Source organism: Nuphar pumila, chromosome 9 (assembly GCF_984573655.1).
Source record: "Nuphar pumila chromosome 9, dmNupPumi1.hap1.1, whole genome shotgun sequence".
Lineage (NCBI taxonomy): Eukaryota > Viridiplantae > Streptophyta > Magnoliopsida > Nymphaeales > Nymphaeaceae > Nuphar > Nuphar pumila.
In genome coordinates this window covers 111,574,872-111,646,960 of record NC_143257.1, presented here as the reverse complement: position 1 = coordinate 111,646,960, position 72,089 = coordinate 111,574,872, and the positions used below count along the sequence as shown (strand labels likewise).

At 36.0% G+C, this 72,089-nt stretch overlaps 1 protein-coding gene across 1 annotated transcript; it reads right to left on the bottom strand.

Moving 5' to 3' along the window:
• Positions 1-17,172: 17,172 nt before the first annotated feature.
• LOC149828882 (cycloartenol-C-24-methyltransferase 1-like) lies at positions 17,173-45,401 on the bottom strand. The gene is made up of 14 exons (XM_090017779.1): positions 45,289-45,401; positions 43,206-43,289; positions 38,268-38,334; positions 36,110-36,183; positions 35,828-35,912; positions 35,675-35,730; positions 30,011-30,065; positions 27,635-27,682; positions 27,267-27,350; positions 27,011-27,127; positions 26,475-26,558; positions 26,227-26,352; positions 18,184-18,281; positions 17,173-17,483 (listed from the first exon to the last, which is right to left on the bottom strand). The coding sequence occupies exons 2-14, from the start codon at positions 43,286-43,288 to the stop codon at positions 17,423-17,425; spliced, it is 1,038 nt and encodes a 345-aa protein (XP_089873905.1). The 5' UTR covers position 43,289; positions 45,289-45,401; the 3' UTR covers positions 17,173-17,422.
• Between the last annotated feature and the right edge of the window lie 26,688 nt (positions 45,402-72,089).

Genomic DNA, 72,089 nt, shown 5'->3' with positions numbered 1-72,089 from the left:
AGGTTACCCTCCTTTGTCATAACCAACAAGCATAGTAAGAGAGGTTTACTATAACCTGTGTATTTTATTTTATTATGTGCAAATGAGTGTACATATTTGATAATTTTGACACAATTACACATGTATTTAAATTGTTTATTTATTTATTTATATATATATTTTATGCAAACAGCTTGCCCCTCCATTTCTTTATGTTTGAAAGTGATTCTAAACATAAAGAAATCACCTTTATTTGTTTAGCCTATATTTTTTTTTGCTAAATAAATTTTATTAATTTGGATAGTGGAGTTGACACATGATCCATTTATATTTAAATCCCCGTATTGTTTGGGTTTGAATTTTGATCTATAATTTGGATTTGATTTATGAGCATTTTAAAGATCCATACAATAAGTAGGATATGGGTCCATAATTCTTTTTTACCGTGTAGAATCAACTCTCACTTTTTGGACTTTTTTTTTTATGAGAAGTCTCCAACGTTTTATAGGTCTCTCTCTCTTTTTTTTTTTTATGAAGAGTTTTCAATATTTTATAGGATTATCACTCTCTTTTAAGTGTGTTTTCTTATCTTTTAGGGCTTATTTTAGTGCCCAACCGTGTCTTTAGTAACTTAAGTTACTAAGTTAGGATAAAACTTTTTTTCTTTATTTTTCTTTATCCTTTTTTTTATCCCATGCCTTTTAGTAACTCAAATTACCAAAGACGTGGATGCCAAAACATTGGATGGTGAGGCCCAATGTCTTTTGGATGATTCCTACTTTTTTTTTATCTTGCTAAGATCCCTATTAATTAGGATAGAGTTTTTTTATTCTCTTTAAGGTTTATCTTTATCCATAGAGAGGGTTTCCATTTTATTTGATTTTGGAAACCTCTCATAGAAGAAGCCAAGTTCTTTTAGGTTTCTTCATTTAGCTCTCCCTTGGAACCATATTTTTAAGGCGCTTCTGCCATTAAAGGTTTCAGCCTGTAGCAAGGTTGTTTCTCGGATTCAACAAGCCCTGTTGATAAGCTGATATCATCTTCTTTTGAGGGAGCCATGTCAAGGTAATTTTAACCTTCAAACCAATGGTTGCATGCTTTGTTTTTCTTCTTAGAAAGTGCACGTTCTTGGATCATATGATGATATCTTTTTTTATGCACCCATCATAAGCATCCTTTGTGAAGCAAGTTAAACAACACCTTTTTTTTAAAACTGGTTTAGAACTTTTTTTGCTTCAGCAAATTTCTGTCTTATGTTCCACACAAGATTGTCATGATTGATGATAATCATCTTGCTGAAGAGGGTTATGGCAGTAGCATATTTAAATATCCTTTTATTTGTATCAATCTTTGCAGTCATTGATGTATCATGTCTCGTTTAGCAGCTGTGACTTGTTCTTTGATGAAACCCTTAGAATTCTTTGATTATCTTGTTCATATGTTCGTTTGCCCATGTTCGACTAGTAATCCGAGAATCGCACGACTTGCATCACACAAATTTTCTTTAACTCATGAGATTGAGTTATTGGCTGCAATTGCATATTGTTGTGAAGTTCTCTGTTTTTATTTAACTGAATTTCTAAAACTTGTCTTTTTTTCTTTCGGAACGATAAATTTCTCTTATAACTTATTTAGCATGCACACTGTGAATCACTTTGACTTGAATACATTGTTTGATAAGGCAGCTAAGTTAATAATGGTTGACTTTATTGTGCATGGCTGAGGCGTGAAAGTTTGTCTCCCTTATACACCATTTCTAGGCTTGACTGGAAACAAAGTTGTTAACTTACCCTTTTAGCAGTTTATGATAACAATGACCAAATTTTTTCATGGTCTCAGATAAAACTATCGCTTTTGCTTATTTATGTTTTGTATGTCTCAATTGACATGGTTTTGTTGTTGTTTCAGCTTCATCACGTCTGAGTATCATTATTTTTCAACAATTCCACCAGATTCATCAGTTAAAGCTTCTTTCATTATTTCACAAACTGATATCAGGCTATTAAATCCAAAAATGGTGCCCAATATAAAAGATTTACAGCCACCTTTTTTTTATGGTTTAAATCACTTGGTTATGAATCTTTACTCACTTCTCGAAAGAGCATGAGTTTTGAATACAAAAGGGCATAAACTGGGCCGGACCTTCACTCACTTCCCGAAAGGACACGTGGTTTGGATTAATTTTATTCATTGGACCCGAAAGGATTTGGGTTGGATCTTCACTCACCTTCGGAAAGGGCGTGAGTTATGGATGTCTTTTTTTTCTTGTACTCGAAAGGGCTTGGATCATATCTTCAATCCTCGAAAGGGTATGCAATTTTGAATCATTTTATTGTTTGGACCGGAAAGGGCATGGATTGAAACTTCATTCACTTCTCGAAAAGGCATGAGTTTTAAATCCATTTGACTTTTTGAACCCGAAAGGGTTTGGGTTGGACCTTCACTCACTCGATCGGTAGAGAGCTTGACTCTTCTGCTATGCACATTAGTGGTGCTTTTTCACTAAACACGATACTGTAAGAATCTTCAATGTTGTTCTTAGGGTTGTAGTCATGTGATGCATGTTGGTTGAGCTGCCAGCCCGACTGGACTTGTACATGGTCCATGGTACATTATTGCATGGGGCATTGACAATGGCTATGCTAGGAAAGGAATTCACCTATCGTTTCAATTCATTTTTTAAAATATTTCTCAAGGTGTTAAAAACTAATTTAACATTATTTAATATTTTTTATTGTTTAATAATACGTGTGATCTGATCTCTGCATCCCCCTCCAATTTTACTCTTCTTGTTTAAGTAATCTTTTTTTTTATTTTTATTATATTATCACATATGACATGTAGAATCAAGCCAGTAGTCGAACAAGTGCTTAACAAGACTAAGAGTAGATGTCATATGCATAAACAAACTTGGTGGTAAAATAATGAGGTGCAAAAATCAATATTTAAAGAATGACAAAAGATAATAAGCATGATAAATTGGGAAAAAATAAAAGTTAGCAAAGAAAGAAGCAATGAAAAGCATAAGGAGAAGTATGTTGCCTATGACAACATATATGCTAAATTGGATACAAAAGAAGGTGTAAAGTATATATATATGATAACTAAAAATAGAGAGATTTAAGGATCATGATGAAAAAGTTTTGGTTAAAGATGATCAAATTAAAGGGATGAAAAAAATATTTCTGAAATAAAGAATGAAAAAATATGGTAAAACAAAACAAATTTTAACCACGGAATGGTGGATACAATTGATGCAGAGGAAATGAACATGTCTATACAAAAGATGAAGAAGAACAAAGCACTTGGTCCATATGATATACCTATTAAATTTTGGATGTCAGTGAATAATATTGGAATAACATGGTTAACTAAATTATTTAATAATATTTTGTCTATAAAAAAATACCAAATTATGGAGTTAGAGTATGTTAATTCTTATATAAGAATAAAGGTTATATTCAAAACTACTCTAACTACATGGGTATTAAACTTATAAGCCACACCATGAAATTGTGGGAGAAGATAATAGAGCAACATTTGATAAGAGAATCAAATGTAACAAAGAATCAATTTAGCTTTATGCCACAGAGGTCAAAGATAGAGGCTATTTTTTTGTTAAGATAATTTATAGAAAGATTTAGAGAGAAGGGTAGAAATTTGCATAGGGTTTTCATAGATTTAGAGAATGCTTATTACTGAGTCCCAAGGAAATTAATTTAGTTAGTATTAAGGAAGAAGCATATAGATATATTAAAATAATTTAAGATATGTATGATGAGGCAATTCTGACTTTTAGAACTACCTGCGCTAAGACAAACTTGTTCCCAATTAGTTGGGTTGAATCAAAGGCTTGCTTTGAGCCCATATTTTTGTTTTAGTTATGGATGAAATAATGTGTTGTATCTAGATAGAAGTGCCTTGGTGTATTTTCTTTGAAGGTGATATAATACTGGTTAGTAAGATAGAGACAATACACAAAACTTTGGAGAAGCATATTAGAGAAAAATGTTTACGAATTAGTAGAACAAAAACTAAATATATGGAGTACAATTTTAGTACATAAGCTAGTGAAAGTGATGCCATAAGACTAGAACATGACTGTTCACTAATGCCACAAGTTTTTGCATTTAGGGTATATATTATAACAAAATGGGAGTTTTAAAGAAGATATCACCAATGTCTTAGGTTAAGTGGGGATGGACTAGTGATGTGCTATGTAATAAAAAAGAACCTTTACGACTAAAAGGGCATTTTTACAAGACTACAATAAGACAAACACTATTATATGAACCTTGATGTTTGGTGACTAAAAAATGACAAGAAGACAAAGTGCATGCTACAAAGGTGTATATGCTAAGGTGGATGTCTAGGGTGACAAAAAATGATATAATTAAAAATAAATATATTAGAATGCACCAAAGAGTCAAACTAGTAAAGGATAAAATAAGTGAATTCATTTAAGACGGTTTGGACATGTTGCACGAAGAACTTATACGATCCTTGCAAGAAATGTTTACATGGTACAAGTAGAATAATCTAAGTAAAGAGGAAGACCACTAAAGACTTGAAAGAAGGCAGTTAGAGATGATATGAATGATTGCAAATTTTTCAAAGTTTTAGCTTTAAATAGATAGGAATAGAGAAATAGGACTTGTAAAGCCAACCTTATGTATTTGAGATAAGGCTTGATGACATGTTGGGATCTCTCAATCTAATCTCATAGATGTGTTTGGCATGCTTGGTTTAGTAGAAATTGACCTTGGGTCATGTTTTTTTTGAAAAATAAACATGTTTTCATGAGTCAAGAAAAATAAATGCATTCATAGGCATTGACTTTAGGATTGCCAAAAAAACCCATATATAAGTCGGATTCCGGTGATATAAAAGCCAGTTCCCACTGATAAAAACATGTACACCACATTATGGACTTAGATGTGAGAGAAAAAAAATGTTGCTTACAGTGCAAATACAATTGACTGATGTAAACATTAACATTATATATATACATATATATATATATATATATAAGTGGTAGCTTTCTAACCATCTTTGTGCCTGACACAAATGGATACATGCTGAGCATCCATCGCATGTACATGATGGATGCTCAACATGCGCCTATGTTAAAAATGACCTTAGTGGCGCTTTTGAAGCACCACTAAAGGCTCCAACAAGATTTGGACCTTTAGTGGCGCTTCAAAAGCACCACTAAAGGTCATTTTAATACATGATGCACATTGAGCATCCATTGTGCACGTGTGATAGATGCTCAATGTGCACTTGTATTAAAAATGACCTTTAGCGGTGCTTTTGAAGTGACACTAAAAGTCTTAGCAGGATTTTGACCTTTTGAAGCACCCAGTAGAGGGTCTTTTTAACACGTGTGCTGAGTTTCCAATATGTGCTCACGATAGAGGCTCAACACACGTCCATTTCCGTCATGCACAAAAGCCGACAGACAGCTACCACTCACTATATATATGAGTAGCTTTTAAATATTTCATGCACTAACCCATACTGTTGCAGGTGTTTTTTCCTTAATCTAATCCTATAGATGTGTTCGTCAATATTTTTTCACTAAAAACTATACTTTGGATTGGATCAATTTAGCAAGAAACCTTGATTTTTATTTCTTTAAATTTTGGTGCAATATAAAATGTTGATTTTTTATCGCTCTTAAAATACAAACATAAAATATGACTAACCTAACACATGTTTTTATAAGATATAGAAAATAAATATGTATGTGTGGATTAAGAAAACACTTGAAACTTTTTATCCTTCAAAGCCATTTAGAAATGTACACAAGATAAGATTGTCTAGGAGATACTCAGTATTATCACTCTCTCTCACTCTTTAATATAACAATTTGGATGTGAATGACCATTTTATAGTTATATTTTGGTGCAATTAAGGCAATTTTGTCATATTTTAAATATATTTACATAATAAAATTTTTTAATTCAAGGTATGTTGTATAGTAAAAATAGTCAACTAATGAGATATTATTCATTGATACCAATTTTGTGACTCACACATCTGCACAAAACTCTTCACATATACATTATTTGGTGCTATATTTTTTTGAGGAAGAAGGTAAAACGATTCATTAACCAAAATGGGTACAAATCAAGCCGTCGAGAGATCAACCTTTTTTTTTTTTTACGCTGGGGGTTACCCCATGAATCTATTAATCAAGATACAAAATGTTACATATGATCTTCTAATATGAGAAGCCAATCAGGTGACTTGTCCTTCCACAATAAATCATTGCAAGTGTCCCAAACCGAGCCTTTGGAATGGGGCATGTGCAGTGCCCATGACAGCAGAACACAACAAGAAAAGAACCCGCCCCTCGCCAAAAATATATCCCTTACACAGAATTTTCTCAAAACCGAAAGTGGCACATTGAGCTGTTGAGATGAGATAGTTGACTTTTCTTCCCAAGTAATGTTGGCGACACCAAGATTTGATGTGAGTTCTAAGAGACTTGAGCTTGTGAGAAATGATGATACTAGCCCAACCATTAATGTCAAAGAAAGACGGTGAGACATGCACCCTATCAAGTCATCACAGACAATGATGTGGACTCGGTAAGCATTGATCCAGGATTCAAGATCTAAGATTCAAATAGATCTTAACACGTGCAGAAGCTTTTCTCGGGGATGAGTTCGAACAGGGCTCCAAAAAATAGAGTTTTTGGGATCTGTGCGCACTGTTTCAACATAGGTGGTCCAAAGGAAAATTGTGCATGACTCGCACACTCTTCAAACGAATCTGAAATCACCAGATTCGAATCTGAACTGTCCGATCCATAGACTCATAACTGGGACAAGCAAACATGTTTGTGATAGACTTCTTGGGCTCGACAGACAATCTATTCGAGGGGATTTTTTATCCCTCAAATGGCAGAGTTTGCAAAAACGCCCAACATACGAGTTTAAGGTTAGATCAAGACCTTTCCAAAAAGCTATGGTTCAGAATTTTTAGGCAAACCTATGGGTGTCTACAGATTTTTGAAGTTTCTGGTCTGTTAGGTTTCAACTGTCGTAACCCATGACAGAAGGTTCTATGGGGCCACATGAATCACCCCAGATTTGGGCACTCAGATGAGGGTTTTGGAAGAAACCCCAAATTTCACTAAGGTGCAGCTGTATGTTATCAAACCTAATCAATTTTTAGTTTTAGAAATCATGCAGTAAAACTCTAGATATTCAAAAATCAAAGCAAGCCATGCAAGATTCTATAATAGTAATTAGCATGCTCAAGCCTAAGGCAGGTACAAAAAAGATTGATTCTTTCAAACTACTTGCAGGATGATTTGACAAAAATTATAAACATGAAAGTTATAGACATTTGTCTTGAATTTCCACATAATCAAACAGATCCATTTTTCATGAAGGGAATTGTGAAAAATCCTGAAAATACAAAATGCTGTTCGGAGCATTCTAGACTGGACAAGGACTGACAACTCTATCTACCCGATAGCTTGATAGGGATTTTTAAGGATTTTGCAGGCTGAATCAGGCCACAACTTCAACAACAAAGTTGAAGGTCTGTGTCTTGGATTTCCAGAAAGCCTAAGAACACCAGAATCTGACCCGTATCCAGGCAAATATAGTTGATTCTTTGGAGTCATCCCAGACAACTCAGGAATCAGGAGATCCGTTTCTTGATAGAAACCGAACTAAAATAAACCACAAGAGGCAGAACGCTAAAATGAATTTCAGAAGTTCATAATAACATAAAAACTTCAGAACTTTCATTCAAAACACATTAATAAACTATTTGCAAGATACAAAGATCAGAAACATTAAGATTGAAGCACAAAAACAAGAAAGATTAAGGTACACAGTCTGTAAGGAAAATGGTGCGGTTGTGCAACAGCCAATACCAACACCGATTCGTGGAAGGTGGGAGGTGCAAAGCTCTCCAGCCATGGATGTGAGTCCTGCAACAACTCAGCCAACATAGCCTTTCCCAAACAAGCCTCCGAACACCCAACTCGAGCTTCCCTTTCTTTCACCAAGGATCACTCATCAAACTCCCTCACCATTTTCCTTCTTTTTTCTTTCTTTCTCAACAACAAAGCCAAAAGACCCCCAACCTATTTTTTTTGCTGGAATTTAAGAGGCACAAAGAGAGCAAATTCTCTCATTGGCCACATGAGAGGCAACCTCCCTTGAGGCCATTGAGGGCAACCTCCCTTGAGGACAATGAGAGAGCTTAATTTAAACAAGTTCTAGCCATTGTGACAAAAGTTTAAAACGGCAATTTCTCGACACTGAATTTCTTGAGAGGTTTTCAACTTTTTGAATATTTCTCGATTTTTTTTCGACAAAATTTCGGGAATAAATTAAAAAATCAAATAAATTCTTAAAAAATCTAAAAAAAAACAAATAAAATAAACTTACTAAATTTTACATGAAAAAAAATATAAAATCTATTTTCAATCTCACTGCCCATATCTAAAAACTATCAAGCATTAAATAAGTATCAAGCATGTACATTAAATGTACTTCCATTCAAATAAGTATCAAGCATCAACTAAATCATCATACATTAAGTATCAATAATCAAGTATCAAAACAAAAATAAAATGATGATAAGTTCATGATAAAACACACATAATAATGATTCAAGTTTATAAAAAAAAATTATTCACTTGCTATTAACTAAGAAATCAAAAGTGGAATCAAAAGTGTCTTCATCAATTCCTTGGTCGCCAATGATTTCATCCTCCTCTTCCTCATCTTCTATTTTTTGTTCTTCATTCCTTTCTTCAATTGAGCCATATGCAAATGCAGCAATGTTGTCATATACAATGGGCGGGGAATCTTTTGCTTCTTTTCCAATTGAAGTCTTCTGCATGTGCATGTTCATGCGCACATAAACTAAATTAGTAAGAGTTATTGGCTCAAGATGATTTCTCTTTTTGGTATGTGCCGCTTCAAATGCACTCCAAATTCTTTCACATGCAGATGCACTGCATGGTTGACTAAGACTGGTGGTGAAAATACTGGTGAAAAGTTTCTCTAATCACTATTAAGCTCATCCTTACAAGAAAATATTGCACTTTTAAGAGAGATGCATATGGTATAGACAACAAATCATGCAATTTTATACTGTTTTCTTTTTGTGGCTTTCACTTGTAAATTCTGCTCAAAACGGGCACAAGTTCATCTTGAATGATAGTTGCAAATTTCTTCTTGTAGGGTGCTACTAGTAAAAGGATCAAGATTGATTTTATACATATAGAAAGAGAATAAAACAATATCAATTTATCCAACCAACCATCTAAGACGAACAAAGATTTCCCTGATTTCTTCTTGCAGGGTAAAACCCTATTTTTCTTTCATTTTTTTTCTATAGGGCAAAGAGCTCAACTAGTGAATCTCATACTGTTGCACTTAATGTCTTGCTTTCACATTCTAAGGTCGTAATAACCTCCCAAAGTGAAAGTTTCTTGCTTGTCTCCAGAATATATGTGTGCTTGCATGTGTGTGTGTTAGATTACACTACTCGACAGGTTCATTGCTTTGTGATTACAATGGGTATGCATTAGTCATGAAGAGCAGACAACAAAGTCAACTCCTTGCAGAGTTAGAGGGCCTTCAACCTTCTTGTAACTGACAGATAACAAAGCCTACCCCTTGCAGATGTATCTGATCCTAACACATGCCGATCGATAGATTAAGAGCATCATTTTGTATGACAAAAAAAAAATTATGTTAACCAACTGTAACTCTATGCTGCAAATGGTTCTACCATGTCATTTTCTCATCACAATTTGATTGTAGAAAGATTGAAGAAATTGATGGAAGAAATTAAGCAAAGTGATGATATAATTCTTTTCATTGATGAAGTGCATACTTTAATTGGGGCTGGTGCAGTTGAGGGAGCAACAGATGCTGCAAATATTTTGAAACCAGCTCTTGCAAGGGGTGACCTTCAGGTGATTTAACTTTCAGAATATACGGAAGTGTCTGCTTATATTTGTAATGTGCATTACATAGAAGATTTTACTGTTACTCGTATGATTATTTGTTGTGATTCATTTGCAGTGTACTGGTGCTACATCGCTAGATGAGTACAGGAAACACATTAAGAATAAAGTGAGATACATCTCATCACAATTTGATTTAAAACATCAGTTACATATTATTGATGTGAATACAACTTTTATGCACCAAAGGCAGAATTCAAGCAAAAAAAGGATAAAAAATGTCGGTTAGAGCAAAAATAGATGCCCAATTGACACTGTTACTACAAGAATCCTACACAATCACCAATAAATCAACAAAAATAGATGCTCAGCTTGTTTGGTAAGAGTTATTAGTGCACACCACCATGTGTTGGGACGTTGCAACTTGCAAGTTCAAACCCCAACAATATGTTGTGTAACTAGTGGGGATCAGATTAACCCAGCTTGCCTATAAAAAAAAAGGAATCCTACAAAATCGAGAACAAGCAATCGCTGGCTTCATTACATAGAAAAAAATCCATACCTTGTTTTAGAAGCAGGAAGAAAAGAGAGTCCCACGGTGGGACTCCCACCTCAAAAGGAAGAACAAAACAAGACCCACGAGGGTTGGCTTGTATTGCTCCTATAGATTCTACCAGAGAATGGATATTGTAAGTAACTGTATTAGCAGAGAACAAACAAACAATGAGAGAGAGGGAGAAATGAACCAGTTGAAGTCGCCCCTTGCAGCAGAACAAAGTATTTGTGTTTTTTGCAAACTTAGGGTTTTAAGAGTTTTGCGAGATCTAGCTCTCATTGCACCTCAAGTTGGCCCAATGACACAACACCTTTTTGAATTAATTGGACCAGATGAGCGGCACCTCAATCATGCCCAATGAGAATATATGGGCTGATGTGGCTGGTCAATGGAAGCTTGAATATCATTGACCCAAGTCCATATTGGTTCAGCTCTAGGGCACCAATATGAATCCAGGTGGTGGTATTGGATCTTATTACAAGATTCAATATTCAAACTGGATCTTTACACACATATTACTTTGGATCCAACATCAAAATTGTAAAAAATAAAAATAAAAATAAAATTATCCAATTACCCCGTACACCCTCTAGTGCCACAAAAAGATCCTACAGGGCACTAGAACTATTTGGATCTATAGAATCCTGCGCATAAAAAAAACAAAAAAAACATATTTAATATGATTCCTTAATATGACAAAATAGAATAAAAAAACAAAATTATAATATCTGAGAAGATATATGCAAAATATCTCAGAATTTGAAATGTGATATTCAACATGGATTTACGTTGGTAGAGATCCAATTGGACCCAAATAGTCTTGCACGATTGGATCTGCTATGGATCACATTCTAGATCGGATCTTGAGAATTGAATTTGGATCCAATTTGTCTTCAAAGCTTGGATCTTCAGGATGCTCTGCATCATTCCCCCTGGGTCGAAAGGCTTCATCCTCGGAGCTTGTTTCTTCTTAAGCGTCATTCCATAATCCTTGCATAAAATATAATCACTGCAGACACTATTCAAGAAAAATAAAAGAGAACTAAACAGGGCAAAAAATTCTCTATAAGAATGACAAGAATATTTGATGCAATGCAATGTACTGAGCAAAATAAAATTTAGATAGATGCGATACAAAACTATGGAATTGAAGCTCAAAATTATGTAAACCATTATATTCAATGATTTTACCTTGCATCAAAACTTTACAAATAGTTTCAAAATTTGGATCAACCGTAAATAAAAATTGCCTATAGCTATCATGTTGTTCAATAATTTAATTTTTTCATTAACTTTTTGGCAATTATATTGCAATTCACGAGTAATACAATATAGCATCAATTCAAACTTGCTATGATGAATTATTAAGGATGAAGAATCCATATTATCGACTAAATCCTGATGTTTCCAAAATAAATTTGAGGTATGCGTGATTGTCATTTCAGCTTTACCCGAATCATATTTAGGGTTTAGATGAGGCTCAAAATTTTTTAATGGTACACTAAGAGAATTTTCAATATCTAAGTGCTCATTGACAAGCATTTCATTAGAATTTCTAATACTTTGATTAGTATTTTCAATTTTGATATCATATTAAAAAATGATTGCACTAATGAGACTTGACGGATTAATGTTGACAATCATGTCAAACACATCTCGAGGCAAAATCGTATCTTCTATAGGCTCATAAAATTTCTCGTAGATCAAATCATCAAGACTGACATAGAACGAGTCTTCTAGAGGTTCTATTTTCCAAAATGATGAGATATGGGGCATCTCTTCATACATCTTTTCATAAATTGGATCAGTAATGAATGCACTCATAGGAATATCCTCAAATTCAGGTGAGGGTTCCTTCTCGATGTTATCAACTTCATCAGACAATGCATCGAATGCTACATCAAGGATAGGTTCCTCATCAAATATTAGGTCACTGATAATTTCATGAAAAGGCTCCTCAGGAGGATCCTTTATGAAAATGACATGAGTGCGATTAATTTCATCGCACTGGGATACCTTTTCGCTAACCGAATCAATTTTAAAATCCTTGCCTATGACTTTTTGGACTTTTTGAGGTTCTAAGTCATAAGAAACAAACTTTTCTTCATCCTCGCAACTTACATACGGAGTTTCCTCAAACCTAACCCTAGTATTAATGGATTTAAATAAGGTGAGGTGGGGTTGGATTGGAGAATAGATGGTGAAGAAAACTTACGAGTATATTGACTCGTATCCCTATGTGAGACATCTGCATAATTTGACTATGAATATTCTGAATATGAGTCACTCTGAGATTTGTATGATAAAATTGTATGCGCATCTTTCGCTCCATGTGTTCCCAATGAACAATGGGATCGTTACCTTGATGACCACGAGTTTGCTTGAGCCATCTCCACCAAATGGCAGCTCGACCTTTCAATATAAGGCCACTAACCTTACCTTCTTGTGTTTAGAAACTTCCCAGAACACCAAATTCGCATTGACCCTCCTTAACCATTCTAAAAATCCCTAAAGATCACTTGTTCTTGCAAATTCAAGCATTTCCCAGTTTGTTCTTCTTGGGGTGACACATGACCTACTTAAATATGGGCATGTAGACATGTCACATTCATCATTGGAATCAAACAAACTCATTCTCTGAGACCAATGAGATCTCTGAAATTGATTTCTATCATTGTGACTCAACCTCTTTGTCGCCAAGCCATGACAACAAACACAACTAAAAAAAAAATTGACGATAGCTAATAACTCTTAAACTGTGTCGAATTGAGAAATTCGGCAACCCTCGCTCTGACGTCTAGACCCATGATCATGTCAGATTAAGAAATCCCGACAACCGACTTTGATACCAAATGATGTGAACTCAGTAAACACCGATCCATGATCCAAGATCCAAACTAATCTCAACATGCGTGGAAGCTTTTCTCGGGGATGAGTCTGAACAGGACTCTGAGAAATGGAGCTTTTGAAATATGTGCACTCTGTTTCAATAGAAGCGGTTCAAAGAAAAATCACGCATGACTCACACACCCTTCAAACGAATCCAAAATCAGTAGATTCAGATCTGAACTATCCGATCCACGGACTCGAAACTAGGACAAACATACAGGTCTGCGACAAACTTCCTGGGCTCGGTGAGAAGTTTGTTCGAAGGGATTTTCAACCCCTCAGACGGTAGAGTTTGCAAAAACTTCCAATGGATGAGTTTAAGGTCAGATCGAGACCTTTCCAAAAAGCTATAGTTCAGAATTTTTAGGCAATCCTACGAGTGTTTATCAATTTTTGAAGTTTCAGGTCTGTTAGGTTTCAACTGTCGTAACCCATGCCAGAAGGTTCTATGGGGCCATGCAAATCACCCCAGATTCGGGCACTCAGATGAGGGTTTCATAAGAAGCCACAAACTTCATTAAGGTGTAGCTGGATGTTATCAAACCAGACCAAATTTTAGTTTTAGAAATCATGCAGTAAAACTCCAGATATTCAAAAATCAGAGCAACCTAGCAACTACAAAAAAGACTGATTCTTTTGAACTACTTGCAGGATGATTTGTTGAAAATCGTAAACATGAAAGTTACAAACATCTATCTTAAATTTCCATAGGATCAAACAAATCCAATTTTCATGGAGGGGATTGTGAGAAATTCTGAAAATACGGAACGCTGTTTGGAGCATTTTGGACTGGATAGGGACTGACAACTCTGTCCACCCGACAGCTTGACAGGAATGTTTAAGGATTCTGCGGGGTGAATCAGGTCAAGACCTCAACAACAAAGTTGGAGGTCTGTCTTGGCTTTCTAGAAAGTGCAAGAACAATAGAATCTGACCCGTATCCAGGCAGATGCAGTTGATTCTTTGGAGTCGTCTCAGATAACTCAAAAATCGGGAGACTCGTTTCTTGACAGAAATCGAACTAAAATAAACTACAAGAGGCAGAACGCTAAAACAAATTTTAGAAGTTCTTAATAAGATAAAAACTTCAAAACTTTTATTTAATACACATCGAAAAACTATCTGCAGGATACAAAGATCAAAAACATCAAGATCAAAGCACAAAAATAAGAAAGATCAAGGTATGCAAACACAGTTCGTAAGGAAGATGGTGCGGCTCTGCAACAACCAACACCAACACCGATTCATGGAAGATGGGAGGTGCAAAGCTCTCCATCCGTGGACGTGACTATTATAGCAACTTAGCCAACACAACCTTCCCCAAACGAGCCTCTAAACACCCAACTCGAGCTTTCCTTCCTTTCACCAAAGATCACTCATCAAACTCCCTCACCATTTTCCTTTTTTTTTCTTTTTTTCTCAACAACAAAGCCAAAAGACTCCGACCTATTTTTTCTGCTGGAATTTAAGGGGCACAAAGAGAGCAAGTTCTCTCATTGGCCATGTGAGAGAAAGCCTCCCTTGAGGCCAGTGAAAGAGCTTAATTCAAACAAGTTTTAGCTCTCATTGGACCTCAAGTTGGCCTAATGGCGCAACACCTTTTTAAATTAATTGGACCAGCTGGGCAACACCTCAATCACGCCCAATGAAAATGAGCTGATGTGGCTGGTCAAGAAAAGCTTGAATGTCATTGACCAAAGTCCATATTGGTCTAGCTCGAGGGTACCAATATGGATTCAGGTAGTGGTATTGGATCTTGTTACAAGATTCAATACTCAAACTGGATTTTTATACACATATTACTTTGGATCTAACATCAAAATTGTAAAAAATAAAAATAAAATTATCCAATTACCTCGTGCACCGTCTAGTGCCACAAAATGATCCTACAGGACACTAGAACTATCCAGATTCGTAGAATCCGACACCTAAAAAAAATATTTAATATGATTCCTTAATATGACAAAATGAAATCGAAAAATAAAATTATAATATCTTAGAAGATAAATGCAAAATATCTCAGAATTTGAATATTCAATATGGATTTGCGTTGGTAGAGATTCAATTGAACTCAAATAGTCCTGCACGATTGGATCTACCATGAATCGCATCCTAGATCGGATTTTGAGAATTGGATTTGGATCCAATTCATCTTCAAAGCTTGGATCTTCAGCATTAGGAAAGGGTTTTGTCTTTTGCTAGACAGAGTAAGGGGATTACCTCCTGTAGAAGGTCAATGAGATCAGAGTCTTCCAAGAATTGCTGAAAGCCCGTAATAACTCTGATAAAAGGCCATTTCTTATTGCAGTCGGCTTGGCTAAGGACACAGTTGAAGTTGTTCCAATGAATTTTTTTTTGAAAGAAATATAATTCCATTCAGCATATTATATAAGGAGCTTGGTGACTAGGGATCACCAAGATTCCATTACAAAAAAAATGACACAGCAGAGAAAATAAGAGAAGTTAACGGATGTCATGCAGCAGGGACCCTGCCTTACCAATTCTGCGCACTCTAACCCATTGCAAACCTAAACCCGGCGACTTTAACTGCAACCGCTCCAGCAGCTGGCCCTCGTCCAATGATGAAATGAATCTTCTAAGCTCACACCAGAGGAGGTTTTTTTGAAGGAAGGCCGACCCATAAACCACGATAAGGCTGAGTGGGACAACTTGGGATATTGATAGGGTGGGCTTCCACAGCAGGAGAATCCCTCCTGAACAACCGATAGCAGAGAAATAAAGTGAACTCTGCATCCTGCCAAATGTTGTTGATTTACCGACGGTCAAAATCAGAGATTTTTGTCTGTTACCCCCAAGATGTCAAGTTTCGATTGACGAAGCCAATTACAAACAAAGAGTTATGTCTGAGGGTTATTAAACCCTCACATTCCAAATGCCAATCTTCATTTGCAAAATCTAGGAACAGGCCAAGCAGTCTTAATCTGCGAGTCACGGGAAGACACCAAATTATATGGAAGTATTGAGCTAAAACTCATATGTTTAAGCTTTATCAACTCAATCCGGGCACATATATGTGCTCAGGAAGATTTGTTTGCTAAGGATAAAAAAGCCTTGGATCATGTTATTTCGATCCAAAAATACGAGTTTTTGAGTAATAAAATTTTGATGCATTGTGGGCCATTAATTTTTTGAATCCCTTAAAAACCTGTATCACAAGCATATGATTCAAAACTCATTTTTCACTAAATAAATATTATAAATCACATCCATAAGATTTAATTTACAAAAAAAATATAACACGTATGATTTTAAGCTTAATAGTTCCATATAATTTGGTGCCTTATATATATATACTTGAAAAACTCCTTTTTTTAGGATCCTACCCTCCCAATGTGATCCTACATTTTTGAACGAGTAGAAATACCCTTTCAACATTGTTGAGTTGAAAAAAAAAGCCTAATAACTACTAATAAATCTCTAACGGCTAGTAATTAAAGCTACAGTGACCTGTAAGAATGATTCAATGGCTAGTTGGGTTGGCTATAATGGCCCGTCAAAGAGAGTTAATGAGCTTGGTGCCGTCAATGGATAAAAAACCCAGTCATATGACCCAAAATGACTTTGAAAAGATTAAAAAGTTCATCAAAAGGGCTGGTCAATAGTTAACTATGAAGTTGAACACTAGGAAAGATTCTAGACCATTATGACCATTAAAGAGCGAAGGCAAGGATATTAAAATAGCTTAATCAAAATCATCCCTAGTCAACCAAGACTAGGTTCCTATAATTTTGAGACAATTACCCAACATCAACGACCATTAAAAAACTGAAAGCTATGGTAGCCACAAATTATTAAAATACCACAACTTTTTAGTCAAAAGCATACAAGTCCCTTCGTTCAAACAGCACTAGATGCAATCTAGTTACAAAACCACAAAAAAAAGAAATACAAATGCTGAAAGGTTATTACATCTTCTTATAGAGTCAGCACAGACAATAATGCTACATCACATTCATAAATATTCCTTATCAAACTGATGCATTATGGCCAAGAGTTTGTCGAACCGGCATGCATATATGCACCTCTTTTTAAGAGGACGATAAGGGCTTCCGAACCAGGAAGAAGTACAAGGGAGTGTAGATCTCTTTCCTGAAAAGATAAGAATTAAATGTTTAGAAATGAGTTAACGAGGAATGTAGCTTCTTTACCTATGATTTATGATTCATGACTAAATGGACTGTCTTTTTTATAGGCAAGCAGTCCCCACCAGTTATTATTCAACGTATCATTGGGTTTTGAACCTGCAACGTCCCACCACGAGGAGCACACACAGCTCCTACCAACTGTGCGGAGCCCCTGTTGGTGACTAAATGGACTAAGTCATGTAGCTTGAATGTTCCCCATCTTGTTGGCTCTTTACCAATGGCACCATCTCATCCTGAGTGATATCTCATCACTTAGAATCTTAGATGTTATCCCTTCTATCTTGAGAGTTAATTACATCTAAATGGCTACTTTTTCATGTTTGACAGTCCATAAAAAGGGTCAAACTCAAGCTGCATGAACATCAGGTTTTGCCATCTAATGATGAGGGACTCACAATGGTAAACCCAAGAGAGTTGTCCAGCCCCACAGTGCTACTCAGCTGTCCTGGGTTTGCCAAACTTCATCTTTATATATATTTAATCTGCACTCCTTGCGTGTGCCATTTACGCATGCAAGATTGTATAGGTCATGCAGCAAAGTACGGTGGTACACAGCAAAAGAAAAGAAAAAACAAAAACATTTCACTTGATATTGTAAACAGTGTTGATTATACTTCTATGTTATGATTATGGATATAACTCACCTTCCACCTGCAAGAAGGCCATCCACACCCTTTTGAAGAAATTCAGTAACTTGATAACTTCCTTGAGGTGCCAAGCCCACATATTCAAAAGCCTTGATCTGGACCAGAGATGATCACCAATCATTATTGGAGAGAGAGAAAGAGTCCTGAATTATTATGCAGAATTTTGCACTTGTTTACAAGTTAGGCACGACCCATACACAATGTACACACCAAACTGACAATCAAATGCTCACAATTATGGCAATCATAAGCTTTTGGTGGTGTTGATACTTCCATTCAGGCATACTCATTCTTTAAGTGCATCTCAAATATATATATATATATATATATATAGAGAGAGAGAGAGAGAGAGAGAGAGAGAGAGGAATGAAAACCAATCCACTAAAAAAAATGCAAAACCTACCCAATGGAAAATTTTTGTTTTTTTTTTTTCAAAATTATGACTGTACATGTGTTCAACATGATTGATTTACTAGAACTCGACACTTGGATCATGAATTTTGGATAGAAAAAATTGGTATTTGGAGCTTCAAAAATTTATGAAAATTGTATGTCGTTGATTTTGAAACTTATAAAAATCTATCCATGCATCAAAATCAAATGCTCGAAAAACTGATTCCTACAAAAACAAGCATATAGATCTCAAAATTTTGAAAAAACACCAAAAATCCAATAAAACCTATGGTGGGTAGGTTTAACATGTTTTTAATGGGTAGGTTTTCATTCCTATATATATACTTGGGCATCATTGCACAAAATATTGACAGTTATATCTTTTTATAATGACATGGAATGTATTATGATATACATGTTTACAAATTTGTTTTTTTATTGAGCTAAAGATGCCCCCGTAAGTCAAGAGAGAGAGAGATTAGGAAAGCCACCTATCTAAGGACCCTATGGATATATGAGAGGGCGTCAGTATTCTAGAAAGTTATCACTATGCAGATATTAAATTATCAAGAGAGAGAGAGATAAAAATATAACCATTATTAATAAAAAACAGTTAAATTATAGATAATTTTCAAACTAAAGAGTGTGTATAATTGTATATGAGTGAATGTATGCGACATTCGCAAGAATATATATATAATTTATTCATCAGTAAGAATAGAGTGCACCTAGTAAAATCTTTAATTTTTCAAATTTCTTGTTTTTTTAATCAGACCCCAAAAATATGATCTCCATGTATTTTTGATTTAGTCAAAAAAAGTTTTGGATCATGTGATAATGACTGACATGTAGGTTTTTTCAAAATATTGAAAAGTCAACGCCTACCAAAATTTCTTTATTTAAAAAGTATTATTTTTGTATTCTTATCAAATAAATTATGTTGAACGCTCTCTGGAGTCTTATTTATGGTTTCTACTAGGTAGGTGCAGGTGCTCCTGAGCACTTTAGCATTACTTGTTGAGCAGCGTAATACTTGTTGTACTCCCTTTATGTATTAATTTGTAAATATCACTTTTAGAGGGCCCTGCAATGGAAGAGGGGGTTTGACCCCTTTATCTAGTGTAACCTCTCACCACTCAAGCTAATGAAGTTTATTCTTGCTTTTGCCTCTTTAATCACTCTTGTGCTTTAATATGGTTATCAAAGCCATATAGAGGCTGAAATAGGATTATGGACGGTGATTATTGGAAGAAGAGACGATTAGTTTGGGTTGCTACAGTTCTGCCTCAATTTTCATGCCAGTGACATCAGCATTGGGCATATGGCCGACAATTTCACTCAATGAGGTAGGATTTGGCTTCATCTTAATTTTAGGAGTTCAATGGATAAAAGATCAAGATGATTGGTGGAGATTCAGATTTATTATGATTTTTTCAATGTATTTTTGAAAATATCATCCCTTGTAGTGCATATTTGGGAATTTTGCTTGTTTTGTTCTTATCGGTAGTCTTGGAGGGCGATAAATATATGTAATCTAGTCGTTCTTCTGTAAGAAAGCTTTTAGAAACATTGTCTTGGCAGGATTTGGTGTTTTGGTGAAGTTTTGAAGTGATTTATGTGATCTATTTGGGATGGTAGTTGAGTTTTTTGCTTATCAGTAAATAGTAGAGTTGCTGTATGTTGAATATCGACACCAGATATCGTCATATTTTGATATCCAAGATTTTCTAGGCACTACTGGGTGTTATGAAGCTGTGTGATATATGCTCTTGAGGTAGAAATTTGTTCTTGAAACATATGTCTTGGTACTCTTGGTTCTTTTAGTAGGGTGCTATTCTTGGGTTGTTGTAATAGTCTTATAAACATTGTTTGATAGTTACTTGGCTACTATTACTACTATGTTTGTGCAGATACTTGAATTGTAATTTGAGGGTTGGGTGAGAATGGAGTCTATTTAGATCATTCTCATTAAGTTCGATGGGAATAATGTTGCATATTTGGTTGAATTTATGAGGACGGTGGTTAGGGGTGTTGTCTATATTAGATACTTTGATGGCACAAAATCCAAACCAAAGAAGGGAGATGCCAATTACCATTTTGAGATCTTATAATGGACAAGGATAATGTGAAGGTAAAGTCATGGATCTTGGGTTCGATAGAGTAGAACATTTTATTGAATATCATAAAGAATAAGGCTGCCAAGGATGCTTGGATATATTTCAAACAAGTTTATGAGCAATCCAACTGGGCAAGGAGGTATCAACTAGAACAAGAATTGAAAGTATGAAGGCAAAGAAATAAGTCCACATTCTTCATCGCCCTTTTCTGCCGACATTCGTTCACACTTTGGGAGAGTTATTGGTAGAAGAGACTAAGATCAAGTCTCTTAGCAATCAGTTGCCTGTCAGTTTGAAGGTAGAAGGGAAGGTAGAGGAGGTATTAGATCTAGTGGTGGCAGATGAAACATGAGTTCCATTCAGTGTCATTATCTCAAAGGATTTAGGCACATGAAAAACTCGTGTTTGGTGATGAAGAAAAAGAAGGGTTGTGCAGTTGCAACATCAACTGGAAAGGAGGACTTCAAGCCAAAGGATGCACAACTTGATGGTAGTGGCATTGGTAATCAGGCCAATGATTCCCCTCTAAGCATATGACTGGAGAAGATGCATATCCACTGTCCTCTTTCAGTCTTTCACAAAACCCTCTTCCTCTATTCCTTCCTTCTCTTTTGGTACAAGCTTTGTAGGTATACCTAATTGTTCCTTTGAGTGGTTGATAAACTCAGGAGAATCATGTTACATGACAACTCATCAGTTTATTTTGACCAATTGTTATCCTTGCAGTGGTGCCTTTCACACTGCAGATGAATCATTTATGTCAGTTTCAAAAGTTAATCACATTACAACTAGCTCATATCTTAGGAATAAACTAAATAACTCATGTTTTTCTTGTTCCTTATTTCACTACAAACCTTATTTTCATTACCCAAATTACTAAACTCAATTGTAATGTCACATTCTCTCATGTTGGCTGTGTTGTGAAAAATCAGCTATCGGAGAGGAGGATTCGGTTTTTCCATAGGAAGAGTGATTTATACTACCCGGACTGGATAGACATGAGTGGAGAAGAGATATAAAGTTGGTTTGGGAGCTACCACCATGGATAAGTTAGTTTTATGGTGCCAGAGACTAGGACATATATCTAGTTCTAGATTGCAATATTTGGTGTCTTCGAAGAATCTAGATAGGTTTAAAGTAGAAGTGTCAAGTCGTGTATAAAAGTGTGAAAGTTGTGGATTAACAAAGAATCATGCTTTGCCATTTGAATCTAGGGTTAGAGAGTCTGTTAGTCCTTTCCCTCACTAGTTTTGTCTAAAAGTGGTTCTATTTATTTTGTCACCTTTATTGATGATTGTGCAAAGTACTTCATGAAAAATAAAAATGAATATTTTGAGATCTTAAAGAAATTTTGCTACGATTGAAACTCAATTTTCAACCAAGATTAAAGTTCTTCGTACTGATTATGGTGGAGGGTATATTAGTAGCATGCTTGAAAATCTTTTGTAGGAAAAAAAAATCAAAGCATAAGAAGACATGTCCCTATACACCTAAGAAGAATGGAGTGGCCAAGAGGAACAATAAACATATTTTGAAAACTACTCGAGCTTTACTATTTGGTGGGTGTGTACCCAAGAATTATTGGTCGGACGCGGTGTGTGTGATACTATCAAATCAATTTCATGGCATTAGGAACTCTTAAGGGCTTGTTTGTTTCACTTCCATATAAAGAAAAGGCTTTACATGGGAATGTACATGGATTTCAGAAGAATCTTGCCAACTCAGCCTTTTCATGTGAAAGCTTTTATAGGGGAAAGATATGAAAAGATTTATACATAAAAAGGGATAGGTGGTGGAAAAAATTGGAGCCCACTTGTGCCATCATGACACATTTCCACCCTGATGATTTGATGTTTGTTTTATTGATGGTGGGAAAGGATTACATCATGATTGCTCATCACTTTCCCATGAAAGTTGCATGGAACAAATGAGGCCCAAAGGTATATCCTCATTTCAAAAACTGTATGATAATATCTTGAAATATAAGATGATGAAAGTCTTTGGAAGCATATGCTTTGTGCTTTTGCCTAATTGATAGTGACAAGCTATCACCATGAGCTATTAAATGTTGTTTACTGAGATTTTCTAACGGTAAAAGAATATGTGTTATTTCATAAGTAGACACCCTATTTTGATAAGTAACTCAAATAACAAATAGTAGATTCAAGCAAACATACTCTAGGAGGTAGGGTTGAAATACCATTTTTAGATCAAATAGAGATGGATGAGACAAACAATTTAGAGGCTGATTCTGATCCCCTTCTAACTGATTTAGATCACATAAGTTTAGAGTTACCTTCCACCTCTTCGCCTCCTCAGGTACGTCTAAGTTAAGTGTATTTGTTCTCCTTACTCATTTTGTATCTTATGATTCATTTTCTCATCGACATCATGCATTTTTGCACTAATCTACTCGTATGTTGAGCCTAATTTCTATAAAGAGGCAACCTCTAAAGTGGAGTGGAAATAAACAATAACTAAAGAATTAATGTACCGGAGAGAATCCATGTTTGGAATCTTATAGAACTTTCACCTGAAAAAAATGTGGTTGGATATAAGTGGGTCTACAAGATTAAGACCAAGTCAGATGAGTCAATTTAAAAGTATAAGGCAAGGTTTATCACAAAGGAATATATCTATCAATTTGAAATTGATTTTGCTAAGACATTTGTTTCTATTGCTCACATGACTACCATAAAGATTTTGCTTGTTGTCGCTGTAGTGAGTTCGTATAATTTGTGGCAACTAGATGTAAAGAATGCATTCTTGAATGAAAATTTAGAAAAGGAGGTATACATTGAGTTTCCTCAGGGGTATTCAAATCCGTCAGGCAGAATGCGTAGATTGAAGAGAGCTCTGTATGAGCTTAAATAGGCAGCATGGGTGTGATTTAAAAAATTAAAGTTACCATAAATCCTGCTTTGTTAATGAGAAGTGCACATTACCCTATTATATTGATGATATAATTATTATTATAGGAGTTAGTGTGCAGAAAATAGAAGACATCAAGAAAAGACCGGATGGCTTCTTTGAAATGAAGGATTTGAGAAATTTGAAATACTTTCTTGGTTTAGAAGTTGTATTCTCAAGAAGAGGCATTTGCTTGTTGCAACATAATTGTCCAACTGAACTTGTGGTAAAGGGTAGACTGGCATATAACTCTAAGAGAGTTGCTTCTCTAATGGAGAAGAACCACTGATGGAGAGAAGGCAAAGGATACAATGATATTACAAACAATTAATGGGTAGCTTGATATATTTGTCTATTTTAAGGTATGATATCACATGTAGTTCATGTTGTCAATCAGTTTATAAGCTCTCCTATTTTAGTTCAGCTTGCTGCTGGGTTTAGGATTATTCGGTAAGAGAAAAACACCATGCACTTTATAATGTTTTTTTCTTCATCTTCTTCCATAAACATTAGAGCTTTCCATAATTTAGACTTTGAAGGATCTACTAGAGATCCTCTCTACTATTGAGTTTTGTGTTTTTCTTGGAAGCTATTTAATCTTTTGGAAGAGTAAAAAGTCAACATTGAGTTACTTTATCCACAATTGAAGCAGAGTATAGAGCTATGACTTAGGTTGTAGTTGAATCGTTTGGATAAGGTAGCTTTTGGGAGAGTTTAACTGTTTCAATTTCAGGAAGAACTTCCTTGTACTGTGACATATGAGTGCCATTCATATTGTGAAAAATCTAGAATTTCAAGAGAGAACTAAGTGTATTGAGATAGGTTGTCACTTTACCATGAGGGCATATGAGAATCTAATAACATCTTTAGAGTATGTGGTCTTAAAATAGAAAATTACAAATATTTTTACTAAGAGTCTTGATTTTATGTGCATCATCTCATGTTTGATGGGGAGTGTGAGTAATGTAATGCACGTGTTTTACTGTACATAGTGTTGCTCTTTATATTCATTTTTTATAAAGGTATTCTTGTACTTTTCAATTGTTGTAAAAGTTAAATCATTTTTGTCCTATAGTGGAATGGGGGGGGGGGTGTTGACCCTTTTATCTAGTGTAGCCTCTCATCATTCATGCTAATGAAGTTTTATTTTTTGTTTTTGCCTCTTTCAACTTCTCTTGTGCTACTACTTCATGCTTTAGTATTACACACACACACACACACACACACACACACACACACACACACACACACACACACACACACACTTAAGAAGGGAGATGGTCGACCCTCTTGTTCTCCACTTCAAAATCTGTAAATAGATATCTGACCATGCAGATGTGCTTTTCTGATATGTAGGTAAGATTTTCCTAAGGATGTAAAAATCAGTGGTTCTGAATTTCTAATTTTTTTTATGCTATAAAATCCTACCTACATAAAAAAAGTTTTATGCAAGAGTCTATTTATAGGTTTTCGACCATGGAAAATGACATCTGTATCATCAGATTAGCCAAAAAGCATATCAACGTAAAGATTTTGAAGGAGAGGACATGTGGGTGGACAATTCCCTCCTGCCCCCTGTCTCTCTCTCTCTCTCTCTATATTACTATGTTTTACAAAATGCTTTACACATGAAGTTATAGACTGTGAGTACAAAACTAAAGGTCTAAAGCATGTTATAGAAATATAACTGCCAAATATTAATCAAAGGGTACACAAATAATATTGGGCTCTTAATTCCCAAGTATTAACTATGCATTCATTGGACCAAAGGAGGCTCCGCTTGTATGGTTAGGAGCAGCTAGTGCACGTAACCTTGTGTTGGGACGTTGCAGGTTCAAAACCCAATGGTATAGTTGTATAACTGGTAGGGGTCTGCCTAACCCCAGCTTGCCTTTCAAAAAAACAAAAACTATACATTCATTGGATATGAAACGGGTTGAGTCAAGTTCAAGACTCAATTGATCCATACCTTAAATACCTAAGTATGAATGCTGATATGACATGAGTACGGGAGGCTGGTAGAAGTACCCATGTTACATAGGCCACTATTAACTAACTTGGAAAGAAAGAAAACTTTTACTCTATTGTAGTTGGGCCCAAGTCATAAAACAGGGCCAAGTTAAGGCACAAGGGGCCCAACAACACCTGCGCTTTGCTTAAGCTTGGTACTCAATGAATCTAGATCAAAGGCTCAACCTTAGACAGTCTTTGTATTTGGGTATCTAGTCAAAACCAATCAAGCACAATCACATTTTGAGCAACACCTTTTGCATACTACACATGCCTGACTTTAGCCAGATATCAGGTAAGATCAAGGTAAGGGATACAAGTACCAGAAACAGGTCCTTGCTCTACATGAAATAATGATGCGATCTTAAACACAGTGTCCAACTAATTGCCTACTTGAATAGGCTCAAACCTTCTGTGTGGGCACTTCATTAGTGTATACCGTACATCTACCATCTAGTGAAAGTTATTGCATAAGTCTCACTATTTTCACATGTTATCAATTTTCTAGATAAACTAAAGGAAACTAAACAAACCAAGTTAATAAGAAAAGAACATGCTTCATTATGCATGGATTGCTAGTTTTGAAAAAGGTAAAACGAGATCTTAGTACCATGGTCTTAGTAACGAGACGGCCGACCGCTGTTACACGCAAGTTACCAAGAGAAAACCAACTCGGCTCTAATGGCAAATACCAGGGGACAGGAGAACTCAATGCAAGATCCATTTCTCTCACAATCTGCACGTCAAACAAGAGCCATTTGTGTCCATGTTTTTATGCTTGATGCTGACATTAATATGTCTACTAGAAGTCCAACAAAAGCCAATAAAGTATAAGGCCAACGAATTATGAAGTGTTACCTCAAAGCCAGACTGCTTCAAAGCATCCAGGCACTGCCCAGTTGTTCTTAAATCTGGAAGGCCAATACCAAGCTCTAGTTCTGCCTGTCATGAAAAAAAAAAGTCTCATTCTATTTGTGTTTGTGCATTACCTGATTAAAGAAATATTAATATCATGTCTCCTCTTGGATGTATGGTTCTTTGGGAACAGTTTTTGCAATATTTCAGTAGGTTTTAGATTAAATGGAAATAATCCGTACAACCAATCTGATGCCACCGATGCATTGAGGGGATATTGAATTATTTACAGAAAAGAAGAAGGTAGTCTATAGCTTTCAAGATTAGATGGGTTAGCCATCAAATATCCTGTATCTGCCCATGTTTCCCTTCAAAAATTCAGGGGTTTTAGGAGACAACTTTATTGTATCCCATGTGACATTCTAGAAAATACAAGTTAAGTGCTACTCATTTAAAATAAAAAAACAAGCACATAAGCATGATCTCCAATAGGGTGTTAAAAAATGCATGCACTGAATAACTTCATTTCAGGTCATCACCTTTATTTTCTGGTGTTCAAGGTTGTTGGGGTCGTAGGAGCTTGTCAGACATAACTCATATGCAGCAAAACACTGACCAGGCTTTAAAACTCTATAGACCTCCTTGTAGCATTCGACCTATTTCCACCAAATCATATCATCAAATTAAATTACGGAATCTTATCAATCAACATTCAGTGTCAACAGACTCAACACTATTATATTAAAGGCAAAAAAAAAGAAAAGAAAAGCCTAGCAGGGAAATGAGAACACATACTGCATTTGGAGAATAGCAGGTGGCTTCAATTGCATATATTGCATCAAAAGTATCGTCAGGAAAAGGCATTTTCATGTAGTCAGCCTATGGCAAAAACATGAGAAGTTAATTTGTCACATGTCACGTCTCTCAAACATGATCTGTGCAAAATGGTGCCGTTTTTTTTTTTTCGTTAATTGAACGGAGAAACCGTGTGAGGGATTGGAAAACTCCATGAGCATACAAAACTATACTCTTACTATAATAGAGTTTAAACTCTAAAACAGCAAAGAAACTACCAAGAAGAAAATTTGAAATATTGGCACAAGAAGAAGAAGAAAAAGAAAAAAAAAAAGAAAAAATGGTAGTCATATTTAAGGAAAACCAACCTTTACAAAATTACAGAGCTTGTCCACTCCATTTACACGGTTAAGCACCTGTTTTGTGATGAGCAATTTAGCACAATAAGCTTAGAGGTCAAATAATAAGGTTCTGTCTTTTGTATGAAAAGAAAGGTCATATTAGAAATTCTGGAAATTGCATGTGCATATAAAGTAGATCTTTTCCTCAGTACCAGGTCACTACAATTTCCCAAAAGAACATATTCTGGTCCGGTGCATAAAATATTACTGGTTTCATTTCCTATAGACTGTAATCTCTCTCTCTCTCTCTCTCTCACACACACACACACACACACACACACACACACACATTTAGGAGGGAGTAGGTGATCCGGAGCACCTACTCCCTCCTAATAAAAACATTCAATTTTAAAAAATTTTGATCTTTTTTTTTTGTTGATCAGACCCTATAGATATAATCCTCCAGAATTATTTAGTAGAAAACGAGTTTTGATCACATGCTCATGGCCTACATGTAGGCTTTTAAGATCTTCAAAAATCAATGGTTTACAATGTACTAAAATTTCATGAATTAAAAAACCTATTTTATGTCCAAAAAACATGATCTAATACATGATTTCTATCAAATAAACTATGTTGAGTACATCTATAAGGTCTGATTGATAAGATGCAGGCTACAATTATGAATTTTGGTAGGTGGGAAGAGGTGCTCCTGCGTAGCATTACACACACACACACACACACACACACACACACATATATATATATATACAACTACTACTAATAATAAAAGCTTTCAATTTAAAAAAAAATTAAACTTTATTTTTTGTTGATCAGACCCTATAAATATAAACTACCAAGTATTATTTAGTAGAAAACAAGTTTGATCACATGATTATGGCCTACATGTAGGTTTTTTAAGATCTTCAAAAATCAATGGCTCACAATGTACCAAAATTTCATGAATTAAAAAACCTATTTTTATATCCAAAAAACAGATATATGTTCTAGTCATGTCCCATCTTCATTAGGCCCCAAGTTAGGTCCGAGCAGAAAACGTGGCCGCAGGTGATTTTTGATTGATCTAAACAAATGGATGTGTTCATCATAGTTTACTTAGTAGTTAATATGCATTCAATTAGGTATTTTTCCTGCACGTGTTTTTTTGGAGGGGTGAAAATTCAGCGACGCATATTGTGCTAAAATTTGATGATAGAAGATCCTATTCTTTTTTTTGGAAAATTGATTCAATCCTAAACATGTTCCTTGGTAAATAAACAATTGTTTGTGGATACATCTACTGACCTACAGACAGGTTCAGATTCGATGGAAAACACCTGCAACCACGTAGGTTTTTTACCAGGACCTAACTTTGGACCTAACAAAAATGAGACTTGCACACACACATACATGGTAGCTGCCTACCACTTTTCAGGCCTACCTCCAGCCTACCACGAATGAACGGGCCATTTTCAGACTGTTTTTCACAAATCTGACCCCATATGTCTTTAGCATGGTCAATTTGCTAGGAGACACTACTTGGATCATGTTCGACAAACAACATTATAAAATCTGACCCCATACGTCTTTAGCTATGAAATTTTTAGACCATCAATTTCTAAATCTTATAAAAACCTACCCACGTGTTAGAATCGGGCATCCAAGAGTTGATTCCTATAAAATTAAGCATGTAGATCACTTCTGGACAGTCAGATTTAAAGAAAACATGAAAAAATCCTTTAAAATCCTGATAGGCTAGTGGTAGGACAATAAATTGGTAGGCAGCTACCACCTCCTCTCTCTCTCTCTCTCTCTCTCTCTCTATATATATATATATATATATATATATATATATATATATATATATATATATATATAGGAAGATCCATGTCATCAAATAGGGGGTTAAGCGATGAACAACACTCGAACATGTGGCTGTATGCCGCATGTCCAAAAAAAAAGCTTTTAGTGGTGTTTTATGACCGTCGCTAAAGAGTGTATATAGCAACAAAAATTGTACTGTTGATCGCATGCACGATCAGCAGCAAAAAATCGTCCACTATCATCAGATGATTTGTGTCCGACGATATGTGTTACTCTCTTTTCATATATATATTTATGATCATTCATTTTTGTTTATGTTAGTTTTTTTATTATTAAGTAATTTTCTACAAAAAAGCCACTTCTTTTAGAATCAATTGAGATATTTCTACACTATGTTTGCATGTGTGTGCGCCCGTGCACATGCACATGCTACTCGCGCATTTAAACCAAGCTTTAAAAAAAAATACAATTAATCCACTACAATTTCCACTCAATAAATATTTTGAAATGCTTATTAAATTTTCATAAGCAAACTCATCATATGCTCAAACTCACAACCAAAAAAGAAAGAAGGCTTACAGTTCCTCTTGATATCTGGTATTCATTGTTGTTCAACCCCGTAATAGATGCAAGACTGCAAATATGTCAATAAAAAGACATATAAACCTTTAAATATCTTTTCTGCGGAGTATATCACAAGATAACTAACATAGTTGAGAAAATTTACTGTTTCAGTTCACTGCAATGTGTTCATAAATTTAATACAAAAAAAGTATTAAAATATGAAATCTAGAAAACATTTTTGTCAAATGTTATACAGTGGTATCTCTTTTGCTTTCTTTGAGAGGCAAGCTGGGGTTAGGCATTAAGTGGTATCTCTCATATATATGTTATGAACTAAACAGAAGAAATATGAAATAGAAGACGAAAATGTACATGGTTTGGCTTATAGCCTACATCCACATAGAAGAACCCAACAAGAAATTCATTAAGGCACAACACAACAAGAAATTCATTAAGTTATATGCACACACACAGAAAACCTGAAGAATCCAGGTATATATAGATTTATAAGGGTCCACAAAAGGAAAGTGAGATTAGGGCTGAAGTAATTAGGTTTTTAGGAGTCCCAACAGTCACTTAGACTATGAACAAACACTTCGGGTGAAGGGCTACATGGATGAGTTGGCATCCGTGCCTTCATGGGAATTTGATCAGTCCCCTCAATTTGGCAACTTATGTCGATAAGTCCCAACTTGGTTAAGTAATGCTTAGAAACCGGTTGCACCCTATAGTTTTGGTAAAGATGTCGGCAAGCTGCTCTTCGCTTTTGACATGCGGTTGATTCCAGTTTGGATCTTTTCCTTGAAGAAGTGACAATCAACTTTAATATTCTTGGTCCATTCATGGAACAGAGGCTTAGCTCCTATGAGAATTATTGCTTGATTATCAAATTTCGTTTGGAGTGAATATGGGTTTGAGATATCCATGTCTTCTAATAAGGCTTTGATCCATATGAGTTCACAAGTGGTGGCGGCGATGGCCCGGTACTTAGCCTCATCATGCTTTGTTTCTTGCTCCTCCATGCAACAAGATTGTCACTAACCAGAGTGCAATAGCCAGATGTTGATATTATGTTATTGGGGTCACCAGGCCCAATCTAGATAAGTGCAGTGATTTTTGTATGTCAATTTATTTTAAAAAAGATACCTTTTGCTGAGAATTTATAGTACCTTGGTATTCGATCAGCTGTTTATAGATGCAGTACTCTAGGCACATGCATAAACTGACTCTAGAGATATGACTACATATATTACATCAGACCTTGTTACTGTTAAGTATATGGCCATGGCTTGATACTTGGCCTCAACACTGGATTTTGCGACAAAGCTTTGCTTCTTGCCCCTCCATGCAACAAGATTGTCACTAACCATAGTGCAATAGCCAGATGTCGATATTATGTTATTGGGGTCACCAGCCCAATCTAGATACGTGAATCCAGTGATTTTTGTACGTCAATTTATTTTCAAAAACATACCTTCTGCTGAGAATTTCAAGTACCTTAGTATTCGATCAGCTGCTTATAGATGAAGTACTCTAAGAACATGCATAAAATGACTTATGAGATTGACTACATATATTATGTAAGGCCTTGTTACTGTTAAGTATATGAGCCATTCGATAGGTTTGCAGCCTAAAGTACTGGTTTCCTTTAGAATTTTCAGGGCATATTTCCTTTGGCAAATGAATACTCTTTTCTTGAAGTGGGCAACTTCAATTCCAAGAAAATACCCAAGTTGGCCAAGCTCTTTGATCTGAAACCACTCGTGAAGATCACTTTAAATTCTAGATTGATTGTGAGTCATCTCAAGCTACAATGATGGATTACCAAGTTTGACAAACTTGGAGTAGTAAGGAGAACTCCTTTTGAACCCAATGCTTATAAGAGCAGTATTTAGCTTTGAGAACCATGCTTTTGATGGTTGTTGAGGCCATATATGGCCTTATTAAGCCTATATACCAGCTTCTTTCTTCCTTCATTGGGATGTCCTAGTGGTAGGCTCATATAAACATCTTTCTCTAAGTTCCGATGCAAGAAATAATTTTTTTACACTAAGTTGGTACAACTGTCAATTTTTTGTTAGCGGTTACAAACAAGAGAATTCAGACAGTTCATTTGGAGTGAATGTTTCATGGTAATCAACTCCTTCAAATTGAGTTGAAGCCCTTGGCCACAAGTCTCGCCTTGTATCACTTGATGGCGCCATCACTTTGGTATTTGATTTTGTAAGTCCATTTTCATCTACAAGCTTTTTTCTAGGTGGGAGCTCAATGATTTCCCATTTTTTGTTCTTTTTTAAAGCAGCCAATTCTTTGTCCTCAGACCAAGAGTTGGCCTCTTGGAATGTGTAGGTTCAGTATGAGATTATACATTGTAATTGTATGATGTGTCAGCTCTCGAGAAGTCCACAAATGACACATTTCATTCGATTGGATGAACCACATAATAATGAACAATAGGTATAGCAGTTGCTTAGCTTAATGGATGATCGAAGCTTTCTGATAGATCATTGGACTTGAAAGTGTTCAACATTTTCGGCTTGTAGGTCAGGAGCTATGGTCTCACCACTCATATGTCCATGGTCCTGCTCAATGGAAGTAGTAATGACTCGAGGATTTTTTACAATATCTGTGTTTTTTTTTTGGTGAAAGGTTTGGTGGGTATGGTATTGTGTTCACTTCAAATTGCTCCCTTTTGAAGAAATCAACATCTCTAGAGGAACATTTTTTTAGTTTTGGGATCATAACATTTGTACCCCATTTTGGAAGATGAGTAACCCAGGATTTGCAAAGACACTAGTTTTTACTTAAGGATATTGGTCATGGGACTCTTGCCTCCAAGTTGTTAACTACGAAGTTTTGACTATGTAGAATGCAGTAGAAATGGCACCAGACCAATAAATTTTGGAGACATTTATGTGAATCATGAAGGCTCAGACCACATTCAAGAGGTGCCTACTTTTCGATCGTGTGGCAACCCCATTTTTTTTTTGGGGGGGGAGGGGGGGGGGGGGCGGGGAGGGGTTCAACGCATGTAGTCTGGTGGTTGATGCCATGGTTGACAAGGTCCTCAGAGAATGGTTTATTGACATATTCTGTGCCATTGTCTAAGTGAACAACTTTGACTTTGACATCAAACTAGGTGTGACCATGTTTTGAAATTCTCTAAATATAATGAGGACTTCACTTTTGTGTTTAATGAAATATATCAATGTCGATGCATGAATAACATCACAAAATATAAAATAACTGGAACATGACTTGATCGGGGCAGGACTATACACATTAGAATGAACCAACTTAAAAGGTTTTTCACATATAGTTTCAAAGGTACTGAAAGGAATTATTGTTTGTTTTGAATATTGCCAAGCATCACATGAATCAAAGCATGGAGTGGTAGGTCATGGTTTCCAAATCCATCAAGTAGAAACCATCAACCTTTACCAATCACTTGGTGTACAAATCCTAAAGAATAACTAGCATAGAAGAGAAAATAGAAACACAATTATGACTTTTGGTAATTTTACTGACAAACAATAAACTCACAGGGAATGAATGAATGTAAAGGGCATCAGACAGTTTGACATCACTGAGAAGGTTGACAAACAATAAACCCCTGTTTGAATTTAAGGTTGCATTATTTCTGGGTCATTCGTACAATTCCAACAATTTTCTTTCATGTGCTCGAGCTTCTTGCAATGAGAGCAATGTGGTTGGATGCAACCATGAGCATGCCTGCCTGCAGTGGTTTTAGGTGGTGGCAGTGACAACAACCTGATTTTTGGCTACTTCATAACTTTCCTTTGGTAGCACAAACAATATTGAATGTAGGAAGGTCAAGTGCCACAAAGATTTGACTTTTCAATGAGTCGTAGTCTTCGGCAAGGGTTTTGAAAATTTTGTCTTCCTCTATTCTCTTCTTTATGGTATCTAGGACGGTGAATACTAGGGATGGCAGTGGAACGGGGGAAACAGAGCCCCACCCCGCCTCGCCCCGTTTGGACCGGGGATGGATGACATGAAACGGGGATGGAGGCGGGGATGGAGGTTAAAATCAACACCCATGCGGGATGGAGGCGGGGATAGACTTACGCTTTCCCCGTCCCCGATCTTTCTTTAGAGATGACAGTAGACCGAGGAGAAACGGGGCCCGGCCCGCCCTGCCTTGCCTCAGACCTGGGATGGAGAACATGAAACGGGAATGAAGGTTAAAATTAAAACCAGTACAGGGATGGAGGCAAGTATGGAGGGTAGAATTTTGAGATGAGATGGAGTGGAGACCTTATCCCCCGGCCTCGCCCCAGTCCACTGCCATCCCTAGTGGATACAGAACGATTGCAGAGCGCTTGGTATATGCTAGCGATATTGTTTTACTCACCGTATACATCTTTCAGGGCAATCTTCTTGGTTGTGTTGAGTAAAATAAATCCCTAGGCAATATTGGGTTCCATGGGGCTGAGGAGCCAAGACATTACATACGGTTTCCTAACCCCCATTGATCATAGTCAGGAACATTAGCCTTAGGGGAAGTGACTTTACCGTTGATGAATCCAAGTTTGGATTTTCTCCTTAGAAAGAACATTGCAGCTTTAGACCATGATAGGTAGTTGGTCCCGTTAAGGAGGGACCGTAATTATTTTCAACAAAGGATTTTGTTCCTGAACAACTACTTTTGGGTGAGGTTTGTGGTGGTTACCGTCCTTATTCAATTTATCATTACCACTCATAATGATAAGTGATGGGGATATCTGGTTGATGGTGAAGAGTTGACAACAATGCGTAGTGCAACTTCCATGTAATAACAACCATTACAGTGCTTAGTCCGCACAACCTCGAATGAAGAATAAAGAGATTGTCCCATGCAATGAAAGAGCACAACAATGCTCAGTTTGCATAACCCCGAATGAAGAATAAAATCTTGTTTCACCAAGGAGGGAGGGTAGGTTATGGCCACTCTGATACCATGTTAAGTGGTATCATTCACATATATGTTATGTACGAAAAAGAAGAAATATGAAATAGGAGACGAGAATGTAAATGGTTCGGCTTACAACCTACATCCATGGAGAATAGCATAACAAGAAATTTATCAAGTGATATGCACACGCATAGCCAACTTGATGTATCTAGGGATATATAGATTTACAATGGTTCATGAAAGGAAAGTGAGATAAGGCTGAAGTAATGAGATTTTGAGGAGCCCTAACAACAACTTAGAATAATGAAGAGGCACCTCGGGTGAAGGGGTGCATGGGTAGGCGAGAACAGTCTCTTGTGCTTTCATAGGATTTTTAACAGTAGATATAATACTCTATATTTTAGAGTTTTATTTCTAAGCTTATTTATCCTACCATTTTGTAGCAAGACCCATGATGTCCTAACATTTCTTTGTTAGGAGGTAATTCACCATCTATCATCAAATATGAAGGATAAAGTGGTGGTATAGACTTCTGATAATTTTTTGGATAATCCACGCTAAAAAACAAGAGAAGGGGCATGCAATTTCATTTTATTCTTCACCTTAGCCCTAGTTCCAGATGCCAACAAAATAAAATTATAAATATGCTTTTCTCTAAGTTAAATGTGTATGAATCCAAATAGGATCATCATAATGAATAAGTTTAAAACACTACTTAGAAGAAGAGTTCTGATATGTAAAATAGAGTTTTGATTTGAAAATACCTGAATCTGGAAATTTCTCGAAGTGGTCCTCCAATACCACAACCAACATCCAACACCTACAGTAAAAAAGCATTCAAGTTCCACACTACCATCTACATGAAAGAATATGAGGAACTCGCCAATAATTACTGAACAAATCCTTTCTAGATGCACCTTCATTCCAGGTTCCAAACAAAGTTGTAAAGCAATAAAGTGTTGATGACGCCTGATACTTTCTTGAAGAGATTCTCCTTTCCATCTACAAAATGCATGAGTTTCAGGTCACTTTAACAAAACAACATTCAACATGAAGATTCGAAAAACTACAGCAAAAGGTAAATCTGCCATTTTTAGCAAGAGTTCTCTTGCATGTAATTTTGTACTCATGAAAAGTGAATGCACATATGAACTTATCAAAAACATATTGATCAATGTAAGAAAAGTAGGAGTGCCCACCTTGAAGCAAAATGAAAAGACTCCCCCCAAGCAAATTCAGTGAAGCTTGTCACAAGATCAAAATACTTGTTCACCTGGAAGAGGAATGAGGAAAAGCACACGTATCTAATGCAAATTGCAACAGAAAAAAGGTACTTATATTTTAAATGAAATGCTGATTAAGACTCAAGAACTGAACAGATTTCAAAGATGCACAACACCATCATTATTCATGTTGCAGTAGTCTAAACTGAATGTCCATTAAGCAATATAAACAATACACTTTAAGTTTTAGCCTTTTGTTGTAGTGTATATTACATTGTGACATTGAAATTCACTAGTTAATGCTAGGAACTGTTACCTTTTTTTATGACGAGGAATCCTCTCCAAGAACCGGGCCACTTAATGGGCCCACCCCCTGGGAGGTAAACCCTGGGTGGGGTCATCGACACCCAAGCCTTACAGAGCCCACCAGCTAAAGGCACCCGCACTCAGTGGGAGTCAAACCTGGGACTAAGGGTCCCCAGGCCCATTGTCGCTCGGGTAACTCAGCAGGTGTATATTACCAATATTAAATTAGACAAGGGAAAATACCCAATATGAAATCAGAAAAGTCCCTATTAATTAACATCTAATTAGGACCAATTCTCTTGCAAAAAAAGAAGTCTAAAATCAAGTCAAATCTATATTTTGCTGATCCACGAATGGCAGTGCATGAAAAAGAAAACATTTAGTTTCCTATCAACTTCATTTGCATTTTTCCCCCTTCCTTTATTTAAATGATGGATTGATTATAGGACTTCCTCTTGCTTGATAGTACTCTGACACATCAACATTGGGATGAATTAGGCATTTATCTAGGCTCACAAAATTTTTTATGTTCCTCAGCTCAACAAGTTATAGTGAAGTCAAACTAATCAAATCTTATTTCTCCGTCTGATTTACACAAAACGTTTTGAGATACAATCAGATTTTAACGATATCATACCACATTTAAAAAGGATATTAATTACACTTACTAATCTGGAAATAAGTCAATACTCAATGGAAACTGTTCATTGAATTTGCAAAAAAGGCAGAGGAAAGAATATCCAATCACATTTGTAACTTTTGATATGCATCCATACGATACTAGGGATGGCAGTGGACCAGGGGAAAACAGGGCCCAGCCCCGCCCGGCCTTGCCCCATTTGGATCGTGGATGGAGGACATGAAATGAGGATGGAGGCGGGGATGGACTTACGCTTTCCCCCATCCCACCTCGTCCCCGATCCATGTTAGTAAAATGCTAAAATACTCTTTTAAGAATGACAGTAGATGGAGGAGAAATTGGGCCCCGCCCCGCCCCACCCTGCCTCGCCCCCAGGGGCGTAGCTAAGGGGGGGGGGGGGGCAGGACTGGGCTGTAGCCCAGTCCTGCCTCCCCCAAACAGTTAATTTTTTTTTTTTAAAGCCCAGTCCTAGCCCTGCCCTGATTCCATATGAAATAGATTTTTATCCATTTTTTAGCCCAGCCCTGACTGCAGCAAATAGTTTGATTTGTCCATATGAAATAGATTTTTATTAATAATTGTAGCCATTTTTTATTTTATCTCAAAAAAAAATTTTTCGGGGCCGCTGCCTCCGAACCCCCGACCATCACGCAAATAATTTTTTTTTCTAAAACCCTGTTTGCCCCCCTCTCACATGAATCCTAGCTACACCCCTGCTCGCCCCATATGGACCGGGGACGGAGGACATGAAATGGGGACGGAGGTTAAAATAAAAATCTATGCGGGAATGAAGGGCAAAATTTTGAGACGGGCTGGGAGTAAAGACCTTGCCTCCCACCCCCACATCCGTCCACTGCCATCCCTATACAATGCCAATGAGTGGAAGAAGTAGAAGCAAGCATAAATTCTTGATATTTATTTCTTAAAATAGATCATCAAACAAACATATAAAAATTCAAAAGAAGCGAATCAACTTGGGCTACTTCATTTAATGTTTGAGGTACTATCAATTCACAAATCAGAAATGCAAGTGCTGTTTGAAGAACTATGGCTTTTAGCGGTTAATAGCTTATTCATTAAAATTACTATCACGAAAAAAAGTATAACCATAAAAAGAAGGAATTAAGAACAAAAGGGAAGGAAATACAAATCCAGATACATTTTTTTTTGTTTGAAAAGAAATGTTACCAGATCTGCATAGTTAGTTTTTCTGTCCTCCTCTTTACCTCCAAAAGAAGCATGATATTTCTCATATCTAACATATCACAAGAGTAAAAGGTCAAATTATATAAACAAGAATATAAATATGCAGATTAATTGCACATAGTGCAAATAAACAAGAGAAACGAATAAAAGAAAAAATTACTATGGGCATGACAAACAGAATACAATAGTTCAAATTTTTATCAGGCAACTACTTGATCAGCATCTGATGCTTATGAAAATTAAAATATTATTCTTTTGATAATATTAAAAAAATTAATAACATATATATCTTTTCATTGTGCTGAGTATCTAATCAAGTGTTTTTACCTCTTGTTACAGAGTACGCCCATATAGTCAAGGTGATCCCTTCATCCCAAAACCAAGATTTCACAAATCAAGCAATGTACCAAATTGTCCTTAAAATGGCATGAATTGTAATATATATATATATATATATATATATATATATATATATATATATATATATATATATATATATATATATATATATTCTTACCAGTGGATATCAGCCAGTGGGTTTTTCATACTACGATATTTTCCCAATTTTTCACCATTTTAAAAGTGGGTTTTATTTTGGGATTAAGCAATGAATTTCAAAGGCCAACAGCTTCAAACATCACCCCTTCCATGATTGTTATTGCCATATTCAGAAAAATATTTTGAAGAATGCTTCTTTTAATCGTGTTTATTGCCTCTCCAAAAATAAACCTGGTTGACTATCTAAGATAGCCTAGACAAATCTTGATGTGTCCCTTGCTGCATAGCTGCCCATTGATATTTTGAAATTTATATTTATCTCGAGTTTTTTCGGGAAATTATTGGCTTAAAATAAAAAAATTAATATTTATTAAATATGGGGCATTTTTTTTTTTAGAAAATGGTATGTGTTTAAGGTCTTGTCCAAAATTGAAACTTATAACTAAAACCCTGCAAAATATAGGTATAATTTACTCGTTGGACTTTATGAGATCTTTCCTATTCACAACGCATTTAATTTCCAAGATAGATTTTAGAAAACCGTTTTCTATTATCAACACTTTTCAAAGTTGCCTTGTTGAGAAACTCGTTTTATGCTTTTGGGGGATGAGATGAAGTTTTATTAATATTAAATGAGAGAGATAGATGAATTAAAAGACAGTTTAATGAGAAATTATTCTTTTGGAAATAATGTTGTTCAATGCATTTTAAATTAATTTAAAGCAAGTAAGGGGCTCTTTTTTATTTTAAAAATCTCGATAAAACATAAATATCGTGATAAAAACACAGTATTTAGGTTTTATTTGAAAATAGCATGTTATTTTGAAAATATTGTCAGATTTTTATGTTTAAAATGATAAGATAATATATTTCATTGTTTTCACAATAATTTCAAAATATCACCGAAATTTGTCACTATGGTTCCCACCATCTAAGAGAGAGAGAGATATGGCATGTCATGATATTCTTTTGATATGTAAAGATGGTTTTCTAACACGTAACACACACACACACACACACACACATATATATATATATATATATATATAAAGAAAAATTCGATCCATACCACCATATTATCCCCAAAAGAGGGGAGGGGTATTATAAAAATCCTTCTATTCTAGTTACTTCATTCCCTATTTCTATACTGACATGAATCCTTAAGAAAAGAATCATATTCCTATAGAGCTGAAACATATATGTAAAACCAAAGTCATATATATATATATATCACATTTGAGAGAAAGAAGTCGGTTGGAAAAAACAAACACTCATTCTCACTTTGCAAGTATCACTAAAATCTGGCCTCACATGTGGGTAATATAAAATATTTTATATTAATATAAAACTTTTTTATAAGAGAAAAATACAAGACCAAAAAACTTTTTCAAGTGAAAACTACAAAATATTTTATATTAATACAAAACACTATATATATATAATAGACACACACCATGTCGTCGTGTAACATTTTGCCTAATCAGTGTTGTGTTCATGAGTTACATTCATTCATGTACATACCCGTAATTTTTTAAAATAGTTTGAGGCTCTCTTCGGCTATTACATATGAACCCTCAAAACACTATTATAAACTTAGGACAATTTCCTTATTAAAGAACTATGTTATTTATACAACGGACCATGCACGAAAGAGTCGTGAAAATGGCCTTTAGCAGCAGTCGCTGAACCACCAAAAAGACCAAAAGGGCTTTAGTGGCGATCTTGACCACCGCTAAAGCCTTTTTGGGCAAAAAAAAAAAAACAAAAAATGGCATACGGAACACACCTCACTTGTCTCGCCTAGAATGTGATAGACAACTACCACACTCTCTCTCTCTCTCATATATATATATATATATATATATATATATATATATATATATATATAGGTACTTAGTGAAAAATAAAAACTATTAAAAAAAGTGAGACAATCTTAGTTCTCTCTTCCCTATGTGGTAAAAGATAACTTGACATACATCAAAATTGTGAAAGAGGACTACTTAAATTAGTAACAATGAGAGTATGTATTTTTGATGAACCTTGACCTTTATCGTTGAGAGAGAGAGAGAGAGAGAGTGAGAGATTTGTACAGTGAAAGAGCATGTCGACTGGAGTTGGGACCTAATAAAATATATGTAAAGAAAATAGGATGCAAAAATTAAATCGTTTTTTGTAAAGCATATAGTTTTTATTTTTAATCAGGTGAATGTTTGGACTAATTATTTAAACTAAAAAAAAAAAAGAGAGGCGAGTTTGAGAAAGTAATGGTGATGGAGGTGGTGGTCGTGGTATTGATGATGTGATGGTGTTGTGGCAGTGTTGATGATGATGGTAGTAGTGATGTTGGTGATGAGGTGGTGGTGTTGATGATGTGATGACGTAGTGAAAGTGTTGATGATATTGGTGGTGGTGGTGACGAGAAGAAAATAAATGGTTGTAAAAGAAAAAGTAGTCTCTCCTTATCTTTTAAAACATTAAAGAGCTGGCGACTTAGGGCGCCCTCCCTTTTACAAATAGAGTTTAGCCAACCAAGACAGGCCAGAGGCCTGTTCATACAAGTAGTTATTCAATGATGTACCCATGTACCAGTGAGGTTCGATCTTGCAACGTCCCATCACATGATGACTTGCAGAAACTGTTTCTACCAAACACCAAATTTATAAAAGCTTATTAAACAAATAAAAGTAAAAGAACCAAACACCAAAACTTGCTATTTAAAATAAGTATAAATGAAAATGGAGCTATTTATAAAGGGATCCAAACATGGGCAAGTATCAGACTTTGTGTTTAAGATAAAAGTGTTGAACATGCAACACTAAGTGTCCACTTTTTCTTAGACGATTGTTATAAGTTCAAAAAATGAAATTGTCTAGGGGTGTTGGTGTCAGTGTTCAAGTGTCCAAAGTGTCGGACACTTGACAGATTGGACCTCCAAAAGTGTCACGGTTACATGGCTAAATAACTTTCTTTTTAACTTTGAATTTATGGATTGTTTTCTTTGGAGCTGTTGAATGATGGTTCATTACGGAGAGAAGTGGTTCTATCTCCGAGTTCGAATCGGGTGCAATATGATTGCACAAAAATTTGTGCATTGAGCACACCATCACCCCCTCCATAAGGTCTTGGGTAGCTGTGGCAAAACCTGACACGACCCGCCAACCCGCCTCTTAGGCGGGTTCGGGTTGGGCTTAAGCCAACCCGTTTAATAAACGGGTCAACCCGCCTAACCCGTTTATTAAACGGGTCGGGTTCGGGTTGGGGGTATGCCAACCCGCCAACCCGGCTGACCAGTTTAATAAACGGGTTAGGCGGGCGGGTCAACCCGCCAACCCGACCCACCAACCCGTCGACCCGTCAACCCCGACCCGCCAACCTGAGAACCCGTTTACCCGACCCAACCCATTTATTAAATGGGTTGGTGCGTCGTGTCAAGTTACCCGTTTATTAAACGGGCCGGGTTCGTGTTTGCCACAGCCGACCCGTTTAATAAACGGGTCGGGTTCGGGTTGAGGTATGCTGACCCGCCAACCCTTCGGGTTGCCCCACCAACCCGACACGATTGCCACCCCTAGTCTTGGGTCGCACACCTGACAGGCCCTGTCCTCAAGATGGAGAGTGATCAGGTGCTTAATGCACAAATATTTGTGCAATCATATTGCACCCGATCTTTTCACTCTATGTTTAGGTCCGAACACTCATAGAGTATTCTGCCCTTTTAATAAGGGGCAGTACACTGGGGCCCCTCTTTAACAGGGGCCGCTATGTTCTAGTTGGGCAATAACCCCTAACACTGGATCTGCTCCAAAAATGGATACTCGTGTCTACCCCTCAAAACTAGCAAAGATGACATCGACCATTTTTTATATGCTCTCTCTGAACAGCAGAGTTGGAATTTTTGCTTTTGTGACAATCTATGAAACTTGATCTTAACTTTGAAAGTTTGGACCATGTTCTTTCAAAATCTTCACAGGTATTGGAAAAATCTCATCATTTTGAACCATGCTTAACATCATGAATCATGATTGTATCAACTCATGATAAAGAGGTAGTTTTACTATGCTCGTCTATATATATGGCGGTGCCATTGACTGATTTCTATAATGGTAGCCGTGTAAACTTTTTTAAAACAAAAAAAATACTCAATATCCATATCACGAACAAAACTTCCAAATATGTCAAAATAGAAATAAAAAGAAAAACCAAAACAGCAACAAGAAGCCATATAATAGGTAGGTAAGAAGTAAGTTGAGGAAAAATGAGCAAACACGAAATCAAAACAGAGAATCCTATCAGTTAACCACTATATCATGCATCATGTATGGGCCTTTCTTTTTAATGACAAAGCTGTCTGCCCGAAGCAGGTAAACTCTAGGGTTACCAACACCCACGCCCTTATGGAAACAAATCAAAACAGTAACTTACGTATCGACAGCTGAAAGCACCTCCTTGTTCTCCATCTTCCCTCCAATGCTTGTAGCAAGATATAGTGGTCCAGATGTCGACATCCTGCACCAGAAAAGAAAGCAATAAAATCACCTGCAACCCAGAATAAGTATGGGAAATGATAACAATCTTAAGAAAAATAATAAAATTCAGGTCGACAGCATTAGATGCATAAAAAGAAGGTAACAAAGTTCCAGTCTTGAACAGAAAACAACCACATTTCACAGTTGTTTTCCAAATGAGCATGCCAAGAAGAGCAATGCAATGATAAGAATACGGTTTGCAATAACAGCAAATAAGGACTCTCATGCGATAACAACAAATGTGGACTATCGTGCATACGTGAACTCTTTCCAGATAAGCCAAATGTGAACTCAAGCACATGTGGACTCTCAAGCATACGTAAACTTCCTCCAGATAAACTAAATGAAGAGTCTGTTGAGAGTCTGCCAATTATAGTTTTTGATAAGAATTATCAAAAATGATAATTCTGTGTTATCTTTGTTCATACTCATTTTAGTATGTTGTTTGCTGATGATATTGTTTTGATTGATGAGTCTAGAGCTGAGGTTAATGCTAAGTTAGAATTATGAAGACAAACATTGGAAGCAAGAGGTTTTAAGTTGAGTAAGAGTAATACAAAATATATGAAAGGTTGGTTTAGTAAGCAATAGTGATGGGAGTGTAGTGAAACTTGGTGAGCAAGAAACACCGGTGGATGACTGTTTCAAATATTTGAGATTTATCATTCAAAAGTATGAAGAAATTGATGAAGATGTAAATCATAGGATAAAGGTTGGGTGGATGAAATGAAAAAATGCAACTGAAGTGTTGTGTGATCATAGAATGCCATTGCGGTTGAAGGAAAAGTTTTATAGGACGACAATTAGGCCCGTTTTACTATATGGTACGAAATGTTGGGTTGCTAAGAGACATCATATTCAAAAAATGAGTATAACTGAGATGCGTATGCTTAGATGGATGTGTAAAAATACAATAAAAGATAAGATTCAGAATGAAGAGATACGTAAGAAGGTAGGCGTTGCATCCATTGAAAATAAGATGAGAGAGAATCGTTTACGGTGGTTTGAACATATTCGGCGAAGGCCTAATGATGCTTCAGTTAGAATGATGGAGAAATGGGAAAATATATTCGTTAAAAGAAGTCGGGGTAGGCCTAAGAAGACTTGGATGAAGATAATAGGAAAGGATATGAATGCTTTGAACCTCACCGGGGACATGGCATTGGATAGAAATGATTGGAGGAGAAGGATTCATGTGGAAGACCCAGAATGATTTTTTTTTTGTTCATATCGCCGACCCCAATTGTTTCAGGATGAAGGTGTTGTTGTTGTTGTTTGTTGTTGTTGTATTGTAATCTATACTATATGGTTATAGAGGCTATCTCAAAAAAAATAGTGAGAAAAAGGAAGTTTATTATTTTGTGCAAAGCTTTTCATGCAACATGTGAAAACCTATTCATTTTAGTTAATCGATCGCTAAATTTAAATGATATATATATATATATATATATATATATATATATATATATATATATATATATATATATATATATATATATATATATATATATATATATATGGGTAAGTGCTAAATGATACCAGCTAAATAGGTTTCTCACATTTCTTTGGTTTTATTTTTAAATCCCGGTACATCTGTGATATATGTCCTTGATTTTATAGAGCTCAGCTCTTGAAGTATTTACATGAGTGGGTTCTTATAAGGTTCAAAAAATCAATAGTCTAAAATCTTTGTAAACTTTTGAGGCTCGAAATATCATTTTTTTCATATATAGAAAACACATAATTCAGATATGGGTTCCTCGTAAATAAATCATGCCCAACACATTTATAGGATCAAAACTGCCAAAAAAACACTAAAGAGCAGAAAAACCCATTTAACATATTTCATTTAGAACCTGCCCATTATATATATATATATATATATATATATATATATATATATATATATATATATATATATATATATATATATATAAGCATTTGGTAAGTAGGTTTTATACTAAGAAGAAGCAGCCCACCTTTCCGGCTCTCAGGTATTATCAGTCAGTCGAGCGTTTCTCCGAGTTCACGACCAACCTCTGAAGCAGCAGAAAATAGAGGGAAAAGAACTCTCTATAAATAACCAAATCATAGGATAAAGGTTGGGTGGATGAAATGAAAAAATGCAACTGAAGTGTTGTGTGATCATAGAATGCCATTGCGGTTGAAGGAAAAGTTTTATAGGACGACAATTAGGCCCGTTTTACTATATGGTACGAAATGTTGGGTTGCTAAGAGACATCATATTCAAAAAATGAGTATAACTGAGATGCGTATGCTTAGATGGATGTGTAAAAATACAATAAAAGATAAGATTCAGAATGAAGAGATACGTAAGAAGGTAGGCGTTGCATCCATTGAAAATAAGATGAGAGAGAATCGTTTACGGTGGTTTGAACATATTCGGCGAAGGCCTAATGATGCTTCAGTTAGAATGATGGAGAAATGGGAAAATATATTCGTTAAAAGAAGTCGGGGTAGGCCTAAGAAGACTTGGATGAAGATAATAGGAAAGGATATGAATGCTTTGAACCTCACCGGGGACATGGCATTGGATAGAAATGATTGGAGGAGAAGGATTCATGTGGAAGACCCAGAATGATTTTTTTTTTGTTCATATCGCCGACCCCAATTGTTTCAGGATGAAGGTGTTGTTGTTGTTGTTTGTTGTTGTTGTATTGTAATCTATACTATATGGTTATAGAGGCTATCTCAAAAAAAATAGTGAGAAAAAGGAAGTTTATTATTTTGTGCAAAGCTTTTCATGCAACATGTGAAAACCTATTCATTTTAGTTAATCGATCGCTAAATTTAAATGATATATATATATATATATATATGGGTAAGTGCTAAATGATACCAGCTAAATAGGTTTCTCACATTTCTTTGGTTTTATTTTTAAATCCCGGTACATCTGTGATATATGTCCTTGATTTTATAGAGCTCAGCTCTTGAAGTATTTACATGAGTGGGTTCTTATAAGGTTCAAAAAATCAATAGTCTAAAATCTTTGTAAACTTTTGAGGCTCGAAATATCATTTTTTTCATATATAGAAAACACATAATTCAGATATGGGTTCCTCGTAAATAAATCATGCCCAACACATTTATAGGATCAAAACTGCCAAAAAAACACTAAAGAGCAGAAAAACCCATTTAACATATTTCATTTAGAACCTGCCCATTATATATATATATATATATATATATATATATATATATATATATATATATATATATATATATATATATATATATATATATATATATATATATATATATATATATATATAAGCATTTGGTAAGTAGGTTTTATACTAAGAAGAAGCAGCCCACCTTTCCGGCTCTCAGGTATTATCAGTCAGTCGAGCGTTTCTCCGAGTTCACGACCAACCTCTGAAGCAGCAGAAAATAGAGGGAAAAGAACTCTCTATAAATAACCAAATCTGTTTCACTCATCCCTGTCTTCAGGCCTCCATTTCATGACCATGTTGACATCAACTGGGTGAATGCCAACCGCCAATATCGGTCCCCAAGAAGGACATTAAATGCATGGGCTCCACAGGGCTTGAACATTAGATGTAGGGGTGGCAATTTCTGACACGACCCGCCAACCCGACTCTTAGGCGGGTTCGGGTTGGGCTTAAGCCAACCCGTTTAATAAACGGGTCGACCCGTGTAACCCGTTTATTAAACAGGTCGGGTTCGGGTTGGGGGTATGCCAACCCGCCAACCCGGCTGACCCGTTTAATAAACGGGTTAGGCGGGTGGGTTAACCCGTCAACCCGACCCACCAACCTGCCTACCTGCCAACCTGATCCGTCAACCCGCCAACCCGACCCGCGAACCTGAAAACCCGTTTACCCGACCCAACCCATTTATTAAATGGGTTGGCGGGTCGTGTCGGGTTACCCATTTATTAAACGGGTCGGGTTCGTGTTTGCCACAGCCCACCCGTTTAATAAACGGGTCGGGTTCGGGTTGAGGTATGCTGACACACCAACCCGCCAACCCGCCAACCCGACCCGGTTGCCACCCCTAATTAGATGTATTCTGGTTTGTTAAAAATAATAATTATGCGGTTTGTGGAGAGATAAACCTCCTGACTGGTTTTCAACTCCTGTTGCAATGTAATGAATGTTATGTAACTGGTTGGGGTTGGGTCTTCCTAGCCCCTTCTTGCCATTAAAAAAAGAAAAAGAAAAAGAAAAACGAAGGTGTCAATGGGTTGGATCTGGTATGGACATAGGTGAGTCCAAACTCGAATATGCTTTTGAGGTGTTGGTACGGGTTCCTTGCTTGGGTCCTACAGGCACGCTATGAGAAAAACCATATCTATAAGGATGACGTGAATCAGACCCGATGCACACCCGGCAAAATAATACTTTCTATATTCTTTATATTGAAAAATCAAGGGTGTTAAATCAGCACTTGAGTTCAGACCAGGGTCTGATATGAGATTTCACAAATCACACTCAGCTCTATATATTAATTGGACCCTTTAGGTCCAACCTGGTTTCTAATTATAGGACCTCATTTTTCATCACGGAACCCTAACCCTATAGGGTTTGTTACCGATCACCTCTGGATCAATCCTGACCCATTGACACGCATAGGTGAAACAATGAGAACAATACTGTATAGAATAGTCCCGTTTGAACACTTGTGACCAGCACACAATTGTGCTGGACAAGCCGAGTGGAAGTACACCTCCCTTTTTTCTTATTTTATTTGTTTTTTCAGTTTTTGTTCCAAGTGTTTTGAACACCACTGCTGCAGGGGGAAGGGCGGAACACTATGGGGAAACATCGCTCGACCATAGTGACAAACTTTTTTTTTTTGGCAAAATATCGTTTTTCAAGAACTCGCAAGAAATTGAATTTTTTTCATAAATCTCACATTTTTTTCGGCAAAATCTCTGCAATAAAAAATAAATTTGAAAATTTGAAAATATTTTTATAAGAAATAAATTATTTAAATTAAAATTCACGATTTTTTCATGATAAATAGCCATTTAAAGCATAAATATCATGATATTTATGTTTTTTCATAAATCTCACAATATTTTGAAAAACTCGCAAGAAATTGCCATTTTAAATTTTCAGGCAATTTATCGCGAGATTTTCATAAATCTCGTGATATTTGTCACTATGCGCTGGATGCATGAGATGCCCTGTATTAGGCATCCCCCACATCCATCATGCGTGTGGGACAGTGAGAACAGCGACCCAAACAAACGTTGTTGTCCGCCCAATAAAACCTCCCTCTATTGAAAATGATTCATGCATACATGCTGGTGAAACTCATCCATCGTTCTTAATTCCTCCCATCTTTTAGTTAATGACTCAGGACCACCTTACAACCGTTCCAATTTCTTAATTAAAACCATTACTCAATCATTCACAGAACTTGGGGACCAACCTCTTCCCAATTGCACCCTCATTTATCTTGGGTTACAATCATAGACATAAATCTGATGGGAAACCCAGCTTTATTTTTCTTGGGTTTCAATCCTAGACACTAATCTTAGATCTTATCTATAGGTTTGTATAAGTGAAAAACAAATGCTCAGGATGAGTCTGAACCCGAAGGAAGAGCTTCAAGGACTGATAATGGCATCCGAACGACGCTGAAAAGAATTCATGGGGTTAAGTGAGACACTGAACTAATGTTCAGCAGATTCGTCCACCAGAATTCCTACAACAGGCGATGGAGAAATCAAACAGGACCCTCTGACTTAGAGTGAACTGACTTTGGATTGTTGTGGATCCCAAATTTTGAGAACAAAAGAAGGTTTTTCAAAAGATTTAAAAAAAAAAAAGTAGACTGAAAATTTGATCCAAATTTGAGAGTTGTGGGGTCTACTCTTTAAGCTATAAACCTTTTCTCCTTTGTTGAGTTGGAATCAACAACTTTAGAAGCTCTAAATCATCACTTGCAGGTCTTTAGTTTGAGAGTGCACACACAGGTTCTAAGAAAAAGCCAGCTTGGTGCCACCAAAAATTGAGAAATAGGTAGAAACAAACACAATATGTAAAAGTTAGAGAGTTTTTTTTATACATATAAAATAAATAGATTAAACATGAAAAATAAACCCAATCTCACCTCAGGCTAGAGTAGCCTTAAAGGGTTTGGTATGGATCCACTTTGAGTCAAACCCAACCCATTGATGCACATAGGTAAAGCAAAGAGGAAAGTACTGTATAAAATGGTCCTGTTCCAACACTTATGACCAGCACAGAGTTGTTCTGGACAAGCTGAGTCGAAGTACACCACCGTTTTTTCTTATTTTATTTATTGTTTCTGTTTTTGTTCCAAGTGTTATGAACACCACTGATGCAGGGAGAAGGGCGGAACACACTATGAGACACATCGCTGGACGCATGAGACGCCATGTAGGCAGCATCCCGCAAATCCACCAATGGAGTCAGGCGCGTGGGACAATGACAACAGTGACCAACCAAACGTTGTTGTGCACCCAATCAAACGCCTCACAAAAAGTTGACCATTCCTCTACTGGAAATAGTGCATGCACATGCGCTGGTGAAGCACCAGCTCACCGTACAACCCTTTCAATTTCTTAATTAAAACCTTTGACCCCGTCACACCACTTGGGGCCACCTGCTTTCCATAATTCGCAGCCTAAAACTCTGAGGCTATGACCCTCGCCCCCGGTGCCAATGAGAATTGAACCTTGATTGTCTGTCTTGCGGCCAAGGCCCCACCTCACTATATATATATATATATATATATATATAGAGAGAGAGAGAGGTGCCAAATTGATACATAATGGATTTTTCTGTTTTTTTCACAGTTCAACCCCATAAATGTGTTGGGCATGGTCGATTTTAGAGGAATCCACACTTGGATCATGTGTTTTTGATGAAAAAAATGATATTTGGAGCATAAAAAATTTACAAAGATTTTGGACCGTTGATTTTTTTAACCTTATAAAAACCCACCCATGTGTCAGAATCGAATATTTCAATAGCTGATCCCTATAAAATCAAGTACATAGATCACATCTGTACGGGTAGAAATTAAAAATAAAATAAAAAGTCCTGCAACTCATTTAGCATGTCTTATTTTGCACCTACCCATTATCTATCTCTCTCTCTCTATATATATATATATATATATATATATATATGACTATTGTTAGACGTCACTGGCATCGGATGAGGTTGAACCTGCAGCCCAGCACCGTGCGTCAAAAAAATTTGCAAAAAGGATCCTTTAGGAGCAATTCCTGATTGCCACTAAAGGCATGGTTTCCACCCAGGTCTTTAGCAGCAATCAAGACCACCGCTAAAAACCTTTAAAATGCAATTTTTTTGAGGCTGCTGATGGTGCACCCCCCCCTCTCTCTCTCTCTCTCTCTATATATATATATATATATATATATATATATATATATATATATATATATATATATATATATATATATACAAAAAACTTGTATCATCCCGCATCCAAAAAACTAAACAGATTTAATGGAGGCTTTGGACCACCGCTAAAATGTGTTCAGTACAATTTTGTGCCTCTGATCGCATGCGCGATCAACGAAAGCATCCAATTTGTGTAAGACGATTTACCCATATAATGATACAAGTTACTAGGGTAACTGAAATATGTTTATTGGGATGAACCAAGACTTTCATAGGCTTTTTACTTTTTTTTGAAACAGAATATGTATAAGAAGAATCTTTTAAGGGTTGAAAAACAATAGCTTAGAATTTTCATAATTATTTAAGCATAAAAATTGCATTTTGATTATGATGATCCAACATACGGTTCCTAATAAATGTAACAAGCTGAATGCACCTGTAGGGTTAGATTTGTAAAAAAAGTAAGAAAATCTTGGCTCTTAGCAGTAAACATATTTGGTTGGTAAACATATTCCATGTTTACGAACAAAGATCTTCATAGGGCTTTTTACTTTTTTTTTAAAATTTCATGGTACAAATGTGATCTAGAAGCTTGGTTTTATAGATACACACCTTTGGATCATCCAATTACGATGTATAAGAAGGATCTTTTAACGATTGAAAATCAATATCTTAAAATTTTCATAAATAGTCAATAATAAAAAATCACATTTCTTGATCTAATTACGATGATCCAACAATCATTTCCTAACATATGGACGGTGCCGAATCCATATTCAGGGTTAGATTTGCAAAAAAACCCATGAAAATCTCGATTCATACAAGCAAACATATTTCATTGATAAACATATTCCAGTTTCCCTATATATATATATATATATATATATTATTTTTTCCAAAAATATGACCATGCTGATATGGTGAGCATGGTCTAGTTCATGAGGATCGAAATTTGGATCTAAATCTTGAGATTGATAAGCTATAACTTATTGGGTATATCGTGAAAACTCATTGAAATAATTTGTATTATATCTGAATCCACCTAAATCAGATAAAAGAAAGGGCGATTTTCGAAGTAATCTATGCTCAGGCCCCCGTTATCTTTTTTTTTTCTGAAAGGAATAAATGGGTTCAAGAATTGTTGGGTTGGGAACCGAATCCGCCCATGATGGGCATGATCCGGACCCGACCCACTATGTGAGGAGGAGGCGGTTTACTAACCGCCTACTTTCCCTTTCTTAAGGGATTCTCTCTGATATGCATACAGAGGAGTGAAAGAGAAAGAATCCCTGAGATGCAAAGAGAAAAAAAAATGTGTAGTGACACAGAAACAAGAAGAAAAAATCACAGAGAAAAGAAACAAAGGCTGGGCCTTTGGTGTGTTTGAGAAAGGAAGATAAAGAATCTGTGTGAGACACAGATAGATCCTTTTGTGTGCTTATAAAAGAGGAACACGGTGCACAATGTGTGCATAGTGAAAAGCAAAGGGAAGAAGACATTGGGGAGCATTTGGACTCGTGGGAATCGTCGTTCTCTCCAAGTGAGGGCACACATCCGTTGAGCAAAAGCGAGCATCATCGATCCGCTATTTTTTCGCTTCCACAACAACGAAAATGTATGTTTCGTTTCCTTCATTGGTATCAGAGCATAAGTTTTTTTATGCCATTTTTCGCTTGCGAAAATATCCCTTCGTTGTTCTTGGCTGAGACTTTATGCGTTTATGGTGAACACTTGCTGTAATGCCCCAGATTTCCAAAACAAAGTTAAGTTAAAATTTTCATAAATTCCTTTTTTTTTTTGCAGCAGTACTTTAAAAAGCTTTTAGCAGCAGAATCATAGGATAATGACTCGTCAGTTTTAGAAAACTTCAAGCACATTACAGGTATGTGGCCAAGCAACTCATTGACCACCAACGTGTTCCATTTTATTGAAAACCACATGTTTATTACAACATCACTGTTTGGAAAAGCAGTACAAGTTCAATAAAAAGAAGCAGTACAACTCTGTCTAGAGAAACCCTAGAACTCGATGCCACCTTGTTCCGCATATCATAACGTAGGTTCAACACCTGAAATCCTCATAAAACGGGGTCAGAACCACTGATGGTCTGGTAAATAAGCAATCACGTGACCATTCAACTGAAATACATACGTTGACCACTTAGGGTCGCAGTTCGCAATAACGATGCTCAAGCCTCCAAAACTTAGCGTATATCGCAAGAGCCTCCTCAGGGCTATGAGTTGAACCTTTGCTCAAGTCTTCATGACTTAGTGCAAGCCTTTTCAGGGTTGTGATTTGAATAACTGCTCAAGTCTCCATGACTTAGCCTTGACCTCTTTCGGGTCGAATATTGTGCTCAAGTCTACATACTTGGCATATCTGTATCCCACGCATCTAGGGACAACTCCTCGAGCTTCACTTAGTTGTGCGGATACAACAGGGGTCTTTGCCCAGTTGTATACCGATCATGACACCTTCACAAAGGTTATGTAGGACTGAATCAACAACGTCCATCCACTCATACATTCAAGCATCGTTGAACCTAAGCTAATGTATTGTTTCAATATTTAACCTCTTCCACCCTTGGTACTCGGGTGAAACATTGTCTGGGCATCAACTCGACATTCTAAGAGTTGATTATTCTATGTATTTTAGATACCTCAGAGGCCTGTTGACCCTATCTATAGTAGGGCAATGTGTTTCAACTGGAAGAATTCTACTAGGCTCATATTCATATGCATCCACTACTTGCAGTAGTTGGGTTCAATCCTTAGATCTTAAGGATAACCACGACCCCAAAACCTATGAGTGACTGAGTACATCATGGACTTTATCAGGTCCAAAGTAAATACATGTCACTCAAGGTTGTACCATCACTGTCATTCCACAATGAGCATAGTTTCCTGAAGGGGTCTGCCAGTCTTACGATTACTTGAACAAATATTGCATGCCATTTAGGCAGCCCATGCCTCAGCACTATGGGAGTATGTACCTGACCCCATTCAGTATGTTTCAACACAATCATTAACTGAGGGGGATACCCCTAACACGATCATCAACCGCGGGGTATGTGCGACCTTAAGTCTTATTCATATACATGCTGAAAACCGCTCTCGGCACTGCAACCATCATGAGCATCACACATCTTTCGGGTGAAAACAACACACTCTGACTCTTCGGCCCTTACGAGTCTGGTTGTATAACCGTTCTCAATGAGCATGCATATGACTCGATCTAAATAGATCGGCTGCTCAGCGTATTTTTATGCAACAAGTCCAAACCTTGTCAAGGCGCAACCTCTACTCTGACTCAGTGGCCCTTACGAGCAAGGTGCCCTTACAGGTATTTGGGAGATGAGTCATTCTGGCATCGTTCCAACAATGAACATCATTATACCATTTAACCGATTTCGGCAACTCTTCTGGCAACCATTTCATCAGCACCTCCCCTGCTCTATCGACAGTGGTGTGACGATCCTTCCTACATTGTAGAAAGGGTTCCATGAACTGGGTAGCACTCCGCTATATGTCAGATTATCATGCTATGTTCTTTTTGAGCTATTTCTAGCTTCTTCAGAAATTTCAGCATCACTTTCTCTCTTTGACGGAGAAAGCATGTGTTTCTTTTATCCATTTCAGTGACCTCTCCTTTTTTTAGCAGGAAATCGCTATGCTTAACTCGAAAAATGGATGCGCACCGTTTGTGCGTACCTTGTATCCATCAAGGTTGTTTGGAACCTTCGGCCATAGCCAGGTTATACGAAAAATAACTTAGTATTTACGAAAAGAGCATTTTGCCAAAAAGCAAAGCCTTTCCAATAGGGGTTTCATTCGTCAAGCAGAATCTTGAATGAAGAGCGGCAAGGAAATCACATTGGCGATTTGGAGTTGATCTCCATTTGAACGCTCATTTACGTGACATATATGTAATATAAGAAGAAGCCTGTGCATTATATGGCGGCGGCGTAAAGGAAATGCATGTACATATTGTTCAAAGTTTATAACTGAATGAAATATTCTACATATATATTTGCAGAAAGCAGAATCCTTGGTGTCTTTCAACGCGACAACATAATGTAAATGCATAATCGAAAGTGTATATTTAGAAATTGCAGAAAGCAGGGAGCCTTGACATTATACGATGCGATGGCGAATGCTAAAGTACACGGCCTTGGCGATATAAGATGTGACGACCCATTTTCAGACGATATACACCAAGATCTGTATCCAACGATAGTTACGAGGTGAGCGAGTGAACACCGAAGTGTCCCAAAGGGCTCAACCAAGAACTAGGATCCGATACTACTTCAGAAAGTATATGCTATATATAAACAAGCAAATACTTGAGAGAGATGGATCAACGGAGCGAACTTACTTCAAATTGCGAAAAAAATGACTTTGGTTGCTTCAAACGCTTCGAACGAGGTTCGATCCTTCTGTCGAGAGGTCAGACTGGGTCAGATGAGGTCGACAAAGTTGAGAAAGAGGTAAAGCAGGTCAAGTTGCTCAACCTAAGGGGTTTGAACCAAACTGGGTTCGGTCCAAGTCAACTGGGTTCAACAGGTTCGGTCTTAACCCAAGCAGGCTAAGTTTGGGTTCAAAAAACCAAAAACAGAATCTGGACCACAAAGGACCTTGACTTTGACTTCAAACCAAACCAGGTTCAAGTCAAGTCAATTGGGTTTGCACCAGGTCAGGTGCGCTAGGACCAGATCAGGCAGGCTAGGACCAGGTCAGGTGGGCTAGGCTAGGTAGGGGAGGTTCAGAAAGGAGGAGAGAGAGAGGGGTTGACGATTTTTTCAAAAGGGGGGGGGGGGTCTACTATTTATAGAAAATGAACATGTGACATAATGGAAGGCCTTGTCTATCATAGCTTAACACTATGATATGTGTAGAGGGATTCAATATGCTAGAATGTGAAAAATGTATTTGATCTAGGACACAGTGAGGTTTTTTATCTGGCTTGTGCAGGTATACTTTATGTTATCTTATTATTTGCAGGTTTAGGCTATTAGGTTACACTAACCGGTACATAATATGCCTCTACTACCTAAGCTCACGGGTCGCACGGTCCATTTTCTAATATGTATACCCAATGTTATTCACCATTTGAACACGTTTGATGTTCCTTCTTCTTTGATCTCTTCCCGTCATGTGCGAGTGAAAGAATGTTGGGTTGGGAACCGGATCCGCCCAAGATGGGCATGATCCGGACCCGACCATGATGGGCATGATCCGGACCCGACCCACTGTGTGAGGAGGAGGCGGTTTACTAACCGCCCACTTTCCCTTTCTTAAGGGATTCTCTCTTATATGCGTACAAAGGAGTGAAAGGGGAAGAGTCCCTGAGATGCAAAGAGAAAAAAAAAAGTGTAGTGACACAAAAACAAGAAGAAAAAATCACAGAGAAAAGAAACAAAGGCTGGGCCTTTGGTGTGTTTGAGAAAGGAAGATAAAGAATCTATGTGAGACACAAATAGATCCTTTTGTGTGCTTATAAAAGAGGAACACGGTGCACAGTGAAAAGCAAAGGGAAGAAGACGTTGGGGAGCATTTGGACTCTGAGAATAGTCGTTCTCTCCAAGTGAGGGCACACATCCGTTGAACAAAAGTGAGCATCATCGATCCACTATGTTTTTTGCTTCCGCAACAACAAAAAGGTATGTTTCATTCCCTTCAAGAATATACCGCCGTTTGCCTTGCGATCAAGTGTATAAAGCTATGGGAATCACAATAGTTAACAGTTGAAAATGAGTGAGTGTGGGAAAAGTGTGTCATTATTTTTGCATGTTACAGTACACCTTATTGGTTAGTTTCCATTTCCATCACCACACCCATGCATGCATGTACTTCTCACGTATGTGTTACATTATCATGGAGTTACGTAGAGAAAAAAAAAAGCAAGATGTGTTTTTGCATACTCGGGAGATACAACAAGCGCAATACTAACTTAATAGTGATTACCTGTATAGTTTTATTCTGTCAAGCTTTGCCCTTGCATCTTTAACATTCTCACTGTGGCCTTTTGGGTGCAGAATAATCAAGCCGTTGGTGGTTACGCAAGTATCTCGAGACCATCCTCTAACTGGGTACAATCTTCATTTTCTTTAACTTTTAGTTACTAGATTTAATCTTTGCCTTTGTAACAGATGCATACCGGATTCTATATTTCTAAACATGATTTGGCGACAAACAAAATGACCAAAATGTTTGACATTTATGATTTATATTTTTTTAACAAAAAATACTGTCAGGCATTTATTTCTTTTTTGAACAAAAAAATGCCGAGACATTTTGACAGGTGCATTTTTAACCATCGAACATCCACAGAACATTCAAAACCAAATGAAACTGTTAAAACTATCTCATTGGACAAACCTTTTTTCTTTTTTCTTACTTGATAAGCAAACTAGTGACTAGTGTGACCAAACCATAAAACTATCTCATTGGACCCCTCCTAAAGTGCTCACATTGTCAGCATAAAAAAGTGGGTTTGAATCTTTGAGTTCTTGTCAAAACACAAAATGAGATGATTGGGCTTAATCCACTCCTCCCCAAGACACTAAAGTACGAGATTGCATTGATCGTACGGACTTTTTCCTTTTTTCTTTTTACTTAGGAGCCCGTTTGGTTGCGTGAACAGAACTGTATGAAACCGTCCTGTCTAGACACCTGAACAGGTCTTCCTGTGACATGTCCAATTGATATTCAATTTGTGAGTTTGGATTGTATTTTACTGTTTGATATGGATATTATATCGGATCTGATTTTTTTGGGTCAGAGAGAGAGAGAGAGAGAGAGAGAGAGAGAGAGAGAGAGAGAGAGAGAGAACGTTGCTCCTCAGATTGGATCTCTATGTATTTGAGTGTGCGTATCTTTGTTTGACCTCCTGAAAACAAGAAAATGAGGCTTCGATGGTGATATGCAGGCATTGAAGCTCAGGAAAATCATGAAAAACGAGGCAAAATGCAAAGAGTTAGACAAACAGATTTAATGCAATAAATCCAGATAAAATGAAAAAATATGAGAAATAAGAGGAAAATGATTTGCTATGGGTTTAGGTGGCCCTCCTCAATTACTTGGCAAGTGCGAGGTGAATCCAACAGAGCTTTCATAGGGCTGAGGCTCTAAGGATCTGGGTCCGCTGGAGTGGACCCAGTAGGCTAACTCCATGAATCTAGAACTAGGACAAATGAGTTAAGTGAGTTGGATAGAGTGTAATCACCTAGGCTAGGGTTTCTCTACTCTGGTTGTAGATGATGAAATAGGGGCTAGGTCCCTATTTATAAAGTTTCAGATGGATTTTGGATCTTAGATCTTGATTCAAGATCCAGTTTTATAAGACTTTTAACTTAAATATCCAGATCCAGCTATTACACATATTTGTGATATGATTGGCCGGATGTTTGAGGTGTGAAGCTTTGATTAGCCCAAGTTGTATGGCTTATCCTGAAGGGCTTTTTGGAAAATGGGCAGAATAAGTTTAAGTCGAGCTGGGTGGGCTTGTTTTGGTTAAGGAAAGACTTAATCATGAAGTTTTAATAGTTTTGGTAAATAGAATAGGCTTTATCATTATTTTCATGCGTGCCCCAAGAAAAAATAGGCAACTTTTTGTCTAACAACAAGTCAGAAAGTTGTCTAATGACAAGGCAAAAGTATCAGATGACAAGTGTTATTCGAAGACAAGTCCTGAATTTTAACCCCTAGCCGACGACAAGATAGGTGGTTGAACAACAAGTCAGGAGTCTTCGATGATAAGTCAAAATTAAGGTCTAATGGTAAGTCAGATGTTCTGACTTGTCATCAGAGAGTACCTAACGACAAGCCAAAATTCCTGACTTGTCATTAGACAAAAATGAACCCCACTACATTGTCATACTAACTTGTTTTGGCCAAAACTCTCTAACTGGATGTTCTTTTGAGGTGATTTTTGATGGGTAAAAATTAACATCATCTATGTTAAATTATATTTTAAGTAAAAAATCAAATTCGATCGTTTTGGTGATTTTACTTAAAAAGATAGGATTTTGACAAAACAAGTCAAATTCTTTTGACTATAACTTTAGAATCCTATGTCATATTGACTTGATTTTTGTCATGTTTGAAAGCTAGGACTATCTAGTTTCAACTTTATTTTGGAAAAAAATCTTGAAAATGTCATTTTAAAGACTAAAAATGCATTTGGACAAAACTTAACTTGTAAAAGACCCAAAACATCTTGTTTTTAAAAAGAATTCCTATTGAAAACTATATTGTCAAAATTGGGGTGTCGATATATATTCTTCTTTGTTGTTGAGCATGTGAAGTTCGATCGATAACAAAAAAGTAAACACACTAATTATAAAAAACAAAGGACATTGACACAAGGTTTCTTAAAAAATGTCTTTTAAAAAAGACAAGATGTGATGACAAGTATGTGCTCTATAACCGAAGGCATGTACATAGCCTTATGTAAGGGTCTTTCTATGATGTTCTTTTATATGAGCAGAGATGTCTTCATTGAAAGATACTGGGTGAAAGACGAAGCTTGTGCCTTGTTCTACACAACGACCACCCTTGAAGTCTAATGATGAGCGAGGGTTTGTCGGGCATGATCAACAAAAGACAAAACAAGCTCCTTTGAGCATAAGATTGCATAGATAGATGCTAAACAAATTTTTTGAAGATAGAGACTTTTTTTGAAAAAGATGATGTCAAAGACAATCTTTGAAAAAATAATTTAGGACTTTTGATAAAAAAATGACTAAGGTAAGAAACTCACTTGGAAAGTGAAGATATGGGTTGGTTATGCGCTCACCGATTGGGTAGTGAACTACTCCATTAGTCCGTAGGATAACCTATGGACCTAGTGACCAATTGTCTAGGATAGGGAGAATCCTAAGATGTGACTAGGTAGGCTTTTCCTAATGGGACATGGGATAATTGAGTGACTATGTCAGCTGCAAGAAAACTGATTATTAAGATACAAAAAAAATGCATGAAAACCACATGACATGACATGTTGGTGGATGATAAAATGCTTTGTTTTGACCCTTTCTTATCAAGGTGATCAAATAACAAGTTCTTAAAAAAAACTTTTTGGCTCGTGTATGTCCAACTTTTGAGATAACAATGCAAAATATACTTGATCTTAGCCAGATTGAAGCCAATATTAATATCTTTGACAAAAAAATAATAGTTGAAAAAATGTATTGCCATATGTTGGGAGGGTATTGCCAATGACCAACCATTGGTCTCAAGATGAAATAGAAACCCTGTATCATAGGAGGGTCTCCCAAGCTTCATGAATAACCTTTCAAGGTGGGAGGTCTTTTCGATGAACAATCATCAATCTCAAGAAAAAATATGCAAGTGGACAAAATGCAATGGGACAATGCCACATTTTAAAAAGTTGACTCAAAATGATACTTGCAAAAGCCTTGATGATGATTTGTGCATTATGAAAACCCAATTTGGTTGAAATCAAGAAAGACTCCATATAAATTTGTCAAAATAAACATTGCTTCAAGATCAACTTGCAGACCTTCATGAGGTCAAATGAGACAACCTAAATGATTAAATGCAATATGATGACTTATGATAAGATAATAAAGACATAATGCTAAAAAACTAAATGACAAGACAAAGATGATATTTATGAATGACAAGGGTTCATAAAAAATACGCCATGGTGAAACTTTATTAAATGTGATATAAATGATGATCAAAGACTAAAAATCATGCTTTAAACAAATTTTAAAAAAATTGCTTCTTACTAAAAAAATTGAAAACAAAGTTTTAGAATAAAAATTCTCATCACTTGAATGAATGTTTACCATGGAAAGTTTTAAAAGCTGTTGATTCTCAAAAATTTTAATAAAAAATAAGGTTTTCCAAGAAAAAAAATTTAGAAAATGGGTCCGAAAACTGGATCCAAATTTGAGAGTTGTGGGGAATGGTCTTCAAGGTTTCATGACTTTCCACCTTAGTCGCACCAAGATCTCAAAATCTTATTTTTGGGGATGTGGCTTGCGAGTGTACGTATCTCATACGTGGATACTAAAAAAGAGCAAGCTCGGTGGCATGAGCCATCAAGGCTCATGAAAAAGATGAAACAAACAAAATATACCAACATTAGAGGATTCAATACTTATGAAAATGAAATAAAATGAACAAAATGGATATAAAAATGAATAAAATCTCACATCGAGCTTAGGTAGTCATTTCTACATTGTTGACGAGTGCGACAGAGCACAGACAATGCCTCAGATAGAAGCGAGTTTTAAAAAAGAGTGAGATAAGGGATCTAGGTCCTATACTAGGCTAGGTGGGCTAGGTCTGGTTGTGTTAAAATTTTGGTAGAGTAAGGGTGCAGCTAGGACTCGAATACTAGATGCTACAATAAGGGGTGACTTCTTTATTTATAGTTTTTCTGATGGATCCAAACATGTTTTCCATATATCTAGGATCCGTCTTCTCGGATTTGACCCAGATTGGGATGGACAACTCTTGTTGGGAAGTTTTTGAATGAAGGGTTGTGATTTGTCCAAGGTCGTTTGCCTTATATATAAGGGTAAATTTTTGTAAACAGGTTTTGATCTAAAAATATTCTTTTTCGAGTTTGGAAAAGTAAGATAAGATCATGTCAAAGATTTTTTTTTAAAAGAGTGAGAAATGCTGACGACAATCCGCTGGCAACATTGGCTGGTGACACTTGGTTGACGATAAACAATAAGTGTCATTGGCAAAAAGAGCTGACAACACGTTATGGGGTTGGCTAACTCGTGACAACAAGCACACATGTTAGGAAAATCCTGATGACAAATATGAAAAATGCTAACGACATTCAATGTGTCATCAACTCCTATCAACTTGTTTTGCCCTTAACTTTTGATATCAATGTTAGATTGACCTGATTTTTTGTTCGTTGGAAAGATGGCATTCTCTACTTTAATTATCTTTTTTGTCAAAAAACTTAAAGAAGTCATTTTGAAAGCCAAAAGTATGATCAAAGTTAACCTTATCTTGAAAGCATGATTTCTTTGGTATGTAAAATTTCCTGATAAAAAATGGATTGTCTACACAAACATGAAAAGAGTGAGTATAAAAGGAGTTTATGCATCTTGCATTATTTAACAATAATTAAGTTCTTTGCCAATATTGATCCAAATTTACTTTTTGGTATTTTCTCCTAATTGAAGTCCTCATCAAATAAATTAGCTAACTCTTTTTCACTAGGATCCCTTGTTCAACTCTCAAATTTCAAAGCAACCAGTCATAGAGGTGCATGTATAAGTTCATGCTTTAATAGCTACTAATCTAATCTTATAAAGATTGAGACTCTAGAAGCTTCCAAATGAATAAGACCCCTTGGCCATCTAGGCCTGAAAATTAAAGCTCAAAATACATGTGTGCCTAGGACTTTTCATTTCAATGCAATTTGACCTCCTCACTTTAAAGTTTGGCCCAAAATTATCACATGTTGAATATTTTCAAGTGGCCAACCATTTTTCAAAGACTTGGAAGAAAAAACTTTGGAAACATAGGAATATAAGTAAGAACAATAGTAGTGAGTGAAATGGTAATGCCAATTTTTTTTTTTGAGGTAAATATATTTTTTTGAACTATGGGTATCACGAGGCTCAAAAGGGATAACAAATAAGGTGGACATGGCATTCTTGTATGCAAGGCTCAAAGAAAAGCACGTCGATAAGGGATAATGAGCATTTCTTGCTTAACTCTGTAATTGTAAGAACTATTTTTTCTTTTTTTTTATCTTTATTTTCTTAGTTCCTTTTCCTCTTAGTTTTTTAAATGCCTATTTTTGTGGAATTTTGTCACCTTTTTTTAGCATTTTTTTCATTTTTTTGTGAAAACTCTTTTTTTTATTCCCCTCTCCATATAAAAATATGCCCCAGAATAATGCTTGAATAGGTAGGGTTGAATTTGTACAATGAAATGACCAACTTAGTCATTTTTAGGGATGTTATATACAAAACTTAGAAGCAAAAGATATCAATACATAGGATAAATAAGTCCACATGACCTACCAAAGGAGGAGACAAGAAGTAAAGACGACACAAAAGGCAGTCTTGACATCTTTCAGTTTGATGGGTTTTTCCTTTAAGTGGATCATCATGGTCTTAAACCATGAAATATGACAGTACACATGCTCCTACATGATTCATCCTTTGGTATTTAAAAAAAATGTTTATCCTTCTATTTTATCGCAAGCTTACTCAATTTATGCTTTCTTTATATAAAGGGGTTTATCGTCAAGCTTCCTTTTTCAACAATGGAAAGAAGCTGACCATTGCAAATAACATAAAGATTGTGATGCACTGCATGTGGACATCTCATAAATGCAACAACTTCTTGGCAAAATTTTTAGTAAACGGTACACTTTTTTTAAAATTTGATTTTTTTTTAACTTTCCAAATTTTTCATTTTCTAGGCTTCTAATTTTTTGATTTTTTTGATTTTTTAAATAACTATTTATAAATGACAATTAGAATAAACCATTGAGATTCCCAAATGATATAATAATAATCAATGGATGACTTTACACATCGAGGGGTTGAGATCAAACCTGATCACAATAATACTTTAACTCTTGTGACTCTCTATTCCAAAGTGGAGAATAGAGTGTTCTTTGAATCTTCCTTGCAATAAACTTCATATGTTAGGACAAGCCCATATTTCCATTTTGTCCTCCTTCCTTTCAATCTTGATCTTTCAAAAGATTGGGATTTGGACTCTTGCTCTAATGTTGCCTCACATTTGGCTCTAAAAATGGCAGATAAGATTGATCTCTTATGTGATTGAAATTTTTTGTTAACCTTTTTGCTCTCTTGACCTAGCATAGATGTACTTGTATAATGCAGTCTGTAAAGGACTCGCCAACCGTATTGAGGGAAAGAAACAAAAGCTTGAATTGTCTTTAGAAAAATATGAGTTCTTCCTTGGATTCTGCTCATAATCCAAGTTGAAATTAAAAGGTTGATGAACAACATGATCATGAGAATGACAAGGCCACATCTTTCCTTGACAAATTTTGAGACACCCTAAGAAATCCCACTGGCAGAGTCTTCTTTTTCCTAAAAACGGATATAAGGAATTTCAAGTTTTGAATTTTCGATGACGTCATTTGGACAATTCATTGAAGCAAGCTTGCATACCTCTACCAAATTGGATAAGCCAAAACTTTCCACAACATCAACATACTCTGTGTCTTCTTCTTCCACAAGAATTTTAAATATTTGTTCCTCCACCAGCTGAGAACTTCAGAGGTTGATTCAAACATATCTAAAGCTTTCTCTTCCAAAACTTTGGTAGGATCTTCCTCTTTTTCCTTCAAGATGGGAATGATAGTGGTTGTTTCAGGCACAACGAGAACTTTTTCTAGAACCTTGGCATGACCTTTTTCTAACTCTATTATAACAACTACAATAGATGACTTGGGCACAAATTTTTTTTTAAGACTTAGGGAAGAGCATTCTCTTATTTCTCCTTGACTTAAGTCTCACATTGATAGGCCTGAGTGCAAGTCAACTTAGGTGATTAAGACAATTATGAGACTTCTTTCAGATAAGCAAAATCAATATAAGTCCATGGAATTACAATGAAGCTTATCAACACTGGTTTGACTATGCTGATCATGTTGGCTACCTCATTTTCAATGCAACTTAGTTCATCTTACGTTTTTTCATTTTCCAAGACAAGCGTACCTTTATCAACATGGTCCTGAATTATGTGCTTGAGAGGGATACACTCTTCAGAATCATGACCCAATGCCTAATAGTATCTGCAATACTTGGTTTGATCATTGCCCTTTATTTAATGTGAATTTGAGGATTTATGCAATTTTAGAAAACAACTTCTCAACCGAATATCCAAGACTTGGCATTGAGTATACTAGATCAAAATGAACTCTCAATCTCTGAACCATTTGTAAGTTCGAGCATGCCCTTGGTTTTGCTTGAGAGATTCAAACTTTTCTCTTCTTTAACCAATAGCTACATTGACCTGGTTCCTTGATGATTATTTCTTTTTGGATCTATCATTTTTAGACTCAATATTAGCCATAATCCCATTATACATGCCTCTTTTAAGGTTGCCCTCCATCCAAGTGGTTATGTCTATTAGCTCCACGAAAGTTTCACACTTTTGGGTAGCAAGAAGACATCTTAGTGGTTAGTTAAAGTTATTTAGGATGATGTCGAGTGAGTGAGACTCTTTTATGGAATCTTTTATCTTGTGAAAAGTCACTCCTCATCTGTTTATGAAATCTTGGGCACCTTCATCCTTCATCTATTTTAAGTTGTAGAGTTGGCTGATAGTGGTTAACACACTGAATTTATATCTAATCCTTTGGATGAATAGATTCATTAGGTTGGTAAATTCTCTGATTTGGTAAATGTATAGAGTTGAAAACCACGTCAAAACATCCCCTTCCAAACTTCTGGGAAACTATCTAATTAAAATTCAATCATTGCTTTATTTATCGTTAAAGGCATCCAAGAAAAGGAAGACATGAGTCTCATGGATTCCTGCCCAGCTAAATTTGACAAATTTCGGTAGGACAATACTTGTGAGTTCATTACTTCTACTAAGGACAAAGTTTTGAATCTCTTAGGGTCTCAATTCACCCTTATCACTTCTGATCTGATGATTCACATTCCTCAACATTTCTTCTAACATGTGAACTCAGTCCACTGTATCACTTCGGGGGAACTCTAACTTCTGACTTGAGGGATCGAATCTTCTTGATGTTGAATAGGTTGACTTTGCTTAATAGGAACTAGGAGATAGTTTGGCCTACTCAACCAATACTAGGTGGCCTTGACATTTAACTCATTTTTGGCCATCTTTTGTTGTATTTCCTGAATCATAAGCCTTATAGTAGCATTTTAGTCTTCCAGATCCTAATAGGTAGATCTGACTATTGTGTGTCGACCTTGACCCTAGTTGTTGCTTTTTGATCTTAGTTTTTGATCCACAGTGGTGGATGTAGAATCCATTTTGGACATCCCTAAATTTTTTAGAGGATCTGATTGGGTATCCTTCTTTGAATCACAACTCATCCGGTCTGGGTTATACAAGCAAACAAGAATCCAAATAAGAACAACTAGCAATTAGATCCAAATTTTGAAAAACAAGCTTCCTATATCTCTTCAAAGTCAATGGATATACGAGCATTTTCAACAATTTCTAATGGGTGCACTTTCTGCTTTTGGACGTGTCACATATATACCCAATATTTTGTTGCTAGTATGCACGATCACGGTATCCAACTCCAAGGTTCCATTACCAATATACCCAAACTTTTGTTTCTGGTACGGGTGTGGGGATCTAAAGACCCAAAATGATGGGATTGGATTGAGTTTTGAAAAATCCACACACAAGAGAGAGGGCTCTACAAATAAATTCCTAGGAAAAGTGAATCCAGAGAGAAGAATCAAACTTGTTGCAAACAAGGTCTCACCTAAGCTGAATTTCTTAACATCTTGGAGGTTCAATTTTTCTTAAGAAATATGTGCCAAGAAATTCTTCAACATTAAATGAGATAGATAGATGAATTAAAAGACAATTTAATGAGAATTTATTTTTTGAAAATAATGTTGTTCAATGCATTTTAAATGAATTTAAAGCAAGTAAGGGGCATTTTTTTATTTTAAAAATCTTGATAAAAACATAAATATCGTGATAAAAACATGGTATTTAGGTTTTGTTTGAAAATATCATGATATTTTGAAAATATTGTCAGATTTTTATGTTTAAAATGATAAGATAATATATTTCATTTTTTCACAATAATTTCAAAATATCACCAAAATTTGTCACTATGGTTCCCACTATCGAAGAGAGAGAGAGAGAGAGAGAGAGAGAGAGAGAGAGAGAGAGAGAGAGAGAGAGAGAGAGAGAGAGAGAGATGACATGGAATGATATTCCATCCATAACACCCCTACTGACTTTCTATATTATCCCCAGAAGAGGTGGAGGTGTATTATACAAATCCTTCTTTTCTAATTACTTCATTCCCTATTTCTATACTGACACGAATCCCTAAGAAAAGAATCATATTCCTATAGAGCTGAAACATATATATAAAACCAAAGTCATCATATATATATATATATATATATATATATATATATATATATATATATATATATATATATATATATATATATATATACACAAGGTGATTTGAACTCCTAAGGCAGTAAAAAAACTTTATGTGTGATTCTATCATGCTCATATGTGTTCTAAGGCAGTAAAAAAACTTGTATATTGATTCATTCATGCTCATATGTGTTCTAAGGCAGTAAAAAACCTTGCATATTGATTCAATCATGCTCATATGTGTTCTAAGGCAGTAAAAGAACTTTATATGCGATTTAATCATGCCCATATGTGTTCTAAGGAATTAAAAAAACTTTATATGTGATTCTATCATGCTCATATGTGTTCTAAGGCAGTAAAAAAATGTGTATATTGATTCATTCATGCTCATATGTGTTCTAAGGCAGTCAGAAAACTTTATATGTGATTCTATCATGCTCATATTTGTTCTAAGCCAGTCAAAAAACTTTATATGTGATTCAATCATGCTCATATGTGTTCTAAGGTAGTCAAAAAACTTTATATGTGATTCAATCATGCTCATATGTGTTCTAAGGCAGTAAAAGAACTTTATATGTGATTCAGTTATGCTCATATATGTTCTAAGGCAGTCAAAAAACTTTATATGTGATTATATCATGCTCATATGTGTTCTAAGGCAGTAAAAAAACTTTTATATTGATTCATTCATGCTTATATGTGTTTCAAGGCAGTAAAAAAACTTGCATATTGATTCAATCATGCTCATATGTGTTCTAAGCCAGTAAAAAAACTTTATATGTAATTTAATTATGCTCATATGTGTTCTAAGGCAATAAAAAAACTTTATATGTGATTCTATCATGCTCATATGTGTTCTAAGGTAGTCAAAAAACTTGTATATTGATTCATTCATGCTCATATGTGTTCTAAGGCAGTCAAAAAACTTTATATGTGATTCTATCATTGTAATATCTGTTCTAAAGCAGTGAAAAAACTTTATATGTGATTCAATCATGCTCATATGTGTTCTAAGGCAGTAAAAAAACTTTATATGTGATTCAATCATGCTCATATGTGTTCTAAGGCAGTAAAAGAACTTTATATGTGTTTCAGTTATGCTTATATGTGTTCTAAGGCAGTCAAAAAACTTTATATGTGATTCTATCTTGCTCATATGTGTTCTATAGCAGTAAAAAAACTTGTATATTGATTCATTCGTGCTCATATGTGTTCTAAGGCAGTAAAAAAACTTGCATATTGATTCAATCATGCTCATATGTGTTCTAAGGCAGTCAAAAAACTTTATATGTGATTTTATCATGCTTATATTTGTTCTAAGGCAGTAAAAAAACTTTATATGTCATTCAATCATGCTCATATGTGTTCTAAGGTAGTCAAAAAACTTTATATGTGATTCAATCATGCTAATATGTGTTGTAAGGCAATCAAAAAACAAGAAATTAATAAACTAACTAGCATAATATCTAACCATTACTCCTTAACATGCTATACGAACATACAAGGTAACTAATAACAACAAAAAAACTAAATAAACTAAATACTTAATCTAATAAATTATGCAATTACGGATGAAAACAAGAACTCAAAAACTTTGCATTAATTAACGACTATGCAAGGCAAAGAAAAATCAACTCTGCATTAAAACTAAAACTAACTACGTATATCAGATTAAAACTAATTAACTAGATAAACCTGGAACTAATTTTAAAGCCACAACAATTTACTAATTAAAAAAAATATTTTATACTATTGTATCAAATGCCAATTGCAATACATGGAAATTTGGCTGAATTAATTGAATGATTTCTACACAAAGTGGTCTAAATTAATTTCTAACTACTTACTCTAATCTAACTGATGTGAAAATCAGACTTGGCAGTAATTAAAACTAACTAATTAGAATTTTTAAAAAAATGATAACTCGCTATTCCTAAATCGACTAAATTAAACTACTTAACTAAAGACGATAATTGAATTAAAACAACTATTTTTAATCTGATTGATAAAAAGTAATTTTTGGAAATCAATATTAATTTTAACTAACTAATAAGAACAATAAATAACTCTAATCTATTCAGCTGAATTAAAAGAATTAAAATAAATAAAGATTTCTACTACCGATTTCTAATTTAAGCTAGTAATTAAATGAAAACTAATTAAAGCTAATAACATTTGAGTGTTCATTATATTCTACTATTTGAGAGCAATAATTTTGATAAAAAAATGTATCGAATATCAAATAACAACCATCAAGCATCAAACATCGAATATGTAGGAATGCTATTTTCTCTTTTTAAGACTAAGAAGCCCAAAAATCAAATATTCATCAAGTGAACACCTTTTCAAACCAACCAAACAACACAATTGGAAGAACCCAAATTCACAATCCAAGAATCAAAACACAGGCAAGGTTCTGTTATGTGACCTTCCCATCCATGTAAAATCAACAACATTTATGTCAGAAAAAATACCACAGAGAAACAGTAAAAGGAGCTCCCGCTGGGCCTATTGCAGGAAAAAAAAAGGTGAAAGGAGCTCCCACCGACATGCGCAAGAATGCCAGAGAGGAAGGGAGCGGTCGCCGGAGAGAGGGAGGGGATAGGGGAGGAGGCGATGGGTCACCGAGCTTGGAGGCCACTGGCGGCTTCAGTCACCGGCTTCCGCAAGGAAGGGGCTGAAGACGAGAGGCGAAGCAGAGGAGGGGGCGGTCGACGACCGAAGAGAGGGAAGGAGGGGGCGGCAGCCGGAAAGAGGGAGAAGGCGGTCGACGGAGAGCAAGAGGGGGGTGGTCGACGTAGAGCAGGAGGGAGGGGGCGGTAGCTGGAGAGAGGGAGGGGGCGGTCGACAGAGAGTGGCGCGGGTGAGAGAGGAAAAGATCGATTTCGTGCCCTAGATGGGCGTTTTACATCGACATTTAGCGACATATAGGCGATAGAAACATTTTGTCGCTACTCTGTTGCTACCTAGCGAGCGTAATTAGCGACAAAATATTTTTGTCATAAACGTCGTCGCTAACTAGTGACGAAAAAATTCCATCACCACATCCGTCGCTACGTGCGACGGGTTTTGCGACATAAATTTTTCGTCGCTAATCCATCGCTAATTAGCGACGGATTTGGCGACGACATTTTTTCCGTCGCTAAGCTCGTAAATATTTTGAGTGTTTACGACAGATGGTTTTCTCTCGCTAATCCATTGCAACTTTGCGACGAAAAAAATCCACCACAAAGTTTCATCGCTATTTAGCATTTTTCTTGTAGTCAGAGTTTTGCATCAGTCATTCACTGAGGTTGTCTTTGAAGGGAAATCTACCATCAAATTGTACAGATCCAGATCGCTGAGGCTACTGTATCCTGGGAGAAAGATGCCAGACCTTTTAATTTGCACCGTATGTGGGGGCGAATCTTCTCTAAGGGGAGTATTTTTATATGCCTTATCCTTTTGCAGAATATTAACATGCTTTTCTTGTTGTTTTTATTTTGTTCAATGCATATGTTTGATCTATTGTTTTTGTCTAGATTTTGGTTTAAAACCGTATATGACATGCTTAAACCCTGTTACAATTTGAATCAATTATATTATATGTATATCATGTTATGTTGTAATCTTATTTACAGTATAATGTTGTTGTTAATTCTAACATTCTTAGAGAAGATTCTAAGCATGTTGATAGCATCTAGTTTTATACCGAAAGTAGACATGTCTGGTATGCCTGAAAATTTTGCCAGTCAGAATTTCAAGCACTGACAACAATGCGTGAAAATATGGTTCACGACTATAGGTTTGTTATTTGTTCAAAAGTTTGAATGCTCTTCGGTTTTTGAGACTGATCATGATCATGATGTTGTTAATGCGACTGTAGAGTGGAAAGAGAAGGATGGTATATGTCGTGGTTGCATTCTGTTGGCACTGTCCAACACTTTGTTCGATGTATACAATTCCTCATCCACAACTGCTAAAGCCTTATAGGATCAACTTGACAAAAAGTACAATACCGAAGACCAAGGTATTGAGAAGTACTTGCTTGCCAAGTTTCTGAAATATCAGATGGTTGAGGGCAAGTCGATCATTGAACAATCACACAAGTTTCTGATGTTGCTTCATAGTTTGGCTGAAGCTGATATGAAACTTTTTGAGAAGTTTCAAGTCATGACCATCATGAAAATTTTTTCTAAGTCTTGGGTAGACTTTGGTATGTCTCTCAAGCACCATAGAGAAAAGATCTCTCTAGATGATCTAATGGTAGCCATAGCCATTGAGGAAGAGCATAAGAGTCAGAAATAGGTTGTGACACCAACTGAACAACCTAAAGTGAATATGATGACCGAATCATTTAAAGGCAAGGGACAAAAGGCTAAATGTGCAATGAAAAACCAAATCAAACCTAAGGACAAAATCCATAAAAAGACAAAGAACAAACCTTGCTGGAACTGTGGATAGGTTGAGTACTGGGCCAAGTAATGTTTTTCCAAGAAGGCCAAAGCTCATGGGACCACATATGGTACACCTCAAGTCAATATGGTGACTGAGGTCATTGGGACCAGTGCGGGGTATGTTTCTGTTAACTCATAAATCTATCATGTTTATGGGACAACTGAGTGACTGGTTGACACTGGGGCTAATGTGCACGTTTGTGCTGATAAGTCTGTCTTTGTCTCTTACTAGGCTGCTGTAGGCAGATCTGTGACTATGGGCAATTCAACGGCTGCAAAGGTGTTGGGGATTGGATGTGTGGACTTGAGGTTTTCTTCAGGACGAGTTCTATCTCTACACAGAGTGCACCATGTGCCTGTAGTTAGAAAGAATATTTTAAGTGGTTTATGTCTAGTTAGAGAGTGTTATGAATTTAACTTTAAATGTAATAAAATTGTTATTTTGCATTCTGGAACATTTATTGGCAAGGGGTATTTAGTTGATGGTTTGTTTAAATTTCATGTTGAACATGCTTACAGTAATAAATTAGAAAATGATATTTCTTTTGATTCATTGTCTAATGTTGCTTACAATATATAATTATCTTATTTATGGCATAATAGATTGGGTGATGTGAATTTTAATTCTGTAAAACACATAATGAACTTGAAGATGATTCCTAAATATTCCATAGATAAAACTAAAAAGTGTAAAATTTGTGTGCAAGCAAATCAATGTAGGAAACCATTCCATACAATTGTTAGAGATTCTAAAATATTGGATTTGGTGCACACAAATATCTGTGAGTTTAATGGAGTGTTAACTAGAAATCATAAAAAATACTTCATCACTTTTATAGATAATGGCACTAAA

What these genes read in the sequence shown, in the direction of transcription:
- LOC149828882 (XM_090017779.1), bottom strand. Translation starts at nt 43,288, where the DNA reads ATGTCGACATCTGGACCACTATATCTTGCTACAAGCATTGGAGGGAAG. An exon ending in AGCTCTGTAATTTTGTAAAG is followed by an intron (nt 27,351 to 27,634) that starts GTTGGTTTTCCT and finishes TTTTTGCCATAG; the next exon opens with GCTGACTACATGAAAATGCC. An exon ending in GGCCTTCTTGCAGGTGGAAG is followed by an intron (nt 17,484 to 18,183) that starts GTGAGTTATATC and finishes TTATCTTTTCAG; the next exon opens with GAAAGAGATCTACACTCCCT.